Source organism: Nansenia antarctica, assembly GCF_963989245.1.
Source record: "Nansenia antarctica genome assembly, chromosome: 8".
NCBI classification, from domain to species: Eukaryota; Metazoa; Chordata; class Actinopteri; order Argentiniformes; family Microstomatidae; genus Nansenia; species Nansenia antarctica.
The window spans coordinates 23,784,850-23,844,849 of NC_137678.1; the positions used below are offsets into that span (position 1 = coordinate 23,784,850).

General features: G+C 43.6%; 4 protein-coding genes across 4 annotated transcripts in view; 3 read left to right on the forward strand and 1 right to left on the reverse strand.

Moving 5' to 3' along the window:
* Nucleotides 1-4,908: 4,908 nt before the first annotated feature.
* Nucleotides 4,909-9,993, forward strand: LOC308164043 (RNA-splicing ligase RtcB homolog; the record flags this gene model as incomplete). The annotated part of the gene is made up of 6 exons (XM_080538205.1): nucleotides 4,909-4,984; nucleotides 5,772-5,947; nucleotides 6,836-7,024; nucleotides 7,729-7,839; nucleotides 8,107-8,226; nucleotides 9,886-9,993. The coding sequence occupies 6 exons, from the start codon at nucleotides 4,909-4,911 to the stop codon at nucleotides 9,991-9,993; spliced, it is 780 nt and encodes a 259-aa protein (XP_080394331.1).
* An 8,833-nt stretch (nucleotides 9,994-18,826) lies between these two features.
* LOC308164044 (lipid transferase CIDEB-like) lies at nucleotides 18,827-24,177 on the forward strand (the record flags this gene model as incomplete). Its single annotated transcript, XM_080538206.1, has 5 exons — nucleotides 18,827-18,991; nucleotides 19,593-19,783; nucleotides 19,906-20,021; nucleotides 23,513-23,586; nucleotides 24,121-24,177. The coding sequence occupies 5 exons, from the start codon at nucleotides 18,827-18,829 to the stop codon at nucleotides 24,175-24,177; spliced, it is 603 nt and encodes a 200-aa protein (XP_080394332.1).
* Nucleotides 24,178-24,371: 194 nt separating this feature from the next.
* On the forward strand, nucleotides 24,372-32,870 carry LOC308164045 (uncharacterized protein; the record flags this gene model as incomplete). Its single annotated transcript, XM_080538207.1, has 12 exons — nucleotides 24,372-24,392; nucleotides 25,171-25,317; nucleotides 25,416-25,571; nucleotides 25,728-25,842; nucleotides 26,036-26,106; nucleotides 27,049-27,183; nucleotides 28,531-28,704; nucleotides 28,793-28,853; nucleotides 30,260-30,414; nucleotides 30,750-30,892; nucleotides 32,598-32,689; nucleotides 32,854-32,870. The coding sequence occupies 12 exons, from the start codon at nucleotides 24,372-24,374 to the stop codon at nucleotides 32,868-32,870; spliced, it is 1,287 nt and encodes a 428-aa protein (XP_080394333.1).
* A 24,050-nt stretch (nucleotides 32,871-56,920) lies between these two features.
* pthlha (parathyroid hormone-like hormone a) overlaps nucleotides 56,921-60,000 on the reverse strand; it is a gene marked incomplete at both ends in the record, with an annotated part of 6,201 nt that continues 3,121 nt past the window's right edge. The window contains one exon of the mRNA XM_080537861.1: nucleotides 56,921-57,425. Within this exon, the coding sequence (XP_080393987.1) occupies nucleotides 56,921-57,425 (505 nt within the window). The remainder of the gene's footprint in view (nucleotides 57,426-60,000) is intronic.

The following is a 60,000-nucleotide window of genomic DNA, read 5'->3' on the forward strand; positions in this document are numbered from 1 at the left end:
TTTAGGGTTATGGTTATTTTTATTTTATTGTTTTATTTAAATTCTTCGTGAATAACTGATATTTTGGGGGAAACAATCTCTCTCTTTCACGGCTGGCTGGCTGACTGGCTCTCTCTCTCCCACAGGACTGAGCGCCATCTGATGGTGACATTTGGCATGACATAAAATATATTCCTTTATTTGAAATCAACCGGAACGGTTGTCGAGGAGGAGGTAAACAAGACGACCACCCTGTCAAGACAAGAGCTGTTATGTTATCGTGTGTTTCTCTGTGTTTGTATTTGACTGATTGTTTTGTTTATTTCAAAACCAGGTTTCGGTGGGTTCCTCCCTGCCATGAAACAGATCGGGAACGTCGCAGCTCTGCCTGGAATAGTACACGTAAGTAGCGCTACTACGCAGCATTGAATTCGCTGGTGAAGATGGGTGCTACTTGCTGGTTAATAATGTAAAGGTCGTGTTCTAATATCACTTCCAAATTCAATGTCGTCCTCAGAAATCCATCGGCCTTCCGGATGTCCACTCTGGGTATGGATTCGCCATCGGAAACATGGCTGCCTTCGACATGAGCGACCCCAATTCTGTAGTGTCCCCAGGTACGTTGGTTTGTGACACACACACACACACACACACACACACACACACACACACACACACACACACACACACACACACACACACACAACACACACACACACACACACACACACACACAGTGTCCCTCGTGCCATCCTGTGTGTGCCTCTGGGTTCTGTGCAGGTGGCGTCGGTTTTGACATCAACTGCGGCGTGCATCTGCTGAGGACCAACCTGGACGAGGGGGACGTGCAGCCGGTGAAGGAGCAGCTGGCCCAGGCCTTGTTCGACCACATCCCCGTGGGGGTGGGCTCCAAGGGGGTCATCCCCATGAACGCCAAGTAAGCACCCACCGTTTAAACCAGGGGGAGGGGGCGGGGGGGGCAGAGCCCAAGGAGCTGTCAGGGAAGTCGTTCATTGCCCTGGCTGGCGGTAAATCCCTTAGCCTTCATTACCAGTTGCACCCAGCCTGTCTTGAGTGAGTCTTGCTTACACCACTGTTACATCAGTGGCCCGCTTCAAGGTGGGAGGGAAGGCTGTAGCTGTGTCCCCGATAGATAGACCCCAACCTTAGTCGCCACAAGTAGTTGTGTGTTTGTTGTGTGGACACATGGTAGTTGTGTGTTTGTTGTGTCTGGTGTTGACATGCCGTGTGTGGCGTTGACCTGCTGTGTGTGGCGCTGACATGCCGTGTCTGTGGTGTTGACATGCCGTGCGTGGTGTTGACATGCCGTGCGTGGTGTTGACATGCCGTGTTGTGGTGTTGACATGCCGTGCGTGGTGTTGACATGCCGTGTGTGGTGTTGACATGCCGTGTGTGGTGTTGACATGCCGTGTGTGGTGTTTTTCGATTAGTCTAACGACTAATTTATCGATTAGTCTAACGATATTATTTTTTTACTGTTCGATAAAAATAAAAAAAACATTTCTTATCATGTGTAGGCCCCTTAATTTCCACCTCACTGCTATGTTTAGCCAACTTGAATGCCAACATGGCCATTTAGAAGTCTGTCCATCACCACAACACATAGCTAGCTAGTAGCTACATAGCTAGCTAACGTTACTCTCGCTGCTATGTTATGATTAGCTAAATTGATGCTAACGTAGCATGCGAGCTACGAGCTAGATAACGTACAGTAGGTGCGAGCACCACAATGACAATAGGCTACCGTAGCTAGCCAGCTACATAGCTAACGTTACTAACACCAGAAGACAAGACATGTGGTGAGCTACATTGCTTGTGTAACATTAGCTAGTAGCTATCCATTTTTCACTCATACACGGCCGGAAAAGTGAACATAAATACAACGGTGACTTACGGTGCTATCTTGCGGCTGTCTTCACAAAGAGCTCCAGGATGCTTTCGCATGAGGTGCTCGTTCATTGCAGATGTACTGCTGTGATAGGCCATTTCATTTCTGCACAGTTTACAGACCACCACATTGTTTTCTTTTTTTGTAAAGTACTCCCACACTTTGGACGATCGTGGGCGAAGTCTTTTAGCTGCTCTGCCTCCTCCATGTTTGCACTGGTCGCAGCCATGTTGTTTATTTACGACGCACTGACGCACATTACGCAAGTCGACGTATTGACGTAGTCGATTACGTCGACGCTGTCGACGCGTCGTCCCAGCCCTAGTGTTGACATGCCGTGTGTGATGCTGCAGGGACCTGGAGGAGGCCCTGGAGATGGGGGTGGACTGGTCCCTGAGGGAGGGCTACGCCTGGGCCGAGGACAAGGAGCACTGCGAAGAGTACGGCCGCATGCTCCAGGCCGACCCCAACAAGGTCTCCTCCAAGGCCAAGAAGAGGGGCCTGCCTCAGGTACCACCTCCTCCACAACCCACCTCACACCTTATAACACCTCCACAACCCACCTCACACCTTATAACACCTCCACAATCCACCTCACACCGTATAACACCTCCACAACCCACCTCATAACAGCTCCACAACCCACCTCACACCTTATAACACCTCCACAATCCACCTCACACCGTATAACACCTCCACAACCCACCTCATAACAGCTCCACAACCCACCTCACACCGTATAACACCTCCACAATCCACCTCACACCTTATACACACAAGGTGCCTCAGGTAACACCTCTACAACCCACCTCACACCTTATAACACCTCCACAACCCACCTCACACCTTATAACACCTCCACAACCCACCTCACACCTTATACACACAAGGGCCTAAACCTGTGCACATCGGAATATACGACACCCTATACCGTCGCTACCGATGAACTGTCTACACGTTCCACACTGCGTTCTCCTACAAACGCTGTGCCCCCCCCACCCCCACCCCCACCCCTTCGTCTCGTCCAGCTGGGAACGTTAGGGGCGGGGAAACACTACGCCGAGATCCAGGTGGTGGAGATCTACGACGACTACGCCGCCAAGAAGATGGGCATCGACCACAAGGGCCAGGTGTGTGTGATGATCCACAGCGGCAGCAGAGGACTGGGGCACCAGGTGGCCACAGGTGAGCCCCCCCTCTTTCCTCCGCTAACATTTCCCATAATGCACGTGGCACCGTTGGGCATTCTTTCTTTCCCCTGCCAGCCCAGCGTACATTTTCCCAGAAAAGCGCACAATGTCGTCAGCCACGCTGGTCTCGGTGCACGATGACGCTCTCCCATCCTGGTTAAGGGGACCCAGGATATATTCAGGGTATCCGCGGTGTCTTGAAAAGTATTAAAAGTTGATAAAAAGTCTTATCACGATTTTATGAGGTCTTGAATTTTGTTGGTATTTTTCTGAATTAGACTCTGTCCAAAGAGTTTGAGTCCTAATTTTTTTGGGTAAAAGTTCGTGAATTTATTAGTTTTATTAAAAAACTAACGGAAATTCTGTTGTATGATAGTGGTCTAGTCTATTGCAAACTAAAACTGTTAAGTTAAAGGTGTCACTGATGTAAACGGTTACAGCTTGAAGTGGCGGTGAGGTCTGGAAAGATATTGACAAGGTCTTTAAAAAGTCTTAGAGAGGTATTGAAATTAACCTCAAGATTCTCCCAGAAGTATATACCCTGGTATGTGTGTGTGTGTGTGTGTGTGTGTGTGCGCGCGTGCGTGTGTGTGCGCGTGTGCGTCTGTGTGTGATCATGCCCACACAGTTTGTGTGTGTGTGTGTGTGTGTGTGTGTGTCATCGTCATCATGCCTACACAGTTTGTGTGTGTGTGTGTGTGTGTGTGTGTGATCATGCCCACACAGTTTGTGTGTGTGTGTGTGTGTGTCTTCATGCCCACACAGTTTATGTGTGTAGCGTGCGTGTGTGTGTCATCATGCCCACACTGTTACGGCTGGGCCGTCACACACGCCCTCCCCCGCCCCCACAGCTCGAGCACCCGCCCCTACAACTCGAGCACAGCGTGCTCTCCGCCGCAGGTGAATCTCGTTCCCGGTGATTGGAGGGTTATCCAGCCACAGTCAAACCAACACACCTGTCTCCACTCCCAATTAACCCTCTGGCTACATCTACCCTGGACTCCCTTCATTCATCGTCAGTTCTTCCCTAAGAATGACCTGGCAAGTATCCTCTGTGATTAGTTATGAACTTTGCTCTTGTGCCTATTCTTGTGATTCGTTGATATCTTGTGTACTGGCCTACCGTGGAGACTTACCCTGCTTTCCTGTTCCTCCACAGCCCATGCCAACCACTACCGCCATCCCGCCAGGTTGAAACCCCCAGCCCGCCAGGCTGAAACCTCCGGACTCATCATCTGTGTTTCCACCCACCTGCACTGTAAATAAATACCCTACGGGGCTAACACTGTATTCTGCCTCCGGTGTCGTGTCCTTGAGCTCCCTCGCCCCCGTGTCATAACACACACAGTTTGTGTGTGTGTGTGTGTGTGTGTGTGTGTGAGTGTGTATGTGTATGTGTTACTTACCATCTTATCTTATCTTAGTACTACCTCTACTATACTACTTTTTCAAAACATATAAATAATAATTAAACACATGAGTTCAGTCCATTCAAAGTGGAGGAGGGGTCAAGCTGTCAATCAGAGGGTGAGGGACCCAAGTCTCAGACACAGGAAGTCTATCTCCTCAGCCAAATCTGGAACCCCGAAAACAACTTCCTGTTTCTGCCTTTTCCTTGGAGGCTCCACCTCCTCCTCCTCCTCCTCCATAAGTCTGGCCTTCCTCTTCTTCAGCAATGCTACTGAACGAATGATGGCCTCTCTATCTCTCTGGTGGTCACTCAAAGCCCTGGACATCATTCCTTTGTAGATGGGGACCAGACGACCCATATCCTGCTCAGAAAGGTTGTGGTCGTGCATGATCTGGTAGCAGTGGTGCTGGAGCACGGTCATGTTGTGTCTGAACCGCTGCTCCCAGTTCAGCCAGGTGTCCCAGGGTGGGAGACCAGGGGCGGCTGCCTGCACAGGTGTGTGAGGCTGAGGAGAGGGAGGCTGTAGAAGAAGTCATGATACATTTCTGAATAATTCTTGTTACAATGTAATTTCTTCACAAATTATGCAGTTTTACAAATACTTAGAGAGTTGTAGAGAGTTTTGGGCGAGAGAGAGGTACTCACTGGAGATGTGAGCCGAGGCTTGGTTGCACACCTGCCTCCCTCCCCTGCAGCAGAGAGCACCTGGAGTGTGGCAGAACGGTCAACTTGTTGAGTATGGACGCTCATTTTTGAAAAATGTGGAATTTTAGCTTGTAGAAATAAGTCACAGGTCTAGTCTTGGGGTTGTAGCCACCAAAACTGAATTCCATTCAACATTGCTGCCTATCAACCAAACATTCTAATCTCAAACATTCTGCTGAAGTTGCTAGGATTGATTGTGACATCAACATATTCAAAAGTAATTGCATCTTTATAATTCTTAGTTTCTATGGCAATGAGTCAAATGTGTATATTTTCAAATCATATTTCAGCAACCAAACATTCTAAATTCAGAGATTCTAAATGATTGTGATGGCATGTGTGTGTATGTGTGTATGTGTGTATTATTGTTTTAGGTTAATTGCAGTTAACTTCTTGTTCTTGGGTCAATTTATGTGGCTGTTATTTCAAACTGAAATAATATGAACTGATGTTGTTGTTGTTCATCTCAAAACAGCGTGCCTGGGCTGTGTTCATAAACTAGTAACATATTTACCCCGGGGTTGTAAGCGTGAGGAGTTTTTGTGGGGGGATATTTCTGGACGCCTACATTTTGTAGACGCCCTTGTTGCCATGGAGAAGGCCATGAAGCGGGACAAGATTGCGGTGAACAACCGCCAGCTGGCCTGCGCTCGCATCACGTCGGAGGAGGGCCAGGACTACCTGAAGGGCATGGCCGCCGCCGGCAACTACGCCTGGGTCAACCGCTCCTCCATGACCTTCCTCACCAGACAGGTACAGCAGACGATGGGGGGGCCGTGGTCGACGGAGGGTCGATTCTGGGATGTGACGTCCACGGGGGAAAGGGGCGGGCAGCGCTACCAGAAAACGGAGCCGATCAGGAAACAATAATAATAATAATACTACATTAGACTTATATAGCACTTTTCTAGACACTCAAAGACGCTTTACAAACTGAAAAGATCGAGTAGTAATAATAAAAAGAAACAAAAAATGTAATAAAATAATGTATAGGGGCCTAATTAAGGTAGTGCTGGGGACACATGGGAAGGGGAGGGGGAGAGGGTTAACTGGTGAAGGTGAGCTGGAAGAGGTGGGTTTTGAGGGCCTGTTTAAATGTTGGCAGGGTGTTGGCCTGAGAGGAGAAATGAGAGGAGCCACCCGGTGTCGTTCACGTATTAATATCAGAGTCAGAATCGCTTTTACATCTCACTGTACATCTCACTGTACACAGGTAAAATTCTTTGGCTTTGGTTCCTCAACATTGGCATTGCAGCATTCAGATACAAAATCACTATAATAATAATAATAAGTAAAATAAGTAATCCTACAGTAATAAAGTGAATAGAGTAATGAAGTGAATATCTCTGGTAGAAGTTGCTGGGACTTCCTGGCCTGACGTCATATCCCAGAGTCTACCTTTAATGACCCAAACATTTAAAAAGCTAGAATACCAAGATGCACCCGTTAGCACTCAAAGGTCAAAAGCAGACATTTTAGACGCCGCCGAAAAACGCCAATGTCTATCCGCGCGAGTTGAAACGTGTCAGAAGTGTACAGCACACACTACCTATGTACTCAGAGGTCTGAGGTGGTCATCGCCGTGGGTGTGTCGGTGTAACATCTCCTTGGTGCGGTTGTTGGTCCTCCCGTCCCCCTCAGGCCTTCGCCAAGGTGTTCACCACCACGCCCGACGACCTGGACATGCACGTCATCTACGACGTGTCCCACAACATCGCCAAGGTGGAGGAGCACATGGTGGACGGCCGGCAGAAGACCCTCTTGGTGCACCGCAAGGGCTCCACCCGGGCCTTCCCCCCGCACCACCCCCTCATCGCCGTCGACTACCAGGTACTGGCAACTACTACAGTCACCTGACACCTCTAGAGAATAGTCTACAATAGTCACTAGGTAGGCCAGGTGTTCTAGTGCTGTGGAATAGTCTAGAATGGTCGCTAGGTAAGGACGTTCTAATGCTGTGGAATAGTCTAGAATGGTCGCTAGGTAAGGATGTTCTAGAACATCCTGGGATGCTGCAGAGCTTGGTTAAGTCATTGCTTAATTTGTGAGTGTGGGGAACATGGCGCGTTCCGACCTGCAGGGGGAGCCACAGGACGGTTGGTGAAGGGATGGGGGCGCAATTGGCACCGGCTGATGCCAATTGGGTCCTCATCAACGTGCCCTCTTAATGTGTTGCTTTGTTTTCCCCCGGGACCCAGAGTAGGACGCAGTGAGCGGAGAATCAAGGAAGCGGGGAGAAAGCAGCGGAGAGTCAGATACGGAGACGTCGGAGAGCGCTGCAGGAGAGCCGCGACCGGAAGGGTCGGTCAGCGAGCGAGCGGAGACGTTCTCCCCTGAGCGAGGCTCAGACAAACCTGACTCCAAACCTGTGTGCTGCGCAAATAAAACCCGTTCTATAACCGCCGGATCATATTGTCTGTCTCCCTCTGTGCCCGAACTTGTTACAGTGAGCAACATTTGAAAAACAATGTTTACGTTATACTCGCCAAAACCGTATCAACTAAACCTCAGTCTCTGTTTCTATCTGCCGCCAGCTCACAGGGCAGCCTGTGTTGATCGGGGGGACTATGGGCACCTGCAGCTATGTGTTGACAGGCACAGAACAGGGCATGACTGAGACCTTTGGCACCACCTGCCATGGCGCGGTAAGCATCACCCAAGGCCTCTACGCCTCTCTCTCTCTCTCTCTCTCTCTCTATCTATTCTTTCCGACGAATCAATCAGTTATTCACCGCATCACCCTTTGATCGGCCGATGTTGAACATGTTGCTTGCTAGAGTTCCCAATAGCCACTGTCAATCGTTTTCAACCTAACAAAACGTTTTTTCACCATTTACTTCTGACCTATTTACCCATCACAAGAACTAAAAGGTTGTGTGTACGAGTGGTTCAACTCACCGTTGTGCTTTCAGGGTCGTGCCCTGTCACGGGCCAAAGCCCGCAGGAACTTTGACTTCCAGGACGTGTTGGACAAGCTGGCAGACAAGGGCATCGCCATCCGGGTGGCCTCGCCCAAACTGGTCATGGAGGAGGTAGGCAGGAGAAACCAGACAGTTATTTAAGCAATATCACACGAGAGGGAGTGCTGTTATACTGAATATCAGCACGGCTGTGATTCGGCCGCGGGCCGAGCACCGAAGACAATCACAGCCGTGCTGATATTCAGTATAACAGCACGACCTCAAGTGTGATATTGCTTTTATACAACAGTTCTACAGCACCATTTATTAGTTAACAGCAGGCGCGGATCTATGGGTGGGCCTGGGTGGGCCTTGTCTAGAAATCTTATTTATTCACAATAACAGATGATGACGCCACACGCTGACGTGCGGAGAGTCCGAGACAGCGCTGTAATAGTTCGGTGAAGTATATTTTTTATGAGACTTTCCAAGATTAAAACGAAGAGGGAAACATTTGTGTGGAACAACATTGTGTATGCCTTCACTGGATATAATAATATAATACAATAGAAGCACACAACTTTACACAACAATATATGTGTATACACCAGTTTACGTAAATCCCCTAATAAGCAGCGTTAGGTTTTGTAATAAAATGATGGATCACCACAACTGGTCCGAGCCAGGTACATGTATGATTCAACTTGAGCTTTCGGTTTGCACTGGACTGTCAACACCCACAGTTAAAAGCTTGCAAATGATAATACAGGCATTTCTTATTACAATTTCTATACTTGGTCCTCCATAGTTGATGGTTATTGGTTAATTCGTTGACTATTGCGGGCACTTGAATGCCTTGCGTGTGTGTATTATAATAACTTGTTTGGCTGTCCGTTGCATTCTCTGGGTAGACAGGTACTTTATTTATTTTCCGTTCGTTTCATGGTCTGCATAGTGATCTCCTCCAGTCCCTGCGAATATTTTGCGTGCGTGCGTGTGTGTGCATGCGTGTTGGTCGTACCCAAATGTTTCGAGCACCCACGAGCAGAAACATAAATCGGCGCCTATGATCGCGAGCCCGGTTGTGTTCCATCCATCTGGCTGCTCATACATAGGTCTAAAACGTGCGGTGATGAGTTTCACTCAGGCCCACCCAGATTTTTCCAGGCCTACCCATCAGCCACTTTCTGTATCCGCCACTGGTTAACAGTAATAAGCGACAACAGAATATGATTTGTTTGTTTATTTATCATTTATTTTGGCTCCGCCAACAAAAAATAGTTCTGCAACTGAACTTCAACTGGACTGTTGAAGTAACCTGAACACAAACATGTAGTCTAATTAATGGTCATTTAGTAGAACACCTGTGTGGTGGAGTGATACATATAGTTAAAAGTCCCAGTGCTGTTATACTGTATATCGGCACTCATTGAATGCCTCTTGTCCAATCAAATTACTTAGTCGGAACTAACTGATGTATAATATAGTATATCTTTAATTGTATGTACATTACATTCTTAAAAAAAAAAAAAAAAATCTCACACTTGCTTTGTCAATGTTAACATACGTTTCCCATTCCAATAAAGCCCTTTGAATTGTAAATAGTAATTGTAAACATGTTTTATTGTAGTACTAGATACTAACCTGAAAGAACTGAATTGGCCTTTAGAGTCTTAAATAAAGATTTACCTCTGGAATAACCCTTTTAGAATCATAGCAGTCTTGTATTCCAGTACTACCAGACTCTATTTGGTGATGAATAGGGACTAATGGTGTTTTCTGTGTTTCCAGGCACCTCAGTCGTACAAAGATGTGACAGATGTCATCAACACTTGCCATGACGCTGGAATTAGCAAGAAGGCCATCAAACTACGACCCATCGCCGTCATCAAGGGCTAAGGCGCTCGGCTCCGTTAATGACACTGTTAGCACTTCACCCAGGAAGCGCATGAGCAAATCATGAAGGAAGTGAACTGTCGGCACGAGGAACGACAGGGGGAACTGTCTGCCAGCGGAGCCTGCACAGACTGACCTCATAAGCAGCTTTTAGCTTATGACGTATGATTTCGACACAATTGACAGTTGGTACATTGATCAATCAAATTAGATGGGGGAAAGAGAAAGTCCGTAATATTTTAATTGATCTTCCTAAGACGTTTGAGTGGCGTAGGTTTTTGTTTGTTTTCCTCCTTTATGCCGATAGCAGTGGAATGGGACTTTTGGGGTTAAGCTACAAAACAGGTAATAAAAGAAAGAGCACCTATGATTCATTGCATCAAATGATAAGTTGTTGCTTTTTGTTATATTTCTTAAATAATGTTATTTTTAACTGTCTGTGTACCACTTTTCATTACACTTGACAGCTTTGCAGAATCATATTGTTAGCCTCGTAGCATCCCAGTGAGCAATTTTACGTTGATTAGACGTCTAAACAACGTCTAAATGGCCCGTAGACGTCTAGGCGAAATCGAGGCTAAATATCAGCCATTTTGGAAATTTAAAAAACGTCTATGTTTAGACGTTGAAATGCCGTTGAAACATAGACGTTGTTTCCCTGTCTATGTTTCAACGGCATTTCAACGTCTAAACATAGACGTTGTTTCAATTTCCAATTTGGCCTATATTTAGACCTTGAAATGCCGTTGAAATATTATGTTCCTGGAGGTACTGCAGTACCAGGTCGATGCGTGGTGTGGACGGAGCAAGCCCCTATTCCATCTCCCTGCTCCAAAAATCAATTTAATATAACGTCCCCGGACGTATCAGATATTAAACTGATAAGAACAGATACACTTGATCTTAGCCAAAAGGCCGAGAAGCGATACCCGCGATGGTTTCGAGGGAGGGTAGTCATTCTCTGGCACGTCAATGTAGGTCACGGTTTAACCACAACAAGTTTCTATAGGCATTCCACTATATAATAATAATAGAAAATAGTGTTTTAACAATAATAATGTAGTGCCAATGTACAAAACATCCCAAAAATACTACTTTTCACTGTTCCAACCGGGAAATTCAATACGTCCCATGGTCACGTGGTAACCCGTCTCCAATCGTAGCGAAAGAAAGCATTTGTTAACCAAAATTACATTAACCGCAAACTGGAAATAATAACCAACCGGTTACATGTAGCAAAACGTAATGCGATTATTATGTGACGTTTTTTCAATTTTCAGGGTTGCAGAAGGCCTCTGTGAAGCAAATGCTCAAAAAATGCCCCCCAAATCCATGTGAGTTTGGTCACAATGTTGGTTCACCCATCTCAATTTAATAATTAATTTGTATTTAAGAAAGCACATTTTAACGATATTTCCTTTTAACGATCAGTTTCTATGGACCTCTTTGAATTAAAAGAAAAGGACAAAGAAGAATATGCCTGTAAGCAATGCGTTTGTATTTTTAAAATATAACTGGTCTTTCCTCTCATTCTGTGCTACTTGTTCCTGTTTAAAGTTGTTCATGTGCTTTGATCTTTGTTTGAAAAGCCACTGATGACTCTACAATGATAGACTCTCCTCTGCAGTCATCAACACCAGGTACTATGACTATTTTTCTATATAATCTCAATTCAGTTCATGTAGTGTGTTGCCGATTTGTCTTCCCAGCCTCATAGTCATAGAGTAGAGCGTAAGGACAATAGAATGGCTTTAATAACGGTTTTAATGCATTTGAGATAAGTAGAAAATATGTTTAGACACAGACCGCATTTATCTGGGACATATAAGGACAGCGACATATAGACGCAATTTAAACCACCACTTCCGCATGAATAACTATGCTAGACTACATGGAATCTCAGACTAAATGACGGTCTGGTACATATTTTGACAATCTACAGGCGTTTAGGGTATTAATTTAAACTCAACGTGCTGCTAGACTAAAACAGGTTTAGACACAGACCGCATTTATCTGGGTTAAAGGACAGCGACGTATAGACGCAATTTAAACCACCACTTCCGCATGAATAACTATGCTAGACTACATGGAATCTCATACTTAATGACGGTCTGGTACATATTTTGACAATCTACAGGCGTTTAGGGTATTCATTTAAACTCAACGTGCTGCTAGACTAAAACAGGTTTAGACACAGACCGCATTTATCTGGGTTAAAGGACAGCGACGTATAGACGCAATTTAAACCACCACTTCCGCATGAATAACTATGCTAGACTACATGGAATCTCATACTAAATGACGGTCTGGTACATATTTTGACAGTCTACAGGCGTTTAGGGTATTAATTTAAACTCAATGTGCTGCTAGACTAAAACAGGTTTAGACACAGACCGCATTTATCTGGGTTAAAGGACAGCAACGTATAGACGCAATTTAAACCACCACTTCCGCATGAATAACTATGCTAGACTACATGGAATCTCATACTACATGACGTCTGGGACGTATTCTGACAGTTTAGAGGGGTTTAATAACGGTTTTCATGCATTTAAGATAAGTAGAAAATATAGCCGTAATATAGCTGGTCTATATTGGTTTATATTGTAGACGCGAGGTTATGTTATGTTAATTGTTAATTTCATTTATAATGCGCCCCCCATCCAACTTTTACATCGGCCCGGGGCGCAGCCCGGGTAAAGGAACAGATAAAGACAAAGACAAGGAACACAGAGAGCAATCAGACACAGACGACTTAAACGTAAAACTCAGGCATACAATTCACAACAAATAGGGAGTAGATTTAGGGAATGTCATTTTGGAAGAGGTGGGTTTTTAACTTGGCTCTAAAGGAGTCCAGAGTGGGGGCAAACTTGATGGCAGAAGGGAGCGCGTTCCACAGGGTCGGTGCTATCACTGCAAAGGCACGGTCACCCTTCCTCTTGAGGTTGGTACGTGGGACCCTCAGGCTGAGTTGGGCGTCGGACCTGAGCCTGGGTCTGGGCCTTGAGGAGGTAGACTGGTCCAGGAGGTCCTTGATGTAAGGTGGGGCGAGACTGTTGAGAGCTTTAAAAACAAAGGTGCAGATTTTGAACTTCACTCTCTTCTTCACTGGGAGCCAGTAAAGGGAGATGAGGACAGGGGAGATGTGGTCCCTCATTTTGGTGCCTGACACCAGCCTGGCAGCGGCATTTTGGACTAGCTGCAGGCGGTAGATGGTCTTATCAGGAAGTCCCGCATATAGTGAGTTGCAGTAGTCAAGCCTAGATGATATTAGCATGAGGACGACCCTCCTCAGGTCGCTGGGGGTGAGGAAGGACTTGATCTTGGCTATGATGCGATGAGGTTGAAAAGACGTCTATTGCTCACTGGGATAATTGCCTAGGTCATGCTTCACTTGTGGTCAGCCGAGCCATCTTTGTATGTAGTGTCAAAAATGCCTGTCAAAGAGATGACTTGAGTAGATAGTGATTTTGGAATGTAACAAGCATTCTAATAGGCTGACGGCATTGGCAATAACGCACAGTGAATCAGCAGTGTTAGGAGAGTAGAGTTAGGCAGATCTCAATTTGGCCAAAATATGACAGGCAATTATGCTATGAGCAGGCCCGGGGTGGCTAATCGGGAGGATCTGGAGTTTTCCCGGTGGGCCGGTCTGGTTTTGGGCCGGTCTGGGACGGTTTTCAGTCATGGTAGTACTTGCAAGCCGATACCGTTCTGGGCGGCTGGGCCGGTACCATTCTGGGCCGATACCATATAAATAGGGTGACCAGATGTCCCCCTTTGCGCGGCCACGGGGCCAGTGTCCATCTAAGCGCCGCAACAAAGCGCCGCAACCAAGCGCTGACATGTTCAGTTGCAGCAGAACGTCCAGATTCTATGGAACGTCTTCAGCCTATCAGGAAACAGCATTCATGTTCCCATGGCAACGGCCCCACGTGGATATAGGGAGCTGGCTGCTTGTGCGAACCACCCGCTGACTCAAAGGGCTCGTAAAGTGAAACTTATTGTGTCAACAATATCTAGTATCAAGTACCCACTCGATATAACAAACAACAGTTTAACGATCACTAAATACTTATAATTTGTGGATTGGATTCACTGTTCTCGTTTGCCGTAGGCTACTGGTAAGTGACCACTTTACTTGTAAACATACTTTTGTTTTAGGATGTGTTCAAAATCAAGGACTGTGTGTTCATCTATTTATGTGTTTTTAGCATGTTCATGTTCTCAGCATGTTGTGCGAGACGTAGTTAGACGTTCGTAGCGATGTACCACTGTTAGCCGCTAGCTGTTAACAGCGTTTGTTGCTGCAGCAGAGTGATTTTTCTCCCAGTCTCTGAGGTGCACCAACATTCAAATACTTGTGTCGTCCTAAAAAAAAATCCGATTTCAAAAGCATTTGAAAGCTTACAATCTGTAGTTTCAGGCTATGTAAAACACTGAAAAATGACTTGGGCAATTGGGCAATTGGTTTATCCTTAACCAGCTGTTATCACTGTCATTGTCTGAATGAGTGCAGAGTTGTGTTTTATGTTTTCGTCTAGTGTGTGCGCGCGTTAGCCTTGACAGCTATGTCAATGCATTTGTGTTGCAAATGGGAGGCAAGTTAGCTAACTAGATAGCCTACATACTCAATCATCTACAGGCCTAACACTGTCAGGCTACTTGTCTTTATTAATATACTAGCCTAAATTGATACTGCACTTTGACTTCACTTTCTGCTCCATACAGATACTTTATTGTGAGGTTCACATTCAAATTAAATATATTTGTTATATATTTGTTAAGTTTTTATCTGCATAGTCTATTATTGGATGCTACTGAATAAACCAAACAGAATAGGAAACAGAATGGAAATGCATATATATTTAAAAAAAATTGATAGACATAGCTCTCAACTCGGCCAGGGGAAGCGGATGCTACTAGGGGCACCTAAAGTTCGGTCCGGGCCTGTTGAGAGGGTGTCCCACATTGTCCCACACAAACATACTCCTTGTCCCACATTTGGTTTGTTGGGACCTGGTTACCCTAGTGGTGTCCAGCAAGGGATTGCTGCTATCACAGTAGAAGGCACAGGTGAGCTGTTGTACCAGTGTGGGAACAATGAAGCAAACCCATGACATAGCATCCTGTAAATGTAGAGAAGACTGTAGAGAACAGTGAGTCCGCTATTACAGACTAAAATACCACCTGTAATCGGTTGTGAACTAAAGTGGGCCGGTCTGAGGCATGAAACTCCAGAGCTGAAAATGAGTCCCACTCCGACCCTGGGACCATCTATAAGTTTAGACCATTGGAAGGGCAGCCAATAGGGCACATCCTCTAATTTCGCCACTCAAAAGGGCATTTTTGCCACTCAAAAGGGCACTTAAGCGAGACGTTTTTCAACCGTGCACTTAGTTGGACTGTTTCCTGAAAATATCCCTTGGCTTTCTGTCTGTCCAGGTGTGCGAGGCTCTGCTGCTGTCCCTGTCCACCATGTGTCTGTCCCTGTAGTCCAGTCAATCTAACTAAAAAAAAGGCCCAACCCAGGAGAAATTGCAATAGTAATGTTTCATAGTTTTTAATTGTTCCTAATACCCTCCTGCATCATATACTAAAAGTCTTAATTAATTCATTTATTGGATCATACTTTTTTCAAGGTCAAAAGAGGTTAAACAATGTTTTTGAGTGACGCCATCTGGGTAAAATGGTGTTAATATTGGAGGGCCTATGTATACCTATCCAACATATTTGGTGTCTTTTCCTATGTTTTGGGGGTCAATCTTTCCAATAAAACACTTTTTCAGAGGATATTCTTAAGTCTTATACCTGTATTAGGGGTACAACTACCCCAACACCCACTTATTTGCCAAATGTGACGCCAGACAATATTTTCATCAATCAGTTGCCAACATACACTTTCAGTTTTTTACATATTCTGAAAATACAGATTGTAAGCTTTCAAATGATGTGTCACACATTGAAATCGGACAGAAATTGAAGACGACACGAGTATTTGAATGTTGGTGCACCTCAAACACAGAATGGGAGAAAAGTCACTGATGAAACCACAACAAACGCTGCTAGCTAGGCCTTGTCCACACTACACCGTTTTTTTTGTAACGCGTCCACACAATCACAGTTATAAAAAAACACCATCCACACAAAACCGCGTGTAAGTGTGTAGTGTAACCATGTAACCAATGTTGTATGTAGGCCTACACCTTTAAGTTTTTTTTTTTTACTGAAAAGGCAGCTCAATTAATATTACCTTGTAAATAACAAGAGACTTTATTTTACATTTTTACATTTTTATTGTACAGTTTGTTTATGTTACTTTAAAAGAAGACTGCTAGTTCTATCAGCATTCTCCGTTGCATATTCCGGTGCCTCTGTTGCTCCAGTAACTCGGCGATTAACTGGATTTTATTCTGCATACAAGAAACTACTCCTGTTAGCATGTTTAAAATCAGCAGGATCTTCCTTACGTCCATCTTAGCACATGTAGCCTCTTCTTCTTCTGCTTCTTCTTCTTTGTTTACAAGTAGCCTAATGCCTAATGCCTAATGGCGCATATATTCTGACGTCATAGATGTCGCACAATTGACGTTCAAGTCGAAAACCCCGGTTTTCTCGTATACACCTCTCCGCTGAAACCGGAGTTTCTACAAAAGTTCACCCTGGCCGGAGTTCTCAAGAAAGCACGGTTTCAGTAACCGCGAACGCCGGGTGCGTGTGGATGGAAGGCAAAACCGGTTAGAAAAACGCCCGGTTTAAAAAAAAAACGTTTGCTGCATTGAATTACAGGTTACTCTTCGCTAGCGGTTAGCTGACGTTTGCTAGCTAGCCACAGTGTGTGTACAGCTGTCACTGGTAAGTAGCCTAGTTCAAACAAAGGATTAGACATTCCTTTAATTCTACGACTCAATACAATAAAACACGTTTATAATTGTCAACAGTCTTCATTTTTGCTGCATTGAATTACAGGTTACTCGTCATGTTAGCTAGTGGTTAGCTGACATTTGCTAGCTAGCCACAGCTGGCAGGGTGATAGTGTTCGTTAGCAGAGCAAAATATATCAGAAGTTTAAAAGTGTGCCTTGTTTAATAACTTTGTTCCAGATGGAGACGGATGAGTGTGTATTCTGTGGGAACCAAACATCTGATGACGTGCTGACTGTCAAGTTAACCCAGAAGGGATGTGATGGTATTGTCAGAGCCAATGAACAATGCAATGTAGGCATAACCGTAGTCCCTGGCCAAGTGGTTCATGTAGAATGCCGGAGGAAATTTACCAACCCACAGGACATAGAAAAACAGAAGAAACAGCAGCAAGATATTGAAGCAGGGGTAGTTGGTTGTAAGCGCAGATCATCTGGCCCCTCATTTTCATACAAAGATCACTGTTTGTTTTGTGGGGTGCATGACAGATATTCAGGCAAGTTAAAAGAGTTCAAACTGATTCCTGTCAGGACCAAAGACTTCCAGACCAAATTACTTGAATGTTGCACTAAGCGTTCGGACCATTGGTCTGATATAGTGAGAGGAAGATTGCTATATGTGAATGACCTTCACGCTGCTGACACAGTATACCACAAGTCTTGCAACGGCAGCTTCAGAACTGGAAGACAAGTTCCCAAGTGTTTTCAAGATGGCTCAAAAAGGCGTAAATCTGGGAGGCCCCGGTCCCTTTCTCGTGGTGATGCTTTTTTGAAAGTGGCAGACTATCTGCGCCATAGTGATGAGGAGCAGACGACAATAAATGACCTCATCATCAGGATGAAGGACTACTTAGGAGATGATGAGGAGCCATACAGCTTTCGCCACATGAAAGAACAACTTCAGAGTCACTTTGGTTGTGACATTTTGCTCAGGGAGGTAAAAGGAAAACAGAATGTGGTGACATTCCGAAGGACGGCTTCAGCAATTCTCCATGACTTTTTTGAAGGATCCAAGAGCAATGATAATGACAAGGAGAGGCTTATTATGGCTGCAGCAGAAGTCTTGAAATCTGACATTAGGTCTGTTGTGCAGGGAAATAGTTCCTATCCAACAAGTCTAGAAATGTCATCAGTGATAAAGACACTGCTATATGTTCCACAGTCTCTGCAACTCTTCCTGCGCACACTATTTGTTGGGAAAGAAAAGGAATTAAAAGTTTGTTCCATCGGCCAAGCCATGATGCAAGCTACCAGACCAAGAGCTCTACTTCCACCACTTCAGCTTGGGGTTGGTGTACAAATGCATCACCACTTTGCATCAACATTTCTAGTTGACAGTCTGTATCACCTTGGGTTTGGCTGTTCATATCCAGAGGTACCGATGTATGAAAGAAGTGCTGCAGTAGCTGAGAAACTTGAGGTACGTGGACTCACACCTGGGCACTTCATACAATATGTTGCTGATAATGCTGACCATAATATCTGAACAATTGATGGCCATGGAACGTTCCAAATTCCAAATTCCCTGTTATAGAGGACCGTGACTCTAATATGACAACAAGATGAAACAAGAATTTTTAACCTGGCTTTATCCAATGTTCAGATTTCTGATCTTGAATGTTATGCAAATTAGCACATATTTCATTAGATAATGCCTAATTTGCATATTTAAACATAATATTTCAGAAAACTTGTAATACAAAAAATAGTAGTCTTAATGTAAGTGATTAACTGGGGAAGTTTCATGGTGATATCTATTAGTTACATTTTTTATCCTATTAACTGGCTGTGTTACGCCTGGCACAAAAAACCACATTTTCGACCCCTGAATTTACCTTGATCCAATAAATATTAAGACTAAGACTTTTAATATGTTATTTGGTTGTCCCTAGGGATCACAAAAAAACTTGAATGATTACTATTGCAATTTCCCCTGGGTTAAACCACAGATTGACTGGACTACTGGTGTGTGAGGAGGACGGGACTGAGGTGGACTCTGAGGACTTCTTCATGTCCCTGCCTGACAACACTGTCCTCATGGCCCTGGAGCCTTGCCAGACATGGAGACCCCCTGCTGTAGGTTGTCTGTGGCCCGATACTGTATCAATATTAGAGTATTTTGCTAATGTAGTCTCATCCCTAATCTGTGCATCTCAGTGTGCATGTACATTAGCCTGTCGTGACGTTAGAATTATAAGGTTCTATCTCCATTTTTGTCAAAATTTAGTTTTGTACATAATCTGATCCATTAGGTGTTTATTAATGCATGTGTGGTGTTATTTTTTTTAAAATGTTGACATTTTTGAGTTAGTAATTCATGAAATACAAAGGTTCCATCTCACAAACCATAATGGAATGTAAAAACTTTGACGCTCAATATCTCTGAACTGCCCTAAACTGAGATAGAACCTTATAATTCTAAGCTCACGCTGTGTTAACGAGTTTTACGATTAATGTTTTGTATTTTATTGGGTTGTATATTTCATATATATTTAATGTAGCTTTGTAATCATACTAATAGTGTAGACAGGGAGCAAAAGACACCTTGGTCTCAGTTTTCCCTGGATAAATAAAGAAAAAAAAGAAAGAAAGAAGTGTGATCCATAAGGATCTCGACATGGAATTCTCTGCCTTACCGTCTAAACTAAAGCCTTGTTTCTCTCAACCAAACCCTCAGGGAAAGGCTTACTCCAAACCCCAAGATCAGATCAAGCCCCGGACAGGAAAAGACATCGCACGTGTGACCTTTGACCTGTACAGACTGAACCCCAAGGACCTCTTTGGTTCTCTGAGCGTGAAGGCCACCTTCAGGGGCTGGTATTCAGTCAGTGCAGACTTCAAATGCCTTGGGCCCAAGAAAATCGTCAGGTGAGCAGAGGATATGGTGTGACTTTGTGCGTGTAAGGGGGGGGGGGGTATATATATATTTTTTTTTTTACTAATTACTGCCTGTATATTCAACTGATTCACTCATGTTCTTCCTCTCTCAGAGAAGCCCTCCGTGTTGCCTCCACCCTCCTCCAAGCAGCTGGTCATATTATGATCAGCGCTGCTTCTGTGATTCGCCGGATCATCGAGGGGGCGGAGTCCTGGCAGCCTCTATGGAGTACTGGAATTAGGGGAGTGTCTAACCCTAACCCTAACCCTCTGTGATTGGCTAATCACTCATCAGGTCTAATGAGAATAGAAGATAAGATGTGGAGCTGATCACAACATGTACTTGTGCCAATCGTGGCAACCTTCTGTTCGAGTAATATTTTGAATACTATGAGTATAATATGTACAATGAGTATGATAAGCTTAACACATTATGCTGCTGGTGTATAATGTAAAATGTAGAAAAGTTGGTTGTACAAATTAGAATACAAATATGTTTGATGTATATAATCATCTTTTTCTATCAATTGTACCATGTTAAACACAGTGATGATATAATGTGTGATGGACAAAGATGGCATTTTTAAATTACATTCATCTCCTACTCTCTTATATACATGATTTCATCTGTGTAGTTCATCTGTTGACAATGATGCAGCTCACAAAATATAAATGAGGAGAAATAGTTGCAGAACAAGGAAAAAACTGTTTATTCATAAAGAAAAGAGAAAGAACATGTGAGTCTGGAGGCAATAAAGTGAATGAAGATTAAAACAAAATAACAAACCGGAAATAGGTTTAGACTTTTTCACTTTTGTTTTGACTTCCTTTGTTGCCTCTCTTTGACCTCAGCTATAACCTTACAGCGATCCTCCTCCCTAATCCATCTGTCGAGGCCGTGCTTGACGTGGTAGCGCGTGTCGCTGAACCAGTGGGTTATGTAATGGCGGGTGAGACCCGTCTGCGCCTGCAAAAGTGTGTAGTCCTCCTTGGTGGGCCACTGGCAGGTGAGGAAGGCCTGCCTCAGGATGGCCTGCTGAGCTGTACTCTTCCTCGGCCGGGGGCCTGGCTTGGACGGACTTGTGCTCTGGGGCTTTTTCTTCTTCTGGGGCCCTGGTTTGTTGTTGTGTCTGTGCTGTTTGAGAGAAGCAACAGTGGAAGTGGGCTTCCGAAGAACAGGTGAAGCCCCGGACGACAGGCGGCTAACCTGGGTGGAGACAGGTGACAGTTTGTGCTTGTTGTTGTTGTGCTTGTGTTACTAGGAACAACACCATTTTATTCATTTATTCATTTTTATTTAAAAATAACAACTTCTCCACACTGCTGGGCTTCAGGCGGTTTCTTTTTTTTGAGACGTTTTGGATCAATGAAATCATATTATTTTCGAGGGCTTTAATGATTGATGGAATGAGAGATGAATAGATCAGGGGGCTATTTAGGAGCTGCAGCCCCCAAGTTAAATTGTATTGGCTATTACACAGGGACGCGGGAAGGGGGGTGCTGAGGGTGCTGCAGCACCCCCTAGCGGCAGGCAGAAGGAGCTCCTCCTTCCCGCGTGCCTGCTATTACATTACACATTACATACACAATAGCTGTTTTCCAATATTGTGAGATTGAATTTAACCGAATTGAACTCGCGCTGTTCTGCTTTTGGCGCCAGGGAGAAAGACCCAGAGAGAACCACCACAGAAGGATAAAACGTTCTGTTTCTTTACATTATTATTTATTTAAATGGGGTAATATGCTATAGTTCCTCATTTTACAAGGGCAAGTACGACCGCAGCCTTTACTCTTCGCGCCGTTCTGCTTTCGGAACGGGTCTCGCGACCCAAGACTCTAGAACGTTCATCTCAGAAAAATAACGGTCTGTTAGAACGGTCTTAAAAAATAACACAGTGCTGGCCTCTAAATTAATCAATTGATACATATACATTTGATACATACTGCACTCTGAATCCCGGAGGCTTTGGATAAAAGTTGAGGTAAGAAAGCTAGTTACGAATTCAAGATACACATTATTTATCCAGCAGCGTCAACTCTGACAAGAATAGCGTTCGTTGTTATCGCGCTAGCCACGAGTTGGCTAGCTATAGCTAGTTAGTTAGTCCCCCAAATGTATATTCATGAAATGTAGCTAATCTACTTAGAGGCTAATTCGTTTTTCATTAGCTCAGTATTTCGTGTGTGTGTGTGTGTGTGTGTGTGTGTGTGTGTGTGTGTGTGTGTGTGTGTGTGTGTGTCCGTCCGTCCAACAACGTCATAGGTACATGAATGTTTTGCCAACTGTCTATTCAAAGCGGTTGAAATGATCTAAAATGATCAACATTTTCACATTTAATGGTTTAAATGATGTATGGTTTAAATCCCAGCACATGCCAAACATCTTCTCTAAATTGTACCCTATAGGAGACAAATTACAATGGCTGCCAGTTATGGTCCCGGAGATAAAGGTATGTCCATGGAAATAACATTAGAATGTTAAGGCTCGTTGGCAGCAGAGATTATGATGGGCAAATTCAGTAATCTCATTTTAATAATTGACAGAAAGAGTTAAATTCAACCCATTTCTACCCAGCCCACTAAACCTAAAGAGCAGTTCGTGAGCTTAGAATGATAAGTCTATCTCCGTTTAGAATGATAAGGTTCTATCTCCGTTTAGAATGATAAGGTTCTATCTCCTTTTAGAATGATAAGGTTCTATCTCCGTTTAGAATGATAAGGTTCTATCTCCGTTTAGAATGATAAGGTTCTATCTCCGTTTAGAATGATAAGGTTCTATCTCCGTTTAGAATGATAAGGTTCTATCTCCGTTTAGAATGATAAGGTTCTATCTCCGTTTAGGGCAGTTCAGAGATATTGAGCGTCAACGTTTTTACATTCCATTATGTTTTGTGAGATGGAACCTTTGTATTTTATTAATTACTAACTCAAAAAACACAGGCATTAATAAACACCTAATGGATCAGATTATGTAAAAAACTCAATTTTGACAAAAATGGAGATAGAACCGTATAATTCTAACGTCACGAATTGTCATTGTCGAATACATTTATCAATTATTTTGAGACCCAATATTGAGGCATTTTGTATTCTGCTTTTTGTACATTTTGTATTCTGCTTTATTTCACAGGCCCAGTGAAGATGGAGCCTCATGAGAGAGGGGTACATTTCATTGTTTTTGTAGAAATCAGAACAGAAAAAAGCTAAATATTTGCAGATGGCTATACAGCCCGTTCCAAATTATTATGCAAATGATATTTTTCTCAGATTTTCCTAAATAGTCGATGCAAATGACAATCAGTATACTTTTCAAGTCATCAACCGTTAGAGTATAATTCAAATTTGATTGAACAAACCTCCCAATGATAACAGTATTTTTTTAAAAAAATAAAAAACTCAAAATGCACTGTTCCAAATTATTATGCACAACAGAGTTTCAAAACATTTTATAGGTTGTAAAGAACTAAAAATGGTAATTTGATGAATTTAGGGTTAGGAGGTCATATTAGGAGGTCATATTTACTGAAATCAAAAGCTATTTCAAACAAAAACATCTTAACAGGTCAAGTTACATGTTAACATAGGACCCCTTCTTTGATATCACCTTCACAATTCTTGCATCCATTGAACTTGTGAGTTTTTGGACAGTTTCTGCTTGAATTTCTTTGCAGGATGCCAGAATAGCCTCCCAGAGCTGCAACACCAATGTGTTGGATACAGGTGGTCTCCAGAGGGCCCTGAAGAGGAGTCTGTATAACTGCCTTTCCCTGGAGTTCTTCGCCTTCGCCAGCTGGGTAAGCAAGTAGCTTGCTAGTAAGGCTTAGGAATGATGGATGAGTGTATTTATTTAGCTAACTCTGTGAGCTAGCTGTTTATATATGGACAGGACACATTTGAACTACACCCAGTTCTCATGTTGTAATGGCAAACATCTGAAATGCCACTCTTCTAAAATGTAAGATATCAGTTAGTTAGTTAGCTTGTTGTAGGATGTATTCTGACAGCTGGCTGGGCTGGGTTGCTGCCTGCATCTCTGTCTACCTCAGCATGGATGAGCTTGTGTCTGATATTGTCCTAATATACAGTATATATACTTTATGCTTAAACAGGTTGGCAATGTGTATGTTGGTCGTGTAGCTAGCTAACTATCTGTTGCCCACTACTGTCATGAACACATATGGTCATCTAGGCCTGTACATTGTGCGATAAATGCAATGTAATGACGACACAAGCTTGTGTTTGCTGATCCGACATGCACCATCATTAGGTACACCTTGCTATGACCGGGTTGAACCTCCCTTTGCCTTCAGAACTGCCTTCATTCTTAGTGGCATCGCTTCAACAAGGCGCTGGACACGTTCCTCAGAGATTGTGCTCCATATTGACATTATAGCATCCCAAAGGTGCTCTATTGGGCTAAGATCTGGTGACTGTGGAGGCCATTTGAGTAGAGTGAACTCATTGTCATGTTCAAGAAACCATCATTTGAGATGATGTGATGAGCTTTGTGACATGGCGTGTTATCTCGCTGGAAGTAGTCATTAGAAGACGGGTACACTGTGGTCATAAAGGGAAGGACATGGTCAGCAACAATACACAGGTAGGCTGTGGCGTTTACAATGCTCGATTGGTACTAAGGGCCCAAAGTGTGCCAAGAGAATATCCCCCACACCATGACACCACCACCACCAGCCTGAACCGTTGATACAAGGCAGGATAGATCCAGGCTTTCTTGTTGTTTACGCCAAATTCTGACCCTACCACCTGAATGTTGCAGCACTCATCAGACCAGGCAACGTTGTTCCAATCTTCTATTGTCCACTTTCGGTGGGCCTGTGCAAGTTGTAGCCCCAGTTAACCTTTCTTAGCTGACAGGAGTCTTCTGTTGCTGTAGCCCATCTGCTTCAAGGTTCGAACTGTGTGTTCAGAGGTGCTCTCCTCCATACCCTGTAACAGGTTGTAACAAGTGGTTAAGTTGAGTTGCTGATGCCATTCTATCAGCTCCAACCAATCTGGCAGTTCTCCTCGAACCTCTGCCACCAACAAGGCGTTTTCACCCAGAGACCTGCCGCTCACTGGATATTTTATCTTTTTTCTTTTTCGGGCCATTCTCTGTAAACCCTAGAGATGGTTGTGCAGGAAGATCCCAGTAGATCAGCACTTTCTGAAATACTCAAACGAGCCCGTCTGGCACCAACACCCGTACCACGTTCAAACTAAATTAAATCACCGTTTCCCCATTCTGATAATTGGTGCACCTAAGGTGTACCTAATAAAGTGGCCGGTGAGTGTATATATATATTAGTCTTTCTGATGGAACATCTTCTGGTACCTGGACATTCCAAGTGAATTTGACCCCAAAATGTCTTTCATCATAGACACAACTGAATAGCATCAAGAAGCTGTCCACCATTGCCCTGGCTCTGCGGGAGCGGACCCGCACAGATTTCGCCAAGGTTCTGGAGGTGGACTACGTCAAGGGTATCATCATCTCTCTTTTCACTGTGTTCGCCTCAAATGAGCAGGTAATTAGTTAGCGTGACACTGGACGGATACATTACTGGAATTATCGCTAAGAGAAATGACATGAGATTAAGATAATCCCAATGGTCCTCTATGTTAGAAATCTGTCCGCCTGCTAGCGGTGGAGGTGTGTGTTAGCTTCGCCACCCTGCTGCCCCAGGAAGACCTGGAAACCCTGGTGATGCCAACCCTTCGCCAGGCGGCAGAGGACAAGTCCTGGAGGGTCCGCTACATGGTGGCAGACAAGTTATCTGAGGTTAGGAGGAGATTTCTTCTACATACAGAATATTTGATGCTTTAATGAACATTTGAACAAACAGCTTTGTACACTAATTTAACACCCCCCCCTCCCTTGCACGCTTGCTTTGCACACAGTTTGTATGTTAATTGATGTGTTACTGTGATGTTACAGATTCAGAAATCGGTTGGTCCAGAGATCACCAAGAACGACTTGGTGCCAGCCTTCCAGAACCTTCTGAAGGACTGTAAGGCACAGGTCAGGGCAGCTGCTGCCAACAAAGTCAAGGGTGAGTCTAGCTACAGTTCAATAGATGATCCAATTAGGTGCTGTAGGTGCAGGAAGAAAATAAAGGAAACTAACGAAAACAGACAGGTAATGTGAAGTACTGACTATAGAATAGATGCCCTGCTGCAATGAGTCCTCTAACATCCAGACAGCTTTGCAGTGTGAACTAACCCAAACTTGCTTCTGCCCCCCAGAGTTCTGTGAGAATCTACCAGAAGACAGCAGAGAGACCATCATCATGACTCACATTCTGCCTTGTGTCAAGGTACAAACTAACTTTAGACAACCATGAGTCATAAAGAGACGAACCACTGTACTTTCATCTGTTTAGATTTCTCTAGCTAGAGGCGGCCAGTCATGTGTGTTTGATGACTGACACACTCGAGTTGAACAGATTCTCTGTTGATGGAGGCCAATATCAGCTGTGTTTCTAGACCCTGGTGGGTCACTCTCCTCTCAGCCTGTTGGTTAGCATAACCCTGTAAATGCTTTCTCTCAGCCTGTCATAGCCATGAACGTGTCCATTGTAGGTAGAGCCCATGGCCGCACCCCGATAAGCTAACTTGACCTCTAATCCCCTGTCCTTCATCTGCACTGATCTGAAAACTCAGTGTGAGTGAAAGCAGCATGGCGTATGCCTTCGGTTACGTCTGCTCGGTGCATATGAAAACGATGCGGCCACTGTCAGACTACTGAGCTGGAGCCTGTGATGACGTCAGTGTAGCAGCTCCCTAAAGCCTTTAGCCAGCAGAGGGCACTGTTGTATTTTCATCTTCCATGGCGTTGTTTATGAGCAGTGTAGAGCGTCTGCTTGTGTAAACAGAACTGATTAATGTCACCACAGACCTTGTTTCTGCTGGATGTGCCAACAACAGAAAGGCCATGCAGGCAGCTTGCTGACACATGACCTGAAACCTCAACGTTTCCCAAATGAAACACTTGGTCCTCAAATTGGTCCTCGATCCCCCTTTTCTCCTGACAGTAACCATTTCTGCAGCGACTATTGCATCACGTCTGAAACACCCCCTGGTTGGAAAAGATGATATCCAATGTTGTCCACCCTGCCGATTTGATTTTGTTTATTTGGATCTCCACTATCAGTTCCAAATATAACAGCTTTGCCCCCAAGGATCCTGAAAGAGCATAAATGTGATGTTGATGATGGGTGTAGTCTGACATCTCCCTCCCCCTCTGTCCCTCCCTCCAGGAGCTGGTGTCTGACACTAACCAGCATGTGAAGTCAGCCCTGGCCTCGGTCATCATGGGCCTGTCCACCATCCTGGGGAAGGACAACACCGTGGAACACCTCCTGCCTCTGTTCCTTGCCCAGCTCAAAGACGAGGTACCCTACCTGGCCCTCACCTGCCTTCTCTCTCTCTTCCTGCTCCCAGCTCATAGACCAAGTAAAGGTGGATTGTCAATGGCTGGTGTGTGTTTGTATGGAGGAAAAACCTCGGAGTAGCTGGAGGCCTGCCAACTGTGGGATACATGACACGCTGTCTGTTCTTGCCTGACCTGGCAGATCAGATTGTCCTCATGAACTGAGACTAATGCTGTTAACCTGGAGGGTATACCATCAATGTCGCTCAAGGACAATCCAGGCTTGTTTTGATAAGTTTCCTGACATTTATAAAAGATTATTTATTTTAATTAATTAAAAGCCTTATTTGGATTTTCTTGTGAGACATATCAAAATAAGCCTGGCTTGTCCTTTGCTGGTGTTGATGGAATACCCCCCTGGTTTTAACATTGATACTGCTCAACCCTCCACCTGGTTTTAACATTGATACTGCTCAACCCTCCACCTGGTTTTAACATATTTACTGCTCAACCCTCCACCTGGTTTTAACATATTTACTGCTCAACCCTCCACCTGGTTTTAACATATTTACTGCTCAACCCTCCACCTGGTTTTAACATATTTACTGCTCAACCCTCCACCTGGTTTTAACATATTTACTGCTCAACCCTCCACCTGGTTTTAACATATTTACTGCTCAACCCTCCACCTGGTTTTAACACATTTACTGCTCAACCCTCCACCTGGTTTTAACATATTTACTGCTCAACCCTCCACCTGGTTTTAACATATTTACTGCTCAACCCTCCACCTGGTTTTAACATATTTACTGCTCAACCCTCCACCTGGTTTTAACATTGTACTACCAGATGTAGGGTAGAACGGTATATATACTATTTATATCATCCTAAAATGTTTTAGTATGAATAATTGTATTCATATTTAATATACATTTTAAATCAATTAGATCAATTATTTATGTGTCTGTCTGACACTATTTTCCCTACCGCCCATGTTTGGTAGCCAAAGGGCAAAGTTGGCTGGAAAGCTAGCGATCTTTAACGTGGGTGACTGGTGCCGTCTTTGCAAAATAAATAACCAGAAGCCGATGGTTGTTTCTCCTCTGGTGACATATAATGTGGAATGACTTGAGTCCTGGTGGTGTATTCTCTCAGCTAGCTGTTGGAACTCTGTCCAGTCCTATTTAGTTAACTAGATGGATATGGAGGGTCTGGCTACTGAACATGGTCATGAAATCATCTGGCTCTTTAGAATCAGGGTGGAAGAAACAGACCACGGGAGAGAAACAAAACAACTATGCTTATTGTCTGTTGCTGAATGTTGTTCTACTTTGTGCTCCTCTAAACACTGTCCTGTTACTGTCCCCAGTGTCCAGAGGTGCGTCTCAACAGCATCTCCAACCTGGACTGTGTCAACGAGGTGATTGGCATCCGTCAGCTGTCCCAGTCTCTGCTGCCCGCCATCGTAGAGCTGGCAGAGGACGCCAAGTGGAGGGTCCGCCTCGCCATCATAGAGTACATGCCCCTGTTGGCAGGCCAGCTGGTCAGTCTATACCCCCATACACACACATACTAATACATCCTTCTGAGTGGCATTTTGAGTTGATGGTGAGCTCCCTGTGTCTCCATAGGGAGTGGAGTTCTTTGATGAGAAGCTGAACACCCTGTGTATGGCCTGGCTTATCGATCACGGTAAGACACCTGTCCTCCCGTCTCTTCTAGAGGCATCTGTCTGTCCACCCGTTTCTTCTAGAGGCTTCTGTCTGTCCACACGTCTCTCCTAGAGGCATCTGTCTGTCTGTCTGTCCTCCCGTCTCTTCTAGAGGCATCTGTCTGTCCACCCGTCTCTCCTAGAGGCATCTGTCTGTCCACCCGTCTCTCCTAGAGGCATCTGTCTGTCCACACGTCTCTTCTAGAGGCATCTGTCTGTCCAACCGTCTCTTCTAGAGGCATCTGTCAGTGCTTCACATAATGAGCTGGCCAGCCTGTAGGACAAGTCAATATGTTTTAGTTCTGTCCCAGCTCTAGCCTGTCCCTCTCCCACGTCCCATAATGTCCTCTGTGACGGTGGGAGGGAGGTAGAGGGAAGAAGGCAGACGTGTGGGTCTGCAGCTCTTAGCCTCGTGGCTGTGATGGCTGTGCCAACGACAGGGGGATGAGAAGCAGCCGGAGAATGAGAAGGGCCTCTCTCTCTCTCCCCCTTCTTCAATTCTGCTCTCTCCTTGCTTGCAGAGCGTTTAGGCAGGTTAGACGTGTGTTGGCTACAGGCCCACACCCGATGATGACAGATGTGGACCGAACGGAAAGCTGTTCATGTACTAGCACACCATATTATTATAACAACCTAGAGCATTGTCACACACACAGAACACAGTGAATGTTTTAGGACAAAGGGCTAGCTAGGTTACATCATTGGAATGTTCCTGTGTGTCTGTGCTCTCCTTACATAAGTCCTGCAGTGAGCCGACGGGACTACAGAGGTCGGGGGTGAGACACACACACACACACACACACACACACACACTCTTTCTCTCATTAGTCTATATTTGCAGAAAGAATCCCTGCTCTTTGCTGTACAGTGTTTGCCCTGATTGATGAAGGTTAAGACTTTAGACCACCAGGCCATCAGCTATTGTGTTGAATATGAGATCTGAGATCTGGTCTGTGGCTTCTGATGTTATGTCACAGATAAGCTGATTTAGAGAGTACAGCTATCAGCAGCCTCCTATACATGATGACAGAAATATAAATATTCCGTGTGGCCTGGGGTGGTCCAGTGGTCTAGCACCGCGGTCTACAGTGACACATGCCCATGTCGGCATGGGTTTGAATCCGGCCCATGCCCTGCTGACATTCCCTATCTCCCTTCTTTACTTTCCTGTCTGTCTTCACTATAAATGAAAAATATCATTGCCCCACTCAGAAAAAAGTACTTAATAATAATAGAAATATTCCATGAAACATTGCTTTTACTAACTTGAGGTCATGGGATTCTCATTGAAGAGATTGTCTATTTGGGCAAAACCGCTCCATTTATTTAAAGGTTGTTGTTGTTGGTGTACAAAATGAATATTAAAGTATCTGTTTGCTGATGCCAGTGTATGCCATCCGTGTGGCTGCCACCTGTAACCTGAGGAAGCTGGTGGAGAAGTTTGGGGCAGAGTGGGCTCAGAACACCATCGTGCCCAAGGTGGTGGGCATGGCCAACTACCCCAACTACCATCACAGGATGACCACGCTCCTCTGCATCAACGTGAGGCCTGCCGCTTGTCTACAAGCACCTGCTGATTCATACTGAGTGTCTCTATTCTCTATTTGACTCACTTTGTTTGTTCACATTTCAGGCATTAACTGATCAAATACTTTTTCATGGAAAGCAAAATAGGAAGATACTTTTTTATAAAATGATGACATTTATAGAAAAACTTGTCAACATAATAAATGTCATGACAAGTGTCTACCAGTTGTCCTGCAGGAGTACTATCTGTGTTCTTGTGTTTGTGACCACCTCATGTCCTCTCTCAGGGAGTATTATATAATGCGTCATAACCTGGTTATTAACCATGTTTCCCTGGTGTCCCTCTTCAGGCCCTGTCAGAGGTGTGTGGTCAGGACATCACCACCAAGCAGATGCTGCCTATCGTCCTGAAGATGTCCAACGACCAGGTGGCCAACGTGCGCTTCAGCGTGGCCAAGTCCCTCCAGAAGATCGGACCAGTCTTGGAGAGCAAGTATGTTCTCAGTTAGACCACTGAACACATCCTTTAACCACCTCCACACACACCTCAACAGCAGCATGCTTATGGGATTCACCAAAAAGCCCTCCCTCCTAGTCTGACCCAGCCATAGACACATGAGTACAGCGCTCCCCATGGCTAACGCATGCTTCACTCTCCTAATCCACCATGGCATGCAGGAGTGTGGGAAAAGGGCTGTGTGAGAAACTTGATTAACTAGTATGCTCTCAGCGAGAAACTGGATTAGCTGTGTATACTACTGAGCAACTGAACTAGCTGTGTGTGTGCGCTGGGCTGTGTGGGTGTTAGACTTGGACGCTTTCCAACTTTTAATACCCGTTAAACCGTCCCCAAATAATACTGCAATTTGCGGTTCAGGGTTTCGGTTTCGGCTTAGGGTGTCATGACGATCATTTTGATTTTCACACAACAACAAAAATGTGCCTCTAGCATCCAGTAGGCTTATCAAATAATAACAATAAATAACAAAAATGGCTGTAACGAAAATGGGCATAAAAGAGCATCCTACAACATTAGGCCGTTCTTCAAGCCTATTCTAGGTTTTTGGACAGAAACAAGCATGTTTTGTGCTGCAGGCTTCAGCAGGGCACGTAACGGTCTGGGCACGCACGGTAAAGTCTTGTTGTTTGCCTCGGTCATTATCGTTAGAAAGCGTCACCGGTATTGCTATATAAAGCTATACTGCTATATGAAGCTATACTGCTATATGAAGCTATACTGCTATATATAGCTATATAAAGCTATATAAAGCTATATTGCTATATAAAGCTATATTGCTATATAAAGCTATTGTTGTCTCCTAAAGACACCCGCTTTCCCCTCTACTGTGTCCCTAAGAACTTCTATCGCCCCCCTTGTACTGTTTCTCAGTTTCTCCAGTAATAAAATTTAATTAAAATTAAAATAATAAAAATAAAAAAGGTTTTAGTAGAAGGCGATAATAGGGAGAAGGTTTTTCCTTCTATCAGTGGCCCCGGGCCCGAGCTAGAGTACTCTTCCTGCAACAAATGGTGGACTGCTGATTCACATGCTTAGTATTCAAATGTATTGATTGTAAGTCGCTTTGGAATAAGGTGTCTGCTAAATGCCAAAAATGTAAATGTAAATGTTGTTCCAACAGCTCTTTTCTGTTCTGCTGTTCTATCATGTCACACACCTGTGTTAAATCACATTGTCCGTCTCCATTGCTTCAAGTTTGGTATAGTTCACCGGTTGTTAGGTCCTCGGGTGTAAAAAGTTTAAAGAAAAATCAATAGGACAAAATAGTAATCCAATGTCACTTGAAGATCAGCGAGAATTACAGCATACAGAATGTAGCCTAGAAGTTACGTTTGTGGACCGTTGTAAACACGCGTGATACGGTCTGAGCGGAAGTCATGTGGATGGAAGAGGAAGAGGAGGGAAGGAGGGGGGGAAGTTCTGTCACTTTCATGGCATCTTAAACCACACAGACAGTGTTGCTGGATAAACACACATTAAGGTGTTTATTATATATAGCAATTTATGACATTGACCAAAAACTATTTTTTGAAGCGAGGTTTACGGTTTAACTGTAAAACCACCCAAGCCTAGTGGGGGTCAGGGGAGGCTGGTGGAGGCAGAATGTGTCAAATACAATGCAGTGATGCATGGACTGAGGAATGGTCACACCCACTGATAACTGTTTGTTTGTCATCAGTGCCCTGCAGACAGAGGTGAAACCAGTGCTGGAGAAACTGGCCACAGACACAGACAAGGATGTCAAGTACTTCGCCCAGGAGGCTATAAGGGGTATGTAGTCCTCTGTTTGAAGTCACCTGGATTATTTAATTGTAGCATATAGTAACATCTTATACGGTGTTGTATCAGTGTTTTGTCTGACATGATAGATACATTGTGATATCACCTGGGCTGATGTGAGTCATTGTGAACCTTCTGTGTTTCCTTCTCTACAGTTCTGGCCCTGGTGTAATCTCTAAACTGGCCCTGGTGTAAACTCACGCGTGGATGATTGTATCCCACACACACACACCCACACACACCCACACACACACCCACACACACACACACACACACCCACACACCCACACCCACACCCACACACACACACACACACACACACACACACACACACACACACACACACACACACACACACACACACACACACGTCTGTAATTCATGTGTTAAAATAAATGCTATATTTAAATGATATATTTATTTCTGGACTATCTGTATTTACTGCAGTCATTTCTAAAGACATCCTCTCACCCATCAGGGTTGTGTCTGGGACCTGCACACATTTAATATTAGAACAGCCATGAGTACAGAAACATTTGTATATCTTTGCACTCGATCAAATTTCAGGACATGACTTTCCCTAGATATGTGCGTTCTACCACCCAGTATCCTTACATTTTCAAAATCCCATCAGGATAGGCGGCTCTTTTAGTAGGTAAAAAGGCACGGCTGTTCTAGTGTTAAACACCCTGCTGGCTAGAGCAGGCTGAGCTTTCTTCCTCCTACAAACTACCATGGCATCGCCATGTGTCTCCAAACCATTACAATTATGATTGAAGTCTCCTTATTTGCAAATTCTCTCTATGAACAATTACAGAACTTACAAATTGTTTCTTAGGGTTAGGGTAATAAATTCAATTTCATTTATGAATCTCTGATCCAAATTCTTAGTGGTGTCTTGAGGTAATTTGAAGTAGTAGCCAAATTAATAATCCAAGTAATTAATTATCAAAAGTATTTAGACACCTATATATGTTTCTCAATTTGTAATTCTCCATTTTGTTTTGTAACCGTAGAAACGTGATAAGGCTAAATCTGGGCTTTATAGTGAATAAAGGCCTAACGCCCCTCAGCTGTGACTATTAACCATAAAGCACAGCCTCTTGTGCCTTATTGCTTAAATAAAGCATATCAGTGTGTGTGTGTGTGTGTGTGTGTGTGTGTGTGTGTGTGTGTGTGTGAGTATTAGCACATGTTTGTGCAAAATGTATGTGTGCAGTGCAGTATTAGCACCTGTAGTCTGTGTGTGAGGTACTGTGTCTCCAGACTCTGTCTCCGGGACAGTAGGGGGGGCGGGCCGCTGCTCTGGTATAACGCTAGGCTGTCCTGCTGCCTGGACGCATCTCCCTGGAATACACACACACACACACACACACACACACACACACACACACACACACACACGCAGACACAGACACAGACACAGACACAGACACAGACACATACACAGACACACACACACACAGACACAGACACAGACACAGACCAACCTGGTCTCACACATCAGACGTCAGGATTCGACGTCTGTCGTTCGCATCCAAACGCCGACGTGACATTTTGTTCTGAAAGCGCAGGGGTGCGCAGGGGTGCGCCTGTTATGTGCGCCTGTCGGGCTGGCATGGGTGGCACAATTTTGAGAATTTAACACTTAATTCCCTGCATTCTGGTCAATTTGTGCACCATACAAATGTAATATTAAACTCCCATATGTATTCTTTAAACAAACAAATCTGGGGGAGTGGTCGGAGTTAACGAGATATTGTTCCAATCCATTACCTGGCCATTACCTGCCTGTGAAAAGTATGAAAAGTTTGCATTGCCTAGCGTGTAGGCCCGTGAGAAATTGAGAGCATATAAATCACTAGATGCCTACAACTACGCAATCTGTGGTCGTGGAATACTCCCCCTAACTGTCTAAGACACACCCACTTTGATACAAGCTCCACCCACTTTAATACAAGCCACCCCCCCTAAGTGTCTAAGCCACTCCCACTTTGATACAAGCTCCACCCACTTTGATACAAGCCACTCCCACTTTGATACAAGCCACTCCCCCTAACTGTCTAAGCCACACCCACTTTGATAAATAAATTATATTTATATAGCGCTTTTCCGAGGCTCAAATACCCTGACAATATGGGGAAAACGGGAAAGTGCTGTGTCCCTTGTTGTATGAATAGATCCGACCGGTCTCAAAATGTAGCCTATAATTAATGCAAGTGCAATCGGGCTAACATTACTCATTCTCGCAGTTCCAAATGAATGAACGTTGAAGCGCACTGCCGTCGGGTTGTAAAATAGCCTAGTTTGATAGGCCTATTGACAGCGAATAAAACAGTGAAGATGACAATTGTTTCTGCTGTTGTTATTAAAATCTGTTCTCCGTTGGTTGTATCTCAAAATGTGGCCTATTAAAATCTGTTCTCCGTTGGTTGTATCTCAAAATGTGGCCTATTAAAATCTGTTCGCCGTTGGTTGTATCTCAAAATGATGTGGCCTAACTAATGATGTGGCCTAACTAATTAATGCAAGTGCAGCCAGGGGCGTGTCCAGGGGGTGGCCTGGGGTAGCACGTGCCACCCCTGAAATCTGATTGGCCACCCCAGGTGCCACCCCCCTGATTGATTGGCACACAGCTGACATGATGTATATAATTTGATGTAAAGAACTCTCAAAAAACACATACGAAATATTGTTTTAAGTACAATAAAGCTTTATTTATTTTAAGAACGTGTGGAGTGCATCTCCAGCAGTGCGATATCTGTAAACATACTCTCTGTAGACTCTCCGCTCAGGGTTGCCAGATGGGATTGACAATTTCGAGCCTAACCAGTCTAAAAACAGCTAAATCCACAAAAAACCAGCCCATCTGGCAACCCTGTCTCCGCTGCTTCAAACTCTTCCACTTGTTGCGCAAAATGGGCCAGAGTTTGTCAAATCCAATGTTGGGCATCTCGTTTCTCAAGTCCTGGTATAGACCAAAATATACAGGTAAGCCAAAGGCAAGTGGATCTGATGAAGGTAAAGCAATCTTTCTCACTTGATCTTCACCAGAGAAGAACCCCGGTGAATGATGCCCCCGCCCCTTTTACAGTCGCGCGCGTTTAGGCGGAAGTGTGGACAAAAACAACATTCTTGATCCAGAGTTAGGTACGCTTAAAATAGCTTACAACGGCTACTAGCATAAAGAAATGTCTGCTTGTTGCGTGTTCGGTTGTCAGAATCGATATTCCACGACTATCGGACTCAAGTTCTACCGAATTCCATCAGGATCAGACAATTTCAGAGCAACCGGCGGCGTCAACTGGACTGAGGAATAGATTTTAAAAAATGCTTGTGCATGTGCCGCCCATTTTATATCAGGTAAAGTATTGTAGCAACCGTGTAATAATATGTTCATTAATGTTGCAATTAATGCTCAGAAATTCAATGTTAGCACTGTTACTGTGAGCTGTGTTGTGTGCCAATGCATTCCTGTGATTGGTGGAGGTCATGGGGGGGGGGCGGGTGTTGCATTGAGGAAAGGAGAGCTTCGGTGAACTGGCGGTTTTGTATGTGGAAGTTTGCAATTAAACGCACGGATTGTAAGACAACCTATCTTGTCTTTGGCTTGGGAGGACTTCTGATTTCAAGACATAAAAGTCTGAATCTATGTCATGGTATTTGATGTACTGTACATGACCACAGATTGCGTAGTTGTAGGCATCTAGTGATTTATATGCTCTCAATTTCTCACGGGCCTACACGCTAGGCAATGCAAACTTTTCATACTTTTCACAGGCAGGTAATGGCCAGGTAATGGATTGGAACAATATCTCGTTAACTCCGACCACTCCCCCAGATGTGTTTGTTTAAAGAATGAATATGGGAGTTTAATATTACATTTGTATGGTGCACAAATTGACCAGAATGCAGGGAATTAAGTGTTAAATTCTCAAAATTGTGCCACCCATGCCAGCCCGACAGGCGCACCCCTGCGCTTTCAGAACGAAATGTCACGTCGGAATTCGACGTTTGGATGCGAACGACAGACGTCGAATCCTGACGTCTGCCGTGTGAGACCAGGTTGCACACAGAGACACAGAGACACAGAGACACACAGACACACAGACACAATAGTACTGTCACTATTACTGTCCAGCCCTGCCATAGCCTGTGTTTTCGCGACCAGGCTAATTATATCTGACTCAGAAGGAGCTCAACCAAGCAGCGAATTATTTGAGCCACATTGATGGCACCGAACGCAAGCTAACATTTTCGAGGCTTAGAACTTTATCGAGGCTTAGAACTTTATCGAGCTTCGTGGAATACCCCCCAGGTCTATTTGTGTCTGGGAGGATGCAGTTATTCTAGTTGGGCCATCTAGAAGTTGTTTAAACTCCAGACCGTCTGTGAGCTGCTTAAGGGGTTTCCTAATTGACTTGTCTAGCCAGTTACAATTCAGGTCACCAAGTACAATCACTTCAGTTTTTGAGTCACACTCTTGAAGTAGCTTTTTGAATGTAATGTAAAAATCCTTGTTAGCAGAAGGTGGGCGATAAACAACAATGAGCACAAAAGACATTTCTCGAGAAAGCTGTACATTCAGACTGATGCATTCTAAGTCATGTTCGAAAGACCAGTTTATTAGTTGACAGTTAAAATGGTCTTTGATATAAATCATGACACCACCATGTCTGTCAGCCAATCGGTCTAGTCTAAACGTGTTGTACCCTGGGACATTTAATACAGCGGATGGAGAGTTACAATGTAACCAAGTCTCACTTAGGCCTAGGAAGTCCAAGTTAGAGTTAGCAAGAAGATGGTGTATTTGCTCCGCCTTTGGGGAAAGGCTGCGGATGTTAATGTGACCTCCTAAAATACCACTCGGTTTGTGTCGCGGGTCCCAGATCAGTAAAGAGTGATTAACAGTTTTTAGTTTCAGTTTGCGGTGTTTTTTCAAAGCCAGGTTACAGTACCTTTTCAGGATTGGGTCAGTCGTGCACTGCGCGAATTTACCGGCTTCCTTGCTGCTTGGACGATCGAAGTAGTTGGAGTCATGGACTGGGTGAATAGTCGTTTGCGTTGCTACCGGAGCTCCCTCGGTGGTGACCAGCCGGCCACCGACGCCTCCCTCGCCCAGTGCAGCGGTTCTCCGCGGCCGAGGCCGCCGTTCTCTGACAGCAGTGGATCCCAGCCGGTGACGCGCGTTCAGCCGACCATCCTGGGAGACATTGGTGTTGCGCTCCAATTCACTTCTCCGTTCCCCGAGATCAATGGATGAGTCCCCGAGTTGATGTCGCTCCTATGGTCCATCCACGCCAATCAGACAGGAGACTATTGGCATCAGATTAGGTTGGTGCATACACGGGTCATTGACGGATAAGACTTTTGAATGGGCCAATTTTAAAATACTAACAATAACAATATATTTGGCCATTATTAAAACATTTGGAATGTAGTGTACACATGCATTTATGCAAAAAACCCAAATTAAGAGATTTTAGTGTTTTTAAAGTTGAATGAATAGGACACGCCCTTAAAAAAAGTCATTTGGGGCGACCGTAATTTATCTAAAAATTAATATATTTCCTTAACATTACTAATATTTTAACAAGTATCAGTAATTAAATAAACTGTTTAAGAAAGACAGGCTTGTGTGCCCTTTCATTTTTTGTAAACCATGACTTCACAAGTTTATTCTATAATGGCAGTGTCTCCCTCGTAATGCAGTTACAATGCCCATTTTTGTTCTAAAACCCATAAAACTGAGTTAAAATGTGTACAGATAATATCCACTTAAGCATAGTATACAATTGATTAATATTTGAGCCAAAACTGATGGATATTCTATTTTGAATTTAGTACAGTAATTGCCAATAGTTGGTTACCCCACATGACAGATGGTCGCCCCAAATGATGAGAAAACTGCAGGCAGTTAAAAGTCTATTTGAAATGTACACAATACAGTTCAGACTAAAGAAAACGGAACAAAGTTTTTATTACAATCTTTTCAAGTTGGTCAAGTCAAAAATATTCTTAAATTCATTCAAATATCACAGAACTAAAAAAATGTACAACGTAAAACGCGTAGGTTACAAGTTTCGTCAGGAACATTCAAATATCACAAATGTTAAAAACATTAAACATTTAAAAAGTTAAAGTGCAATGCACATTATATGCTTCAGGAACTTCTTCAAGAACAAATATTTTACAAATGTAAATGTTCACGTCCTTGTCATCTCATCTTTGTTTTTGACAATCTATGAGTGAGAGAAGGAGGGTTAAGTAGCATCACTTTTGTGGACCCTGGTAGTCACATTGCACAGGAATCAACAATTTCAGTCAATAAAAAGTAAACAGTTGTATATATGGAATAAAAACTAAACACCAACACAGTTCTATAGAGTCAATAAACAATAAACACCAACCTAGTTGCATGGATGAAATCAACACTAAACATCTACAACACAGTTGTATCAGTTCCCTGTATATGACTTACAACACAGGCTGGTTGGAGCAGTGATCATTTGTTACATTAAAACGATGTTTAGGAACATCAGCATGTAACAAACTAGGCTATTTCCATTTCATTGTTACTGTAATTTCATTGTCTTTGCTATTGTCATTTCATTCTCATTTGTCACTTCCATTTTCTTTTCGTTCCTTTATTTCCCCATTTTATTGCCATTTCATTTTCCTTACTCATTGCATTGTGACCAATGACCATCTAATCATTGTGACCAGACTCATGGTAAACTGCAGGCATTTCTTTAACACCAGGGGCCTCATTTATAGAATATGGATAAAATGTGATCTTACCCTTGGCGTACGTAGAAAACCATGTCAAAATAGTGAATCATAAAATTTCAAAGTGAGTCAATTTGACAGTGGAAACGATCGTAGCTCTACGTCAGGTCTTGACTTGACGTACGCACATTACCTACTAGTTATGCAAAGTTATTACAGGCATGTGAGCCTCACTCGAACACGTTAATGCCTACTTAACTGTAATTCATGCGAAGTGAAAGTGGCTCGTAATAAAATTAACAATGTTGTTATCAGCCGAGAAATTGTTTAATTCAAGATTTAAAGGGAACTGATGTTTATGATTGTATTTCAGTCTTCCTTTATATGCCATTAGGCTATTGTATGGTGTAATCATTCTAAATTGAGGCGTGATAAAGGCGGTCGGGTATATCCCAGCCCTCCTTCAGCCGCATCCTGCCTGATGTGATCGGGGAAATTCGGGGGCGTGCGTTTGCGACCGCGTCTATTTCTGATAAGACAGTCGATCTCCTCCTCAGTAAAGTTTCTCTTCTTTTGTTTGTCTACCATCGTGTGAACTCGTCAAAGGTGCTGCTCAACACCCCAATCAAGCCTATTTATAGCACTTGGCTTAATTCAGCCTCTATAATTGAGCCGCTATCACAGGGCGTAAATACAAAGCTCATTCACCTGCGTTCAATTTCAAGTATATTGTTATTTATAGACGGAAGTACGTACGACAGACGTACGCAATTTTAAACAAGCACAGTCCGTTTTATAAATAATGCATACGTCCATTTAGAAAAATGTGCTTACGTGCAAGTTAAAGATGACGTTCAAGTACATTTTTATAAATGAGCCCCCAGGCATTTCTGAACTTTACCCAGTCTTGGCAAGTTAGCTTCGAGACGCGAGAAACATTCTGGTGGCCTAAATTACATACACACTTAAGTTCAAGATATTACAGAAAAGGTCATTCCTAATCCTACTAACATGACAGTTTCAAATACACCAGAGAAAGATATAGCCTACTGCGTTACCTATAGTTTTTTACCTTTCTTTTTTCCTGGCAAGATAGTGGGCTCTTGCTGCAGGGTCTGCGTTGACCCGCTGCCTGTATCGAGCAGTCTTCTGTTTGCTTGTTTGTGGTGCCATCTAGAAAATAGGTTAAACTAGTTAAACATAACTAATACATCTACAATTACCTAAATGGAATGTCATGCTATACCATTTTTACATTTCTTTCATAAGATTGCACAATAATCAAAAAGAAACGTTAATTCCTAAATAGGAATGGAAAATGACTGAAATGTAGACAAATATGTGTTAAAGTATACAAAGAGTTATGCTAAAACAAAGAACTGTATGTATATAAATCATTAATAAAATATAAATATACAGAAACTACAAATACAGGACGTATATCTATCATGTAAGACACTCAGCAGTGGTCGCCCCACATGATACTAGGTCACCCCAGATGATGTTTTCAAGTTCAGTCAAATATTACAGGCTAACAGTTAGCTACAGAAACCAAACTAGCTACTTCTTACCACATGTCACTATCAAATTTATCATCAAAATATAGATTTGCAGATAAAACTTATTATTCACAGTTTTGTGGGGGTCGTCCCACATGATATCCAAAAGTGGCAAGTACATGACAGCAGTTAAAAAAGAGATTTATTTGCAAATATGAGAGAGACTTACTAACCTGCCAGTTGTTTCTCTGGGTCCCTCACATGTGACTGGCGGATGCAACATCTGTCCTTGAGGTGGTTTCAAAATAAAAGTCCCACAATTGTGTTTTCTTGATGGTCGCCCGAGATGATATTTCATAAAATGTACATATTCGGACAACATTCGTTTGTATTTTATGATGGAAATATAAGTGCAAATGCTTAATAAGTTTGTCAATTAATGTAAAACATGTTTGAAATTATGCCAAATAGAGCAAGGGATATATTTAAATCGATTTAAGTGATTTTAAACCGGTTGTCTAAATAGAAGTCAAGGCTGGACGGTCGCCCCACATGATGTTTTGACACTTCAGATAGCAGAAAAATAACCAATAACTAAAATGTTTGGAGAAGTTAGAGTGGTTATGTATATGGGGAAGGTATTAGACATACATGTTATCTTTTTATGTTTTTTTATGTTTTTTTTAAGGTAAAAAATTCAGTTGGACAGAAAAAGTAGGCGTCACGTCATTGACCCACACACATTCAAGAATTGTCGAATCTCTGTTGTGATCACATACCTGAGAGGCAGAATTGTTGCATTTGATGTCTCCATTGCTGGCGTCGGTAATCGGTCCAGGACAGGGGTGCACATCTCCACTCAAAAGTAAGTAGATTGTGATGATAATAAGATTGTCGCTTTGACGTTTGTGTTGGGCAGTGCTGCTGCGTTTGATTTGCTCGTGGCCTGCGGTGTTGACAAACGCTTGCAGCAAAACATGTTTGCCGAATCCAAAATGTTTCGTCGGTAGTGCATTTAGTTGCATAAAGTTGCCGTTATAGGCTAGCTTTGTAATCGAATGTGGCCCGGTGTCTAAAAAGTTTAAAAAACCGAAAGTTAAAAGTGCGAGGAGTGCTCCCCGCACACCTGTGCTACCTGCTTCAGCCATGTTTTTTCCTACCTAGACCTTAACCTGACTAACGTAAGGAAAATTTGTTTTTTGTTGGGTAACGCAGCAGTGTGCCGTCACATGTGGCTGTTTGAACATTCTAAACACAACCAACCAACAACTGGCAACTTTAACATGTTGGACACCGCTGGCGTTTGTATGGGCAGTTTGCAAGCTGCTTGGGTTAGAGAGAAGCAGGGACTAGGAGTAAAGGGTGAGGGTTACCTAGGGGTTAAGGGTGAGGGTTAACTAGGGGTTAAGGGTGAGGGGTTAACTAGGGGTTAAGGGTGAGGGTTACCTAGGGGTTAAGGGTGAGGGGTTAACTAGGGGTTAAGGGTGAGGGTTAACTAGGGGTTAAGGGTGAGGGTTAACTAGGGGTTAATGGTGAGGGTTAGATAGGGGTTAAAGGTGAGGGTTAACTAGGGGTTAAGGGTGAGGGTTAGATAGGGGTTAAAGGTGAGGGTTAACTAGGGGTTAAGGGGGAGGGTTAACTAGGGGTTAAGGGTGAGGGTTACCTAGGGGTTAAGGGTGAGGGTTACCTAGGGGTTAAGGGTGAGGGTTACCTAGGGGTTAAGGGTGAGGGTTACCTAGGGGTTAAGGGTGAGGGTTAGCTAGGGGTTAAGGGTGAGGGTTAACTAGGGGTTAAGGGTGAGGGTTAACTAGGGGTTAAGGGTGAGGGTTAACTAGGAGTGAAGGGTGAGTGTTACCTAGGGGTGAAGGGTGAGGGTTAACTAGGGGTTAAGGGTGAGGGTTAACTAGGGGTTAAGGGTGAGGGTTAACTAGGGGTTAAGGGTGAGGGTTAACTAGGGGTTAAGGGTGAGGGCAAAGACATATTACTGAACAGGCCTACCGGGCCCAGGCCCAGGGGCCCCAGAGATCAGGGGGCCCTTTGCATTTCTTGTCGCAGGGATGCCGGTAGAAAATGTCCTACTGTAACTGGGACAAATGAGATTCCTTATATGAAAGTAAAAAAACTATTTTGAATATACTTTTGAATATAGTATTTTGAACAATTTTATAGGGGCCCACGTCTTGCAAAAAAAAGAGAAGCTTGTGTGGGCTACATTGTTTCTATAGCCTACTCAGATTCTAATGCGAATACAGGCTACATTCCCATTAGATTAATGAGTAGGCTATAGAAACTAGACACTAGAGGGCGCCATTAAAGTTTGTGTACTGGGGACAGGTCACGAGGTCACACTGGTGCAGGTCTTTTACAGATCTTTTATTAAGGCTGAAGATGATAAAAGCCCACAAGGACTACTCCGCGTAATTATCGATTGTGGCCTGCAATCTATGTTTCCAAATGTCTATGTTGCGCTGCGGCTATTTTTGACTCTGCCTGTAACCAATTGCGAAGGGGAGCGGTCATTCTCTGTGCTGTCCAGGATTAAAAACGAATTGCGGACAAAAATGACGCAACACCGTCTCAAGGCTCTTTCTCTCATGGCAATTGAGAGCGAACTGACCAAATCACTGGACTTTGATGATATCGTGGATGATTTTGCACGAAGCAGAGCCAGGAAAAAATGCATTGCATAAGGTAAGACCGGTCGATCGCAAAGGTAGTATGGGTAGATCGCATCATGGCATTGAACAAAACCCCCCCCCCAAAAAAAAATAAAAAAAAATCGCCTATCATCCATCCTCACTATGGCTTTTGCCACTTGATTGACGTACAGGTAAGCCAGTCTGAGATCTGATCTTTTCACCTACACCTAACACGCGGTTCACCACGCATGCGCAGTCAACAGCACCAACTACAAAATACAAAATACCGGTGAGACTAATTACCTAGTTAGCCTTCCAATTTCTACTATTTACTATAATACTAAATAAAGGCTATACAAATGAGTGGGGAAGCTGGACCAAGTAAGAAACCAATAACGTATAACTTCCATCCAGAATGGGAGGAGGACTTTTTTACACAATGTGATATTGGAAATGCGTCTGTCTGATCAGCAAATCTACGACGGCTGTTTCTATGATGGCTGTTTCTATGATGGCTATTTCGAAGAAGGGAAATGTGGCAAAAGAGCGAAAACGTACGGCTGCAACGATAGCTTCTTATCGCGTCAGTCACGTTCTTGTTAAACACAAGAAGTCATTCAAACACGGCGAAATTGTGAAAAAAGTTTCTCGAGGCTGCAGATTGCCTTTTCGATGACAGATCCACAGTGGCTGATGACACCTTGCAACCAGCTCCTACAGCCCTGACTACTAGAAACTAGCTGCCTCCTCCCAGTGCCAGGTCTCCCACTAAGGTAGAGAAATGCATTTATTTCCTCCTTTCAAACTAGGGAATTACCTGTTTTGTATCTGGTTTACTTTTCTGTTTGTTGGATCAGTAGTTGGCTATGGTACTGCAGACTGGCTGTCAGTGTGTGAGTGAGAGAAAGTGACTGTGTGTGTCTGTCTGTGTGTCTGTGTCTGTGTCTGTGTCTGTGTCTGTGTCTGTGTCTGTGTGTGTGTGTGTGTGTGTGTGTCTGTGTCTGTGTCTGTGTGCGTGTGTGTGTGTGTGTGTGTGTGTGTGTGTGTGTGTCTGTGTCTGTGTCTGTGTCTGTGTCTGTGTCTGTGTCTGTGTCTGTGTCTGTGTCTGTGTCTGTGTCTGTGTCTGTGTCTGTGTCTGTGTGTGTGTGTGTGTGTGTGTGTGTGTGTGAATGTGTGTGAGGGAGAATAGCAAAGAGGGAGGGTTTGTGATGGTCTTCTCCTGTGGCTGTGTGACAGAGAGAGAGAAAATGTATTGTGAGTTTACTATGCAGGCTGGGAACTGTGTGTGTGTGTGTGTGTGTGTGTGTGTGTGTGTGTGTGTGTGTTTGTAGTACGTGCATGTACGTTTGCGATGTTGAAACTAGACTGGTAGATCTTGGCAGACTGGCTACTTGAAAAGTAGATCTTGGTTCCAAAAAGTGTGAGCACCCCTGCTGTACATGTACTGTTGTTGGCTTCAATTGAGTGTGGCATGCCTGTGTTGTAAATCCTGTGTCGTTGAAATACAGGTGAATTTTTTCTAGTTATTGTGCTGTTGGCTTTGAGTGTTCCTCCGCTGTAAAACCTGTTGAGATGCAGGTGAACGTAGGCTGTCATGCTGTTGGCATTGTGTTTACTTGCGCTCTAAAAAAAAATGTGTGTTTGCGCTGGGGAGCGGGGGGGGGGGGGCTTTCTACACGTCCAGGCCCAGGGGCCCATTTTTTCATGATCCGTCTATGGGTGAGGGGGTTAACTAGGGGTTAAGGGTGAGGGTTACCTAGGGGTTAAGGGGGAGGGATAACTAGGGGTTAAGGGGGAGGGATAACTAGGGGTTAAGGGGGAGGGATAACTAGGGGTTAAGGGTGAGGGTTAACTAGGGGTTAAGGGTGAGGGTTACCTAGGGGTTAAGGGTGAGGGTTAACTAGGGGTTAAGGGTGAGGGGTTAACTAGGGGTTAAGGGTGAGGGTTACCTAGGGGTTAAGGGTGAGGGGTTAACTAGGGGTTAGCTGTGCCTCCTTGGTGAGACTGAGAGCCGCGGTTTGCTAGTCCGTGGCTGCTCTTTGCTGCACTAATCCAGTGCAGTGGGCCTCGGTTTATAACTGTTCGGTTCTGTATCCCCACCGAACGGGGTGTCAAGAGATCAAAACGTTGGAATAACTCAGTTTGGTACTTCGCCATTTTATCCCCGAAGCCCCTCCCACACTGTGGATATCTGGGCTTGGAAGTTAACCCCTTACAGTCACCCTAGTGAACGCAACATAAATACATCAGCAGGTCAGGTGGTGACAGTATATTTGGATACAATAACAAGTCCTGGAGGTTATTCCAGCATAGGGGTGGTTATAGTTTCTATCACAATAGTGTTGAGACTAAAGTATCAGGCCCTCAGTCTTCCAGAGTAGGAGTGTACCTGGATCACAGGGCAGGTACTCTGTCCTTCTACAGCATCTCCTCTGACACAATGACCCTCCTCCAAAGAGTCCAGACCACATTCACTCAGCCCCTCTATCCTGGGTTTGGGTTTCATTGGTGTAACTATGGCGACAGTGTTAAACTGTGTCAGCTGGAGTAGAGGTCTCTGTTAGAGTGGTGCTTTAGCATAACCTATTATTCTGTAGAAACATCTTTCTCTGTGAATTGGTGTTAAAAGTTGAATAATTATATCATCAGATATTCAATATAACATGCTCTGTTCCAGAAATAATGTATGTTTAGACTGGTGCCTTGGTTCATATATTAGTGTTGATTCCAACTATTCTGTTGGACATCTGTCATGGCAGAAGCCTTTTCTGATACTTAAATGTTGTTTATAGTTTATGCTCTAGAAAATGTATGTTGATTATTGCTTCCCATATCAAATCTCCATGCTATGATAGTGTTCCCATGGTCTCCCTGTCAGTCCACATGTAAATATTCCTTCTGTGCTGATCACTGGTTATGAATGTGTTTCTATACTGGTATGAACCAGTCTGGGTCTTTGCTCCATGTGATAGGATCACCAAGGTGTCATCTCAGAGGGACACAACTATGTAGATCCAAGATGTCTCTCTGACCATTCTGGAGCTAATAAAGAACACTGAATATCTGTTATAGAAAATGAACCTGTGTTGTACAACATAAAATCATTAACATGGAATAAATCATAAATCTTCAAATTGTGGAACGTTTTTTGTCTTTGTATATCCCCATGATTGCTCCTCTGTGCATCTCTGCTTATTGAGGTGATATGAATGAGAGGGAGGTAAGAGACTAGGGGCAGGTGGTAACATGTTATTGACATAATCCCGGTAGAGAAACATATCTTTGTGATAACCCAGGAGACATTAATCAAGAACTAGGGGAAGCAGTAGTGCAGCATATGTGACAGGGCATGGTTAAAAAGTCTGCAAGTAGGGCAAAATCATTTTTCAGTTGTTTCCAGATTATGAAAGGGTAGATTGTAAGCTTTAAAATGATGTGTCATACATTGAAATCTGAAACAAGTTGAAGAAGTCATGGATATTTTAATGGTGATACCCTCCAAATGACCATTTTGAGAAAACCAGGCTCACTTTTCACAGAGGTAATGGGTGGGAACAATAGCTGGTTAACTCCACCCTAATCACTCCCTCAAGACAACCACACCCTCAAGACAACCACTCCCCCATTACACTACCTGTCATTATCTACCTGTCGTCTGTCAGTGGGGTTGTCAGCTAACCCTCAGGTAACACAATTGCAGGGCTGACATGTTTAAATTGCTAAATAATAATAATAATAATAATAATAATAATCATTCAAGATTCATGATTTTTTATTGCCATGTGTGCCAAAAGTTTATTACATCCCATTACAAGTACAAGAGTGTAAAATTAGGCAAGATACAATTGAGCAATACAATAATAGTAGACCATTGGAAGGGCAGCCAATAGGGCACATCCTCTCATTTTTGCCACTCAAAAGGGCACTTTAGTGGGATGTTTTTCAACTGTGGGGGCACATGGTCAAGTTTAGACCATTGGAGGGGCACTAATAGGGCACACCCTCTCGTTTTCGCCACTCAAAATGTCATTTTCGCCACTCAAAAGGGCATTTTCGTCACTTAAAAGAGCACTTAAGTGTGACCTTTTTCAACTGTGGGGGCACCAGGGGGGCGGTCGTTACCCCTGCCCCCCCCTGAGTCTGCCATTGGCATGTACTATCTACTATCTGTCCCCATATCTAACAGCATGTACTATCTGCTATCTGGCCCCATATCTAACAGCATGTACTATCTGCTATCTGTCCCCATATCTAACAGCATGTACTATCTACTATCTGTCCCCATATCTAACAGCATGTACTATCTACTATCTGTCCCCATATCTAACAGCATGTACTATCTACTATCTGTCCCCATATCTAACAGCATGTACTATCTACTATCTTTCCCCATATCTAACAGCATGTACTATCTACTATCTGTCCCCATATCTAACAGCATGTACTATCTACTATCTGTCCCCATATCTAACAGCATGTACTATCTACTATCTGTCCCCATATCTAACAGCATGTACTATCTACTATCTGTCCCCATATCTAACAGCATGGACCATATCTAACAGCATTTACTATCTGCTATCTGTCCCCATATCTAACAGCATGTACTATCTACTATCTGTCCCCATATCTAACAGCATGTACTATCTGCTATCTGTCCCCATATCTAACAGCATGTACTATCTGCTATCTGTCCCCATATCTAACAGCATGTACTATCTACTATCTGTCCCCATATCTAACAGCATGTACTATCTACTATCTGTCCCCATATCTAACAGCATGTACTATCTGCTATCTTTCCCCATATCTAACAGCATGTACTATCTGCTATCTGTCCCCATATCTAACAGCATGTACTATCTGCTATCTGTCCCCATATCTAACAGCATGTACTATCTACTATCTGTCCCCATATCTAACAGCATGTACTATCTACTATCTGTCCCCATATCTAACAGCATGTACTATCTACTATCTGTCCCCATATCTAACAGCATGTACTATCTACTATCTGTCCCCATATCTAACAGCATGTACTATCTACTATCTGTCCCCATATCTAACAGCATGGACCATATCTAACAGCATGTACTATCTACTATCTGCCCCCATATCTAACAGCATGTACTATCTTGGGCTCACGTTATTTCTCGTTTTCTAAAATATCAAAAATTCCTAAAATACAGAGCCTATTCCTGGAGGAACACATTTTGACCATTCTCATTGGACGTTCAGACGTTGTAATAATATTTTCGTGTCGTGTACAAAATGTCCAAGTAATCTGTAAAACACGAAATACATTTTCGAATAAGCATTCTATGTAGTATAAATCTGCATTTCAGTCTGTACTTGAGATAAATTCATACTTCATGTCATGTATTCCAGTTCATATAATAAGATAAAGTAGTTTGTCTCCATCTTGTGGTTGGTCAATGGAATAGCATCATATTACAGGACATGGTTCGAGCACCAGCACCATGATAGAGCAGGGATCCCCAACCACTTGTCCGCGAGCAGGCTTTATGATTCACGTTATTTATTTATTTACTTAAAATAATAATAAACATAATATTATGTGTGTGGTAATTGCATTGAACTTGGCATATACAGTATGTCTGTGCTGTACCTTACTCACCCCTGTCACTCCCCCAAACACACATGTGGGGTCATCAGTCGGTCACGTTACCCCCACTGACCTAACAGGTGCATTTAGCACCCGTGATTAGCGACCTTGTGAGTAAAAAGATGAGTGAAAAACAAACGTCTCTTCATAGTTTCTTCAGCTATCACAATTTCAAATGTTGCTGCGTTGCGCGCCTCATATTGCTAATCGCATCGCTAAGGCTAAGGTATCACTATCTCCAATCCCCCCCTGATGGGACCGTCTGGTAGCCGGCAAACAGCCCCAGGGCTCCCACTAATATTGGTGAGTTATTTGCAAAGTTTCTCTCTGTTCATGGAAGGAAAATATGTGTTGTGTGTTTAACTTTAAATAGGTCTTATTATATTGCGTGGGCGGGGCTGCCGGTCCGCGAAAATAATGTCAAGGTCAAACCGGTCCCCAGTGCAAAAAAAGGTTGGGGAACCCTGCCGTAGAGAATAATATAATATCTTTTAAATTCTCTGCCAGCACTGAACTTTTTATTTATTTATTTTTTGGGGTTGAGGTTTTACCGCCCTCCCGTGGTAGCCTGGGGGTACTGCTTCAATCAAGATCAGTTCCCTGTTAGACACCCATGGCATTCAACATAGGACAAAGAATATAGAACGTGAAACTGATCTGTGCAAACAATCTATATTGTTGCATCTAATACAACCTTTCAGAAGCTCATTAGTGAGTGGTCCTAGGTTTGAACCCCACCCCATTATCACATAGTATAATAGCCAAGACCATTGCATTGGAAGACATGTTTTAGACAGGGTGTGCAAGTATTATGGTTTAACTGATAACATATTTATAAATCCATGAGAATTCGTCCACAAATATAGACAGTTTTTTCATGTTGGGTTGAAGTTCCTTGGTATATCAATAACAGGTGTAATAAACTAATGCCCAGACATGCAACATGCAGGCATATGCTGGCAGACACTGGCCCTGTTGATGTGTCATGTGACAGAGGTAATGTAATAGGGTATTTCCTCCAGGTTCCCACCACTGCAGCCCTAGTTACCATGGCAATGCCCTGCTCTGGAAAGTCCCCTCTGAAGACCTCACAACAAGAAGGTAGGCAGGCATTATAAGGCATTATAATTGAATATTCTTGTGTTTTTATCTGGGTATCATGAAAACCAAACCCTGATGACACATGTTCTCATCACTTTCAATAATAGAGGGACTTTCTCAGTGAACACTGATAAACTCTCACTTTGAGGGGCCCGGCCCGGCCGGGGTGGGGTTGATCCTTAATCAGAAAAATCATCAAAGTGTTGGCAAGCCAAAGTCCTTGGTTATCGTTCTTTGGTTTAGACTTCTTTCAACTGGTCTGAAAATCACACTCAGTTCTCTTTGTTTAAGAAAGATTTTAAACCCCGGCTGAAATACTTCAGCGTTCGAGCCAGAACTCCCTTCCCCCCCCCTTGCCTCTGTCTATTTAAGACTGTTCGTGTTTATTTAAATTCAAGGCTTTTTCATTCCGATCCGTGGAACCTTGCTGCAAACCAATCTACTCACACCACCTCATTTTTGTCCTGACCGCTACATTTCCCACAGCCGGCCGCGTCGCCCAGTCGTAGCCTCTGAGGATGTTTTAGAGATCAGGGGGCCGAGAAAGGCAGGCAGGCAGGTAGAGGACGAGCGAAGCTACGTCTGCTTTGGCAGGATATCCTTTGAACCAATAATCCAGGGGTAATTTTCATGGGTTGGGAGCGGCCCGGGCCGATCTAAATTGCGCAGATGTTTCCCACGCTTGTGGCCCAATTGATTTCCCTGCCGGGGTAATTGTCCGGCTAACCGGGCCCCCGCACTCGCTCTCTCTCGGACAGTTTCACTTATCCTGTGTTCCCAAGCGCTCGGAGGGAATATTGATGACTTTTGACTCATGCTTCTTCATCCTCCTGTAGGAAAACCACCACCAGGAATTACCTGCCAGCTCTTCTATTTGATGACATTATGTCCTGTGCCCAGTGGTCTGTCTGGCTGGCTGGCTGGCTGGCTGGCTGCACATCTGGCCCTTAACCTCAGCCATACAGTAGATTGGAGGTGCAGTCATTTTAGTAACTCACTGTCTCACATTTTCAACTGACTCACTGACCACAGAAATGATGATTTGTGCATAACAATAAAGTGAACTGACACGGTGGTTGGCTCACTCGTTTACCCCAGATATGTGTGTCAGCTGGACTGGATTCCAGCCTATGAATAAGTAATCGACCAGATCTGGGTTGAAAATAGAATTTTAGAAATCATTTGATTATGTTTGCCGGGTGCAATTTAACCAGTGGAATAATCCCAAAAGTGCAAACCCCAACCACTCCAGGCAGGCACAAGCAAAACGCTCAAAGTATTTGACAGGATTTTAAATGTTATTTGAACCAGGTCTGGAACTGACTCAGGTGAGGTGTCTATAAGAGAAAGAATGCATCATTTATTGTAACGTTAAAGGAATAATCCGTCCAAAATCATAATGTCTTAATTGATCATATAGCTTATCTGTTGTTATCTGTTGACAGACCACATCTGAGTTATGGAATAGATTAAGAAATTATGATGTTTGCGTGAACTATCCCTTTAATGATCTTCCACCTGGATAAAGCACTGTGGTCTTTTTCTTGTTCTCTAGATCACACACATATGGTTTGTCAATCCTCCGTGACAACATCTTAGTACCTCAGCTCGGAACAATGTCCAAGCTCTCGTGATTCTTCCACTCTCTTTCAGTAGTAGGCTTCCCTTTCTCCCTAATTATTTATTCTTCTTTGTTTTCCTAAGGAATGGGACTGGGTCCCTATGAATTCCAGCCAATTTTGAAATTGGATCAAACCACCACCAGAGGCCTTTGTTTGTTCAGCTTCTTGCTCGTCAAAACAAGAAGAGTTTATTTGTCCGTAGGTGCTTTAAAGAAATCCTCTATGCTGACAGACCAGAGCTACTTTTCTCAGATTTTGGCTTTAGTCGGCTTAATGATCAATTGTCTCTCTTGAGGTCAATCTTGTGCAGTAAATGTTCGTTCTTCCAAAGTAAACATACAGTATGTTAAAAGTGCTTAGGTTTTGAGACCAAATTAACTAGACACATTGTAGTACGAAGGGCGGGGGTACTTTTTTGGAAGTCTTCTCTTGCCACTATTGCCCTAGGCTTTGCTTGTGGAGGTTTTTAGGCTTGTGACTTCAGTGAAGTACTTGGAGCGTTGAGGTTGTGAGTATTTATAACAGTTTTGTTTTAGTTGGTTGGATGTTTTAGCTTTAGAGAGCTGTCTTGGAGTCGTTCGTTCTCCTGCTGGTGTTTGAATCATAACATCAACACTGCTGCCCCGTCCCCCTGTGTGATGTCTCTCAGCTCCTGAACACCACGCCAAACCAAACTTGTCATGTTGCAAAACCCAGCGGTGTGAATTATTTTAATGGCTCCACTAGAAAGCCAACTTCTTCATGCCACATTCTTGTGCTTGGAACCCGTTGATCATCTGTAATTGAATTTCATATTGAATTTATGATGAGGAGTGGCAATTTGTTGACACGTTTGTTCTACTCCTCGGAAAGCCGTAAAGTGCTTTACCACCCTTGGAGTTAAGAGCAAAATAGCTGCTGTACTGTCTGAGGCATTGTGCTATTATTATTATTACTAAGAGCTATTATTTTGAAGTGAAGAAGTAAAGAACTGGTTCTACTTTATTTTATTCATTTATTTTATTTCAGACAGTACCCATCACCTGAGCCAGACAGTGAGACTTAGACAGTGAGACTTGAGCTGTAACGTCTGGGTTGAAATGACCTCCCACCATCTCTTAAAACTGGGACAAAATGGACAAGCTGATGTTGGAGGAACATTATACCTGGAACTTTAGAAACTGTTAACTTTGGTAGCTAACCTCGCTATGTACAATAGGATCAGGGCCAAAGGGATGGTCTGACTCAAACATCTTTGTTGCATCCATCTTCACAGGCTCCAGAAATGACATCATCTCTGTAAGTGCAAATGTCAAAGCCAAGGGAGGCCATTTTCTCAGGCAGGTCATGAAAGGAGGGAGGAAAAACCTGTGGCGTTCTGACTGGGTCGTGTTCAGGCCACGGTGATCAGCAATGGACTTAAATGTTTTTAACATGACAAAGGGCCGTCCCCAACCATATGCTGCAGGTTCACATTCAGTTTCAATCACACTGTCCTTTCCAGCAGCTGTAGTAGATGTGTGTCCAGGCCAGCCAGGTTACACCTTAACTGTTCCTCCTGAGACATCTACTACCCCCCAGCACTGCGCCTCCTCCTGAGACACCCACCTTTCCCCTGTACTGTGTCCCCCAATAATTCTACTGCCACCCCCCCCCGTACTGTTTCTCCAGTGTCTATAAAAAAAAACAAAAAACGTTTTTGTTTCTTTTTGTTCCTTCTATCACAGAGACTGCCAATGGCCCCGGGCCTGAGCTAGATTACTCTTCCTGCTACGACTGGTAGATTGATGATTCACTTGCTTAGTCAAATGTATTAATTGTCAAAATGGTACGACCCAGCTCAGCTCCGCTCAGATCTTCTCAGTGGTGAGGAAAGGGGTCCAGGAGTCACTGACCTCACTGTGAAAGTTGCAAGCATGATGATTTATTCTTTTCCTTTCTCAACCATTCAGCATATTAACTGGATGATCGATATGCCGTAAATGATGTTGTTTGTGCGTATGACCAAAAGTGATCCTCATCATACACATTATTCCTATACCACGTGAAGGAGAAGTTGAGCTGTTTTTCCTGTTAGGTCCCTCCTCCTCCTCTTCGGAGGGGATGATGGCATAGACAGTTACAAAGAGGAGAAAAGGCTATCAATCTCATAAGAAGTATGAAACATGACCACCCGTTTCCCTTTTCTTAACCTTCTGCTGAAGTGCTCAGTCTGTGGGTCAGTAGAACTCACAGAACCTTGTTGTATTTTAGAGTCCACTCCTTAGGACATGACGAGAGACTTTCATAGGGCTAGATATATAAATATAATAAATAATGTAGGGCCATTTAGTTGACGCTTTTATCCAAAGCGACTTACATTGCAGTGAGTGCATACATTTGTCAGTATATATTGGTCCCAGCGGGAATTGAACCCACAACCTAAGCATCGTTAGCACCATGCTCTACCAACTGAGCCACAGAGGACCAGAGAGGATATTGTATGTATGTTTAGTCTATAAATAATGGCCTAATTAGAAGGATCTTTTCTTAGTGATGTCTTTACTCTTGGCTTTGCGGTTGTACTGTACACTTGAATATATGCAGTTGCAGCAAGACTTTTATTGTAGGGACTTTTTAATGTAAGTGGTGGAGTTTATTATCATGTTTTATTAAATGTATAGTACCTGATGAAAGGGTGTTTACAGTAAAGCAGATGTCTTTGTCCACAAATAGAACCAGATTGGATGGATAACACGGCGTGGCTGTTGTTAATTGGCGTGTGCCTGCCTCCATTATCAGATCTGTGGTGAAAAGCGGCGGTGGAGCGAGCCGTCGTTTGACTGTTTAGTCTGTGACTGAAACTGTCCAACTGTGTCTGATGAGGTTTCAAGTGCGGTTTACAGGGAGCTGTCAATGGAGACCCCGGAGCATGTGTTTTCTTTTTTTTTATCTTTATGTCCTATGAACCAACCACACCATGTCAATTTCCTGTATGTGCGAATATACTTGGCAATAAAAAGAATTCAGATTCTTGTTGTTCTCTTCTTGTTCCCTTCAGTGCCCATAATTCAGAAAGCATCTCAGAGCAGGAGCAGTGCTGATCTAGCTCTACGTTCTAGAATACGTTCATAGGGACAGGTGGGGACCTGACCCGAGATCAGCGCTTCTACTCTGAGACACTTTGTGAAAACGTGGCCGGCCTACTGTATCTAATGCAACTGTAACTCTAAAGCTGGTGTTATTGGCTACGATGGTATAGAGTTGGGAGTGATGTTGGTGCAGCAGTCCAACCCGGGTCAATAACAAGACTATTCAACCTCTACCTTGTCAGTGTGAGAGAGACAGCATGCAGAGGACGAAAGGACAAAAGGGTCAAACAGATACAGGACACAAGTCGACGAGGACTGCAGCAAAGACGCAAGACACTCAGGGGAGGATACTGTCAACTGTTTAATCCATTCAATAATAGGGTGTTCTCTCAGTGCAAGTGCCAAACAACAATATTGAGTCGTCGTGCGTGTTCAGTTTATGTACAGAGTGAACTTTTGCATTTGGAAGCAGGCCATGAGAAAGACAAGGCGCTGGGGGACAGGGGGGGACGGGTATGGTTTGTGAGGAGGAAGAGACGAGAAGGGGTTAAAGCACAATGTACAAAGAGGCAAATGACCCCCAATGAGTCACAGAATGGGCTTTTGGATGACACAAGGGACATCCTAGTCAGCAGCAAAGAAACAGACAAAATGGACGCCGGACTAGGCAGACAAATCATTATGAGCAGTTAAACCAAGCCGAGAAGTAACACACGGAGTGATGACCAATGTTTTCTTCATTTCAATCAACCACAAAAAGTCAATTAACAAAATTACTTGTATATATATTTATATTTATATATCTAAAGTGCATTATGGTACAAAAATATATAAGGTCAGCAGCACCTCGATACATTTACAAAATAAATACACCATTCAAACAAAATAAATTACCGCAAATCTGACATTTATAATTGGCAATAGTCCTAACAGAAAAAGGAAGGATTCACAATGATCAAAATCTGTTGCTCCACAGAGCATCGAATAATGTTTTATCATTATTTTTTATTGTCATCATTATCACTATTCTGGTGCGTTTAAAATATTTACAAGACAATAAATATTTCCCTATTACTTTCCAAACAATCACTATTACAGAATACTGCAACATGAATATTTAGGTGTCCATTTCAAATGTCCTTAGGTTTCTGCAAGACAAAAAAGAGAGAGAGAGAGAGGAATGTGTTAAATATATACATGTACATAAAAATAGACATTTTTAGACACAAATACCATACACCATTAACATATTGTCAATAAATTGATTCTGTTATCTGTTAGCCCTGAACCAGAAACTCCAAGAAAAGGGCAAAAGAAAATGGCAAATGTCCCATTAGGAGGCCCTGCTCACTATTAATAGGAGGGCCGTATTTGATGGGTCTAAATGATGCGTGTGTAAGTGTGTGTAACTCCCTGTTTATAACGAGCAGCGTGGTTTGGGGTGGGGATCCAGACACATGTTTGCAATTATGCAAAAGAGACACCTTTCACTGAGCAAACACTCCTCTACTTAACATCAAACAGCTCCTGGTTCCTCAGGACGGAAGCCCTGAGCAGTGAGGTAGGGTAATCTGAGCTGTGAGTGGGTTTATGGATGTGAGAGTGTTTGTGTGTGTTGAACGTGTGTGGCGATAGAGAGGTCCAAGAAACAGAGGCTCGCTTTGATCAAAAGTTTGTTCACCATATTTTCCTTCCTAACCCTAACTCACATCTGTCTATTGATTAGCATTAAACAGTAACTTGGTGTTTCTGGCCAGGACCTTAGATGCTCTGTGTTCATTACTATCGATTCATTGGCAAAGTTCCAATGTCCACACTGTACCGTTTAGAATGCCATGGCCAATACGTTGTTTCATCTTCAAGTGGTACGCTAGTGTGGATATCGGAACGCAAAATCTATTTATTTTTAAAAAGTAACGTATCGTCTCTTTACCTTTGTCAGAGACTGACAGTGTTTTAGTGCAGCGCCCCCTGGAGCCCGAAGAAAGGCCGCCACTCCAGGTGGTAGCCGCTACCGGGCTCTTCCTGCAGAGCCCATCCCAGCGAGCGTGCCCGCCTCTTTCTCTTCTCGCCCTCCCTCCTCTTCCCGGACCTCCCTTTCTTCTTCTTCTTGGACTTCTCCGCCTTCAGCACCCCGTCTTTGTACGTCTGCGACTTGTTGGTCTCCTGGGGCAGGTTGGTGCCCTCCTCCTCCTCCAGACGGAAGCTGATGGGCAGGTTCTTTGTGCCCCCCGGAGGCTTGGGGTGGAGGGCGCTGCCGGTGGTGCCCAGGCCGAGGCTCACGCCCACCCCGGGGAGGCCTACGCCCGCTCCGCTGCTGACCCCGGTCCGGACGGGCAGCTCCCGTATCTCGGCCGTGTGGACCTCGTCCAGCAGCTCTTGAAGCCACATGCGGCGCTTGAAGTCCTGCAGTGTCCGGCCCTTGTCGTGCATCAGCTGAGCGTGGGTCACCGAGCGCTTCCTACGAGAGGAGACACAGACACAGAGGGAGGTAGGGGGTTAGAACTGTCTGGGAAATAGACAAACCACTACAAAGTTCTTTGAGTTTCATTTCTTTGGTTTCAGATTCACTTAGGTCAGTGATATCAGTCGTGCAGAGACAATAGCTAATTGATTTCCATATGGCCTACAAGTCTGCACCGAACCATGTTGCACTTGCTTGTATTCGTTGAACAGTTCACACGTTAGTGATGTTACCGATTTGCCTGTCCCTTGAAGAAAGGTACGTTTAAACTCAGAAATGAATTCTTTCCGTCTAGCAAGCGAAGTTTGATCGTATTTAATAACAGTTAAGAGTTATTAATCACAGTTAATAACAAAAACAAGTCTTGTGATGATGATGCTGTATGGGTAATACGTGGCCTCAAGAACCGTGGCCCTTTGACCCACCAGAACTAAGGAGGGTTTTACAAAACCACGACTGTCTCTAGTTTTTCCACATGTTTGACATTTTCTTTTAACTAAATCTACTGGGAAAGCGACTGTTTCAGCGACTAACTCTTCAAATAAAGAGATTGTGTGCCATTGCTGTGCACAGATGAAACATCTTCAACACTTCTTGTGTTGACAGGAGCATAACAGTTGCACATTATAAATAATTCAAATAATTATAGCCTCTCTGTAAATCACGCTATTTGTTCCCTCAGTGACACGGCTGTCATTACTGTGTATATAAATTAATTGAATAATAATTCCATGATATCACCTTCGTTGTCAAACTTGTTTTTATGGATAGGCGTGTAAGATACTCCAAATGACAGAACTGTAATCCCAGGGTGTGTGGATTTGGATACCATGCAGGGACGTTATCCAAATGTCTTGAAACAATTACATTTTTCAACACTTCAGTCTTTTGCATGCCAAAGTAAAGTATAATTTGCTGTAATTTCAAAACACTGATGTTTTCAATCTGAGATCTCGCTGTGCACTCTGTCACCAGTAGGGGGCAGTATAATTGAACAAATGAGTCGGTTGTTTAGGATATTACACAAGTAACCGTTATTATAAGGTACAGTCGTTTTAGAGTTGAGGCGAACATTTAAAAATATTTATATTTTGTGGTTTGTGTTTGACAGATTGCAGACTATTGCAGACTACTGTACATCAGAGATATACATTGTGGCCTCATACACACCAAGCATAAATATTTATGTTTATGCCTATTTTACACAGGTCTAGGTGCAAAATGAATTTGCCATGAACGTCCTCTCATATTTTCTACTTTACATTTAGACAGGATAGCCATTAATATTCTTACTGTGTGTGAGTGTTAGAGAACAATGTTGCCTTTTGTACTCCTCATTGACTATCAGGTAAGGTAAGGGATATCTCTCTGTTTGTTTATTGTAGTTTGACAGAGTACTCACTATATGACATCTGCCAAAAGGAGAATGAAATCATTGGCTATCAGCATGACATGATTCATAGTGTGGAGCGTCTTTCCTTTTCCAAGCTTGTTAATCTGATACATAAGATCACCTCCTGCCAAACTTTTTGAGATGAGTTTTCCTTTCTTTTGGAAACTCGGTTTTTCCCCCAGAGCATCCACTAAATAAGTCTTTCTGTCACAAGTGGCAATTGTGTTGCAGCTGGGGGAAAAACTCTGCCATTGTCACTTCCTATGAATATCCAATGTTTTTGACAGATTTATTGCGTTAAAGTATCCCTTAAGTACAACTTGGTACAAAGCTACGAGCCAGTTGCTTTTTTAAATAGCAATGAAACAAAACACTGCAGATACAAGACATTAAAACAGACTCAGGTCCAGAAAGGAAACATCTTTCCTATCTTTGCTGTCTGCAAATGAAACTGTCTCAATTGAAACGGTGACTACAGTAATAACTAGAAGAGAGGAGAAGGGACAATAAGCTGGTTGTTATTTGTTACATTGCATCCCACCCATACCTGAGGCTAAGACGGTGGAAGGAAAAAAAGACTGAGTCGGAAAGAAAAGAAAGAAAATGCGAAAGATAAACTGAACTCCCCCAAGTCTTCCTATGTCAGCTCCCGCTCCCACTGTTGTGATCCTGGCGGAGGGGAGGCCCTGTGCTACACTGCTCCGGGCTCCACAACGATCTGTTATCATTTCAGATACTGTGTGTGAACGGCAGAGGATTGGGCATGCTCTGCTTTGCCCCAGTGTCTGGTTACCTAGCCCTTAATGCTTAGGAAAATACAGAGGAAACAGGGCTGGGCCCACAGCCGCTCCACACACTGTATGGGAACATCAGAAGAACAGGGCTGGGCCCACGGCCGCTCCACAACACCGCATGGGAACATCAGCGCACTGAGCTTTGGTGGACACCTCACTCTAAACACTTTCCAAGCCTAAAGTGTCTGAGTACATAAATAAAAAGTGTGTGGATTGGTGGACGTGGTGCTTGCCCACCTGGTGTAGCAGTGCAGTGTTCTCAGGCAACTGAGCTCAGTCCCCAAAGTACTGAAAGTCAGGTCACCTAAATTATCTCAACAGTGGGGGGGGGAATTCAAATACTTTAAAAAAAAGTGTTACAGCTGTAGTCTCATTAAACCAGCCT